This window comes from Erpetoichthys calabaricus, chromosome 12 (assembly GCF_900747795.2).
Source record: "Erpetoichthys calabaricus chromosome 12, fErpCal1.3, whole genome shotgun sequence".
Classification (NCBI taxonomy): domain Eukaryota; kingdom Metazoa; phylum Chordata; class Cladistia; order Polypteriformes; family Polypteridae; genus Erpetoichthys; species Erpetoichthys calabaricus.
This window is the reverse complement of record NC_041405.2, coordinates 90,406,667-90,463,927: the sequence shown is the minus strand read 5'-3', so window position 1 is coordinate 90,463,927 and position 57,261 is coordinate 90,406,667. Positions and strand designations below refer to the sequence as shown.

Below are 57,261 nucleotides of genomic sequence, written 5' to 3'. Positions count from 1 at the left end.
TTAGAGAAACTGGTTTTAATTTACTCCATTGGCATTATACTACCAAACACTATATGATCACATTTAAAAAAAGATACCGACCCAGTCTGCTTTTTTTGTAATACCTGCACAGAAACTGCTCTACATTTATTTTGGATCTTTTCCTACACTCAAGTATTTTGGATTTTTTTTTCCCTAGGTTTATCAAAAGAAAGGTTACTGAAGATTTCTCTTTAATTCTAAGGTAATCCTATATGGCTTTTGGCAGTTTAAAAGTCGTAAAAAAGAAATAATATTATCTAATTTTTTTTTTTATATTGTCAAATTCATATTAATAAATCTAACCTTATTAATTGGAAACCTTTGTTTCATATTCAAAACTACAATTGTATGTTAAGACCATTTCAACTTCAATTAACTGTAAAGCTTTTTTGTAATATAGAACCTCAGGCAATTTATTTGTTATTTGTTCTCTACTACTAGAATTATAATCTTTATATCATAAAAAATGTTTTTTAGAAAGCGGGGAGTTTGTACGTTTTCTCATGGGTTTGTTATACCCTTTCATCTCTTGCCTCCTAATGACTTGAAAGACGGTTAATTTGTGTATCTTGAATTCTGTGCCCAGTGCTGCTCATACTGATCTCTATCCATCCTTCACCTCAATAGTTTCACCTGAACTAATTTAGAAAACGGGTGAATAGAGTTCAGTGGCCTTTCCCTTACACTTCGGGCTTCTATTCTCTGGTCATTATAAAGTGGATGATCAGAATAATGTGAAGCTCAGTAAGCACAAACTTTCTGTATGCATGTTGCATTCTAACCCACGTGTTTGGCCCTACTGGGCCACATGACTTCAGCATTTTGGTCTGACCCAATTGCTAATCGTTGCCAATTTATTTCAATCTGCCATGTCAAGCCATTCTTATATTGGAAATCTTGCCTTTCCAAAGAGATCACCCAGATGATTAGTAAACCTTATTCCATAACATGTTGTCTTCAGTTTCTTTCAAAATATGTTATTAAAACGGATACTAAATTATGGATACAGAAAGAAGTAAAGGGGATCAGGTTAGATGGTAGGCTGTTGCATCTCATTTTGAATTCACAGCTGGTTAAGAAAACAAAACCAAGGATCACAAATGTCAAGACCAAAAGACGCAATTAAGGGTTTGGAATCTCGATTCCAAAAATGAAGTACAAAAACAATTAATAATAGTTAAAATAATTAATAAACAAATGCTTGCAGCCACTGTAGTCCCCAGAACCAAATTTGAGGATTAGCGGTCTAATCTGACTCACTTTTGCCATTATAGTACCGCTTGGTAAAACAATATAACCGAATATACCGAATAACAACGGTGATCTCAAAGAAAGACCCCATCCCATTGAAACGACATGAAGCCAGGTCACCATATCTAATTGGTTTAGTTCACCTTAAACTTACATTCTCAGTATATGCGGGCAAACCGTAATACCCGAAGAAAAGCCGCACGCACAGAGAAAAAACGTGCAAGCTCCACACTGAATCAATCCGTAATCAAACTCCTGTCCTTGGAGCTGCAAGGCAGCAGGCTTGGTCCTTTCTGCAATGCAACAGATATACTATTTTCCTCAATTCTGAATTCATCTAGTCGTACGTGCTACGACAAATGCTAAATCGCCCTTTACAGGACACATGCCGCGATGGCTTCCTTTTAAAACACGCCCAGTAAACGTTAGCGCAAAACGTATTGCGTGACGACGCTAGTCAATACGTTACGTTTGTACGCCTTCTTCATATGTGGCTTTTTCTTTCTCGTATTATTTTATAACTTGTCATGACACACGAAAAAATACCCAAATTTCTCAAACCCACAAAAGCTCAAGAACGTTTAAAATCTTTTAATTGCGCTTTTGTTGACCGGTGTCTCGATCTCCCATGATGCCACGGGACAGCAGCAGCCATGCTGGTGGTCGCGGTGTTTCGGCCGGCTCAACAGCAGCGGAGGAAAGAGGTTTAAATAGTAGAAGCTATGGCTGGACACGTACTCTCTTTTGCTCGGTCTGATCCAACTCGTGCCTTGGACGTAGATGTCTACCGACTGTACTCTGAGAGCGACAAGCAATGGGCGGCACGGAGGCACTTCATCGTCAAGCATGCGACAGACTACCGGGCCAATATGGACCAGCTGCTATCCCTGTCCATGGTGTGGGTTAATCATATCTTCATGGGGTGCAGGTAAGGCGCCGGGGACCCGGGACCCAGTCGCATGGCCCTAGCGGTGTTCCCGCCGGTCTGTAGAGCCATTCACACTGATACAGCTGCACTTCTGCAATGTGTGTGTGTGTGCGCGCTCGCGGGGGACGGTCTTATCCATACTCCTGTTCAACCCTCCGCTATTACCAGGGATCGATTTCATAATGCGGGTTTAACGGAAAGTCATTTCTCCTGTTTGGGAGGCCAAGACATGTCGAATCTAATAAGTGCAAAGAGTTTGAACGAATGAGGCTAGTCAAGAATCAGTAATTAGAACAGGTATTATGGGAGTTTTTTGGTTTTAAGTTAGATTACCAATGTCGTCGTATCTTGGTTTTTAGCAGTTATCTCCTTGCATCGCAGAGCATGATGAACATCACTTAGGGTTAGTCTTCTGTTTCTGTGTCTACAAGAGTACTGTAAAATAGCTAGATGGGCGCAACTGCTGCAAAACATTTTATTGTAAAGACATTTGCTGTTTAAGAGCTATTTTACTATAATTTTCTTATCGCTAGTTTGATTTTAATCTTGTGTATAAAATTGTCTCGTGACGATACTTGAAATGCTGGGCAAACTTAAATAATTTGGTTGGAAAGCTGTTTAAATACCAGTTGAACAGTGGTGTTTGTTTTAGTACTACTGTGAAAAATAAATTATCACTTAATCTTAAAATGTTATAACAAAACAAAGAATTGATATGTTATATATTTATTTGCAATTTTTTATATGCACTGTAAAAAGCCCCATTTGCGATAACAATGTATGTGTTTGCATGTCTTTCTGTCAGCATGAATGTAGAGAAAAGCCAAGCAAAATGACACCTTTTATTGGCTAACTAAAAAGATTACAATATGCAAGCTTTCGAGGCAATTCAGGCCCCTTCTTCAGGCAAGATATAATACAGAAACTGGAGTTCCCTGTGTTTATATACACACTCTAGGATAAGAAACAACATTGGTAAATCTTTAAATGAGAAATCTTAAATGTAAAAAAATAATAGATTCATTCAGGCTAGGATTAATTTAACGAGAGAGAAGAACAACGTATGGTCAATATCTTTGGATAACTGTCCAACAAAGTCTTTTGAAGTTTGTAATGAGTTTTTCAAAACAATGTGGATCTGTAGACAGGTTGTCTGTCATTCTGAGAGATGTAAACAATCCTCATATCTGGCCATAAAACTCTTGTCTTTATTCATGTATGTAATGTTGTAATGTCAGCATGAAACAATTCAGCCATGCGTAGATGAATGTTGTTGAAATGTATCACGACTATTCGTCAAGGAAATTTGTTGAGACAGTTCAATTTTCATTGTAATATCTTGAACAGATTGTGCTGTACACAGCTTTAAAATTTCATAATCTCCCTTTGAAAAGCATTGGTGAATTTGCAGACTTGTCTGTCTTAAAACAAAGAAAAACTCTGAGTGACTTCAACCAAGAATTAATTTACTGTTTCAATTTTAATTTGACGGTGGCTATACCCACTTGTATACTCTGTAGATTTTCTTCATTTTCACCTTAAATAGCTGCTACTGACAGCAAACAGATCACCAATACTAGTTAATGAAACAACCAGCAGACTGCATGCAGGGGTAGCGTGGCAGCAAAGCAAGCATTTTTGCAAAATATTTAGAACAAAGCTTATGAAATTCTAATGAACCACTCCCCATACCCCGGCTTTCCCTTTTGTGATATATTCAGGTGCTGGTCATAAAATTAGAATATCATGACAAAGTTGATTTATTTCAGTAATTCCATTCAAAAAGTGAAACTTGTATATTGGATTCATTCATTACATACAGACTGATGTTTAATCAATTGTTTATTTCTTTTAGTTTTGATGATTATAACTGACAACTAATGAAAGTCCCAAATTCAGTATCTCGGAAAATTAGAATATTGTGAAAAGGTTCAATATTGAAGACACCTGGTGCCACACTCTAATCAGCTAATTAACTCAAAACACCTGCAAAAGCCTTTAAATGGTCTCTCAGTCTAATTCTGTAGGCTACACAATCATGGGGAACACTGCTGACTTGACAGTTGTCCAAAGGACGACCATTGACACCTTGCACAAGTAGGGTAAGACACAAAAGGTCATTGCTAAAGAGTCTGGCTGTTCACAGAGCTCTGTGTCCAAGCACATTAATAGAGAGGTGAAGAGAATGACAAGATGTGGTAGAAAAAAGTGTACAAGCAATAGGGATAACCGCACCCTGGAGAGGATTGTGAAACAAAACCCATTCAAAAATGTGGGGGAGATTCACAAAGAGTGGACTGCAGCTGGAGTCTGTGCTTCAAGAACCACCACACACAGACGTATGCAAGACATGGGTTTCAGCTGTCGCATTCCTTGTGTCAAGCCACTCTTGAACAAGAGACAGCATCAGAAGCGTCTCGCATTTGGACTGCTGCTGAGTGGTCCAAAGTTATGTTCTCTGATGAAAGTAAAATTTGCATTTCCTTTGGCAATCAAGGTCCCAGAGTCTGGAGGAAGAGAGGGGAGGCACAGAATCAACGTTGCGTGAGGTCCAGTGTAAAGTTTCCACAGTCAGTGATGGTTTGGGGTGCCATGTCATCTGCTGGTGTTGGTCCATTGTGTTTTCTGAGGTCCAAGGTCAACGCAGCCGTCTACCAGGAAGTTTTAGAGCACTTCAAGCTTCCTGCTGCTGACGAACTTTATGGAGATGCAGATTTCATTTTTGAACAGGACCAGGCACCTGCACACATTGCCAAAGCTACCAGTACCTGGTTTAAGGACCATGGTATCCCTGTTCTTGATTGGCCAGCAAACTCGCCTGACCTTAACCCCATAGAAAATCTATGGGGTATTGTGAAGAGGAAGATGCAATATGCCAGACCCAACAATTCAGAAGAGCTGAAGGCCACTATCAGAGCAACATGGGCTCTCATAACACCTGAGCAGTGCCACAGACTGATCGACTCCATGCCACGCCGCATTGCTGCAGTAATCCAAGCCAAAGGAGCCCCAACTAAATATTGAGTGCTGTACATGTTCATACCTTTCATTTGGCCAACATTTCTAAAAATCCTTTTTTTGCATTGGTCTTAATTGATATTCTAATTTTCCGAGATACTGAATTTGGGACTTTCATTAGTTGTCAGTTATAATCATCAACATTAAAAGAAATAAACATCTGAAATACATCAGTCTGTGTGTAATGAATGAATCTAATATACAAGTTTCACTTTTTGAATGGAATTACTGAAATAAATCAACTTTGTCACGATATTTTAATTTTATGACCAGCACCTGTATAACGGCACAGTCAAAAAAACTCACAAGGGGGAAAGATTAAGAACTTGTGTTAAATTTGAATGGCATTTATTTGTCTCACTTCAAGCACTGTGTGAAATTCTATGTGTTCATTTGTGAAAGTGTCCAACCTCAAACACCCCAGAGATGCCTCACTGATGATGATGAGATAAAGCTGGCATTAAAAAAAATGAGGACGTGACTGAAACTGAAAACTGGTCACCCTATAATTTATCATCAGAGTGTCACATTCACCTGATATCCATAATAGTCACTCAATGCAATAAAGTTTGCCTTGCACTTCTTCTGTTGTTGCTGAACATTTGTCCGAATAGCTTTGCAAGTCTTATTTCATAAAAAAATATATTGGCCAGACATGCTCTACAAAGAAGAAATTAATTACATTTTATATTTAGGTTATGTTATTTGCCATTTGAAAATTGTGGTTGGGTATGTGTGTGTGTGTGTGTGTGTGTGTGTGTGAATGAGAGTGGTCCCTGTGATGGGCTAGGGTCTTGTCCAAGCCTGTTTACAACCTTTTTCCCCAATCATAGTGATATGGCTTTTGGCTCCCAGCACCTTGAAATGTATTGAGAAGGTTCTAGAGAAGGGGTTGACAAAGTCAGTCCTGGAGGTTTTTGCTCCATGCAGTTGCTTAATTAGAAAACAATCCTTGCCAATAATTCAATTTCATGGCCTGTTAGTGCTCTAAATCTGCCATGTCAGGTCATTCTCATATCCTAGATTTTTTTTTCCTTTCTGAGGATATCATTCAAATGATTTGAAGTCTAAAATGGATGAGTAATACTCAATCTTTCACCTTTTTCTCTTCCCTTCCCTTCCAAGTATTTAATTAAATGAAATAGTACACGATAAATGCACACATGTATAAATGGTAACAAGCTAAATGGAGAAATGCTGGTTTCTTTTGTCATTTGCATCTTATTGCTAATAAGAAGCCATTGAAAACCAAGAATACAGCCATTTAAGACTAAAATAAGCAATAAGGGCTCAAAATCTTAATGACCGAGACAACTAAAATGAAGCAGAAGTATTACTTGAGCAATAAGTGCTTCTTATTAAGCAACTGGGTTGGAACAAAAACCTGCAGCCACTGTGGTCCTCCAGGAAGGGCTTTGCCCACCCCTGTTCTAGAGCCTACCCACTGAACTTAATCCATTGAGGACTACAGTGTCTTCACAGTTCTAAAACATGCTTGACTGTTACCCATGCTTACAATTTGTAACTTTTTTTTTTTTGTGGGTGGGTGGTGGGATACACGTTTGTTGTAGTATGTGCAATTGTCTCTGTGCTGGTCTGCAAATCTGTTTTTGGCTCATTGGGCTAGCTTTGTTGGACTTGCAGTGTCCTTAGTCTTGCAGAGACAGACTGTAATGTGTATGTCTGGAGACACCCATGAGCGATTTTCCTTTAAAAGTGGGTGGTAACAATTAGATGAGTTACTGAGTGTGGGCCAATATAATAAATGGGATGTCTCAGGTTCACCGATGGACTAGGCCAGGCTGCTGAAGGTCCCAGTATCCCTGCCTCTTTAGGTAATTTGCATAAACCACATAGGATTCTGGATAAAACCTAAATTGGATCTTGGTCAAAAAAACTCAAATAGGACCCATCTTATGAAGCACTATAAGTACTCCGGTCAAGGGGAGTGTAGTTGATTTTTAATGGTTACCAAACTGGTTTGATTGAAGGGAAGTGCCTAGATTGGTAGGAGCTCCCCCTTCAGAAATCAGCCTTTAAGGATAGATCCTCAGTAACGGAGGAGCTGCCTTGGTGTTTCTTCCAGAGAAAGAAAAGTCTGAATAGAATTTCAACATACATTTCGGAGACAAATATGAAATCCCTCTATAGCAGTGGTACTCAACCTGCAGCTCATCAAAGGACAGTTGCAGCAATTTTAAGTCCTACTTAAGAAAAAAATCTTTAAAAAAAATAATAAATAAAACACATTGTCAGCAGAATTAATTTCATGCTCATTCTCGCACATAAATCTATTACTCCCTTACCCCTCAATAGCCAGAAAAACATAATCACAATTTACCTCAGAGCTCGCGCTAGGAAAACTAACATGAACTTTGGGAAACTAACATTTGTGGCAGCCCCCGATATTCTTAAATCAAGATGGAGTGACTCCCAAGCTGGTGCTTTATCTTTATTTACTTAAAAATAACATTATATACGTTTATTAAAGTTTCACAATCATGACCACAGTGAAAACTATAAACAAAGGAAAATATACATTTGTAACATTTTGCACACACATTTGTCCATTTCACAAATCAGCATTTGTCTTCTGTTATCTTCTCACTTTTAGTTAATACAGCAAAGAAGCCGAAACGGCAAGTAAACTAATTCGTACGTCAAATTAAAAATAGCAAGTACACACTTGAAGCAAAAATACACCCTGTGCAGTTCAATAACTTAATCAAATAGAAACATAACGAAGTTCAGTAGCTTAAACCTAAACGAACGAAGTGTTGAAGGAAAAAAAGAAAAAAGTAAAAGGTCACTACCAGTTTCTCCAGACAACCTGTATCCCACGTCATTACATTACCTATGTACAGAATAATTTTGCAGTCATTTGCAGCATTTAGCAAAACTGGCTAAAGAATGTAATAGACTCAAATATGAAGAGGAATACCGTGCATTTAAGGAGTACTGGAAACTCGAGTTTTTCTTTGTGTCATGCAGTGCGGGAAAATGCATGTGTCTGCTTTGTGATAACGTTATTTTGTAGTTTAAAAAGTCCAATTTGCAGCACCATCATGAAGCTAAACATCCAAAGTTCAGCACCAGCTTTCTAAAGGGTGGACAGCTATGGGCCGAATAGCTGGCAAGACTCAGACACAACAGAACTGCTCAGAAGAAAGTCTTACACACAAATATTAGTGAAAGAGCAATAAAGGTGTCTTAGAAAATCTCACATGGACTGAAGAAAAAGATGAAGCCCTATTCTGATGAAGAATTGATGAAGCAGTGCAAACTGGTTGCCTGTTCAGTGCTTTTTCTTAACAAAAAGACCTGGAATGAGAGGCAAACAAATTTAACTTTCAGATTCTATTATGGCTAGGAGGGCATCAGGCTTTTCAGAGAATATTGCAAATATTCTCAAGGACAAAGTATCCTCTGCAGAGTTTGCCAGTCTTGGAATGGACAAAAGCCTGGATGTCAGTGATACACCACAATAACTAATCTTTATCTGAGCAGTCACCAGAGAGTTTGACATTACAGAAGAACTGCTTGACATGGTTCCACTGAAAAACGAACCAATAGGTGTGGTGATCAAAAATGCTGTACTGTAAAATGCTGGCAAAGTTTAACATTGGACCAGAAAAAATTCACAGTATTTACAACAGATGGCGCTCCAGCAATGCTTGGTAAGAGAACTGGGGCCATGGCTTTGCCAAAAGCTACACTGAAAAATGGAGGAGTTGCTGAGGGCATTTTCTCATACCACTGCATTGTGTATCAGCAAGCCTTATTTGTGAAGTTCAATAGTCTGAATGATATGATGGCAAATGTAATGGAATTAGTTAATTACATCAGGGCCCATGGGAGAAACCACTTGAACCTTAAACTGATATGTGAAGAATTTGATTTGGTATTGCACACAGAGATTAGATGGCTATCTAAAGGACGTATGTTTGCATATTTCCTGGACCTGCTTGAACCACTGAAAGCATTTATTGACAGCTAAAGGGAGGCTTCCAGATTTTCTTTATTTGATGACAGTGGGTACATTCTGTTGATTTACTGTGTGACATTACACAGCACTTGAATGAACTTAATCTCAACTTTTGGAAATTGGCGGGGCATCTTCCAGACTTGGAAGACACCTCATCTCAATATTTCCATCCACATACCATTGTGAAGAAGCTTTCTCTGCACTTTAAAAATAAAATGTCGCAACCAAAACAGATTGACTCAGCAGCACACAACAGAGGCCCTTCAAATTGCTGTTTCTAGTGTAGAGTTCGACTACAAATCCCTTGTGCAACAGAAGGGGTGTCAGAAATCACACTGAATGAGGTAAGTACAATGTTGCTGTTCTAATAACCTCTTCTTGTCCAAAATACTAATGTAGGCTTCAGTAGAACTGAAAGTCGGTTTCCTTTTTCTTCAGGAGGGAATGAAGGAGCAAGAAAGGGGAATGTCAAAGAGAAACTGTCATTCATCAGCAATGTGCTGTATGTTACCTGCAGTTTTGGACTGTGAAAAATGATTGGCATTGTGCTGTCAGTTTCTTACTTGCTGTTATGGGCTGTGATGATCAGCAATGCTGTCTGTTATGCTGTTATGGGCTGTGAAGCGCAGCAATATGCTGTTTTTTTGCTGTTATGGACTTAAGCACTTGGTAATCATTTAATAGTAATTTTGAAACTGTACAAGTAATGTTGAAATTTGTGATTGCAGTGATAATAAGTTACAGTTGTTCCATCATGCTTTTCATGCCTTAAAAACATAAATTTATTCTAAAATACATAATGGTTTCAGGGAGGAAAAGGGACGTTTTTGGATTGCAGCTCTTGCAAAAATATATTTTTTTGTCATTGTGGCTCCTGAGTAGTGCACAGTTCAGTACCACTGATCTGTAGCATCAATCTCCACATAGTGTGACATGGATATTTGACCAAATAATAGAGATTTATTTTATTAGGCGAAAGAAAAAATGTCTTAAATGCAAAACAGGGAGTAAACAGCGAAGAAGTTAAGGCCAAAATGTAAAATTCCAAGGCAGGGCAGAGAGTGCATATACTTACTAATTGTAAGTAGCCTGGGGTTCTTTGGCATTTCTCAAAATTTTAAATCTAAACCAATGCAACACCTCAAAGTAGCGCTTACAGTAAAGGTGGTGCCTTTTTTGAAATGCAATGAGCAAAGTTGTTAACCTGGTCTGACTGAGAGCAAGCCTCTGATTATGAATAAACAGGCAACAGCCGAAAAAATCTTCTAAATAGAATCCATGAAACATAAATGTGTGTTGCGTGTGCAGAGGGCACATTGCATGTGCTAAAATAACCATAGCCCAATTCAAGGGAAGGACCTTTCTGTAAAATCAAACTATAAATTACATTCAAAGAAATCAATGAATTAGTAATAAAATGGAATAATCAGTTGTTGAAGGTGTGCTGTGTGTGCTCTCTGTTGTTCAGTTACGATAGTGTCAGAGTCATTGTGGGGTTGAAAGAATTGGCTTCTGAGTTCATGAAAATATGAAATGTTAAATATGCATTCAAAAGAAGTGGTATGTCACACCCCATCACAAGGAGGTAAAAAAGTCAGATTTCAGTGCTCTAAACACCTGAATCTACTAAATTTACCCAGTACCTCTGACCAGACTCCAGCATAACTATGGATGAAGCTGCACAACATCCACCATCTGACTACATGTCTAAATGAATAACTAAATTAGAAATACAAACATTCCATGCCAGAATATAGCCACAACTTTTTACCACATAGTTTATCGATATACCACAGTGCTTATCTAAACTGTATTTGCTGCTGTTATGCCATATAGTGTGCTGTTATGCAATAGTCAAATAATAGGAAGGTATCATAGCAGACAAAACACACTTCTCAAAAGCCTGGAGCCAAGCACCATCAATGGTCTATGTGTTTGTATCTGTTGCTTCTGTCGCTGCACTCATTACAATAACAACAACAACAACTTTTATTTATATAGCACATTTTCATACAAAAAGTAGCTCAAAGTGATTTACATAATGAAGAGAAGAAAAATAAAAGACAAAATAAGAAATTAAAATAAGAAAACATTAGTTAACATAGAAAGGAGTAAGGTCTGATGGCCAGGGTGGACAGAAAAAACAAAAAAAAAACTCCAGAGCTGGAGAAAAAAATAAAATCTGTAGGGGTTCCAGGCCACGAGACCGCCCAGTCCCCTCTGGGCATTCTACCTAACATAAATGAAATAGTCCTCTTTGTAGTTCGGGTTTTTCACGGAGTCACTTGATGCTGATGGTCATACAGACTTCTGGCTTTTAATCCATCCATCATTGTACAAATGGACTACTACTGAGTACCTAATTTGATAACTGTAATTTTAGCTTTTTATTTTCACTGACAGTTTCTTTTGTTCCTTCCCTGCAGCCCGACTATTTAAAGTGCAAGGACTGGAGGAAATTGGGGACGAGTTTTTAGGATGAAACCCTGTGGTTGTAGCCTTTTTAGTGGCAGCTTTTCAATGGGTTTGTCCCCAGACATGTATTCTAATTCATGACAGACATTATTAGGTAGGTAAGTTAATATTAACATTCGAGACATCTGCACACATGGGCATACCAGAATTTGCATGCTAAAAATTTCACAGCTGCAGAATACAGACAAGTGAAGAGTTCATGTCAAGAAATTGTAGTTGTCTTCATCATAGATTTCATGTTTCCACTACTGAAATATACTTTGTATTTGACTTGCATGTTTAACAAATAAATCCCTCCATTTTCTAAATGAAGATTGCTGGGAATCAGTGACTACTAGCATTAGGTGCAAGGTGGGAGTCAAACCTGTACCAGGTGCTAGTCCATCAAGCACAAAATTAGTAACTCTGTTTAGAATTGCCCCAGACCTAAGCTGCTTAACTTTTGAATGCGCAGTTTGGAGCATGCAGACTGCACTCGGGCAGTTTTTTGATTGTGGTGTATTTCCAACACTGTAGAAATCCAAGGTTTCAGGGACTCTGACAAAGTGACCATTAGGTTCTTGGTCTTCTGTTACCAAGGCCCTTCTCCCATGGTTTTCTTTTTTGGCTGGGTGCCAAGCTCTAGGAAGAGTTGTGGTTGTTTCATACTCCTTCCATTTAAGAATTATGAAGGCAACTGTGCTCTTGGGAACACTGAGTGCAGCTAGAATTTTTTATTTTATTTTTTCACTTGCTCACCCACCAGTGACCAGAGCAGCCTGGTTTTAGGCCTAAGAAGTCTACTGTCAACCGCATCCTGACAGTCCATGAGGGTTCTCATGGAGCGCAAATGTAAAAATCGTTCGAGTTTCTTTGCAGCCTTTGTTGATTTTTCATAAAGTATTCGACTCTGAGACTTCACAGGATCCTCCCAAAGTTGCTGGATGTCATGGCCAACTTGTAAATTGGTACTGCGAGTGCTGTACAGTGTGGAAGTTAGGACCTCTGTGTTTTTCCCAGTTGATTCTGGGGTTCGCCAGGGGTGTGTTCTTTCTTCTACTCTGTTCAGTGCTTGCAAGGACTGAGTGTTGGGCAGGGTCGTGGGGTCCAGCATCTGCGGGGCATCTGTAGGTGAAGAGAGCTTCACTAATCTTGACTTTGCCGACAATGCTGTGATGTTCACAGAGTCAACGGAGGGCTGAGCAAGGAGTCCGAGTGTCTGGGCTTGTGAGTGTCCTGGATAAAAAAAACAAGATCCAAGCCTTTAATTACCTCTTGAGCACAGCCATCGGCAGTGTGTCTCTCTGCAGAGAGAGTGTCGACCTTGTAGAGAGGTTTACTTAACTTGGCAGCGACATTCCTATCTCTGGTGACACTTCCTGTGAAGTCAGTAGACGGATTGGGAGAGCATGGAGGGGTCATGAGGTTGCTGGAGAGAGGTGTGTGGCACTACCAATATCTTTGCAAAAGGACGAAGGTCCAAGTCTTTAGAGTCCTGGTGCTTCCTGTTTTGCTATATGGTTGCAAGACATGGATGTTATCCGGTGACCTGAGACGATGACTGGACTCCTTGAGTATTGTGTCTCGTCGGTTACCGCTGGTTTGACTTTGTGTCGAATGAGCGTTTGCTCATGGAGTCCCAAATGAGGCTCATTACCTGCATTATGAGGGAGCATCAGCTACGGCACTTACAGCCATGTGGCACGATTCCCTAAGGGTGATCTGGCTCGCAGGATCCTCATTGTTGAGGACCAGAGCGGCTTGACCAGTCCAAGGGAACGCCCATGTAACACTTATCTATGGCAGATAGATGGTCATTTTTGGAGGGCGGGACTGGACCGCATGTCTACCTGGGGGGTTGCCAACCACGATCCAAAGCTGTTTCGTCGCGTGGCAACATGCTGTACAAGTGCATACTCCCCAACCTGACCTGACCAGTGAAGAAGTAACAGCATTTCCCTCATATGCTTCTTTAGGTGGGTTATCAGTTTTTTTTCTGAAGCCTGCTTTTTCCAAGGATAAAAGAAAGTTACTTAAGCAATATCATGTTGTTCAAGTAAGTAGTTCAGTATTCATTATGCAGACAGTAGTATTGGCCATTTATTACTTGCAGTTGTGGGTGAGTAGTCTGTTGGTGAGCACAGACAAACATAGGGGGTGTTCCCTTTCAGCATATCACTTTCATTTAAAGATATGGTTGTTTGGAGTGGTTAGGGCATAAACCGTTTGCCACAGAAAGCATCATAGATGTCAGCAGTCTCACAGAAGTGGAAGGTTTTGGCATCTCACAGATGAAAAAGGTATTTCTTCAGTGATTACAGCAGAGTCGAAATGAAGTTTAAAAATGTTGGTAAGGCACAAAAGTTGAAATTTGGTATTTTAAGTCTGGATTGTGAGTGCTGCAGAAAATAATGCTGTAAATAAAAGGAAGAATAGGCACTTATTGCCTTCCTTAAGAGACACATATGACTTAACCAACAGCTCAAAACAGACAAATGGGCTATGGAACATTATAATACATAGTAAGAGTAGTAAGAAAAAGCACAAGTCCTGGAACTCGGCTGGCAATTTAACAAACAAGGAAGGCTTTTATCAGTGATGTGCACTCTGCCACGACAGCAGAACTGAGTAATCTTGGCAGTTTAACACTGTCACTCACAACCGTACTTCTTGTTCTTGTCCATGGCAACAAGTGGTAACACAGCAGCTGACAAGGAGGTGGCACTTATAATGTTAGCTTGCAACCAAGAACAGAATTTCAGTGAGATGTATGCCAGTTGTACTTAATTACATATTTAATGTGCATTTTCATTTTGCGTGATTTTTTTTTAAATTGAATTTCATGCCACTACAATCTCTTCTTTGTCCATCCCTCCTCTTATGATAAATAAACCTTTAGTAAGGTAACCATTATCACACACATAACTGTAGAACCCACTGTGTCTACTAGTTATTTCTCCTCCTTGTTAGTTAAGATATTTGACTGGTGCTTTAACTCATTATTCACAGTATACTTGCCTCCAGTTAGTGAGATTACACGCATAACCATTACATGTTACCATGTTCAATGTGTTTATCATGAAGGTTAACTAAATGGTTTATATAATGCGACGCACAGTATTTAGCTTTGGGGTCCAGTGTAGTTTTCACGTGTTCGCCTGATTTGTGCTCTATGTATGCCGCTCTTTTCTACACCCCAGAGATGTGTGTGTTAGGTTTACTGGTGACTGTCCATTGCCACCATTCAGTGTGGTTATATGCATTCTAGTTAGAGCTACCAGGTCCTTCAAAAAAGTATAGCCTATGGACACGTTAAAAATGGCACATTTGCCCAAAAAATGCCCAGTACCTTAGGTAGACAAAATGACAAACCATATGGTGGGTGGGGGGCTTGGGAGTTGTTGGGTTTGGTGTTACAGCAGGAGGGTTGGATACATTCCATCAAAACAAATATAGACATATTCCAGAGTGAAAGAATGATATACAATTAAACTGCTGGGGAGGGGAGGGTTTTGTAGAAATGCTGTGGAGGAGTAGCCCAAAAAAACGCAATCCATGAAAGCCCATTTTCTCCCCCACAGACGACAATCAAAATCAGCCCAATTGGGCAAGAAACCCATGCACCGGGCCACACTGGTTCCAGTGTACTGGCAGTCTGTCCTGGGTTGATTCATGTCATGTATCTGATTCATCAGTGAATGCTTCTTAGCCCTGTGACCCCAATAATGGATGAGTAAATTACAAATGTAAATGTGTCTCTGGTACACGTTTTAATTTTCAATAAGATAACATTCTGAAAATGTTTTGAGTAGTCCCTGTAGAAATGCAAGATGTGCAGTATGAGAAGTTGGTGGTCAATTTGTGAGATCTTCCTTAGGTCAGGTTAATTGTTCAACAGACTGATTCTTTAATTTTGAATTATATGTTGTTAAAATGTTTTGTATCATTTATTGTTGCTGTTATCCCTGAAGCTGAGAAGCGTTCTTCAATCGCACTAACACCATTCTCTGTGTTTTTCTAGTTGTTCATACCAATTATTCTGTTTCTTCATACCCCCGCCCAGTTTTTTCTTAAGCTACATTAGCCACTTTACTATAGCTGAATGTAATGCTTTTGGATATTTGTTTTGAGTATTCAGATATAAAGGGTTGTGATTGCCTGGTTTCTTTGTTACCAAGATCATTTGGTGTTAATGGTGATCTTGTCACATTAATATTAACCAACCCACCCAATCCCCTCCAAACCAAAATCTTTATTTCAAATATAATTCATTTCCTGTACCTGCTTTGTTTAGTTCTGGCATTAGGTGCCCATCTTAAAAACATTACTACAAGACCACTTTTATCTATTTTTCTAGCTAATTTAATTTCTGCAGTAGTGCTAACCAGTTCATCAGTGCTTATGCTTGACTATTATTAACAAAGGACTAAGCATTCTCAAGCCTGTGTTACGTGACACCCATGGATTTGTTTTTCTAAGTTTGTCAGAGGTGAAGATGCACAACTGAACCCATTTTTGATGAAGTGATTGCACATGTTGTCGACTCCAAAATGTGGGCCAAACGCTTGCGTCTGCAAATATATATAACTTTCCATAGCAATTGATGAACGTTTCACTTTGCTTACTATATTGGTGTTATACTATGTTTTTGTTATTTAAGTTTAATGTCACTGTTCTCTGTGCCCATTGTTATGGACTCATTCATACAGGCAGACCAAGTATGGTACAGAGGGGCACAGCTTCAGTATTTAGAATTGCTGAGCCAAGCACAGGACTAGAGAGCCAAAAGACAACTGAAGAATTGAATAGTCAGCCTAAAGACAGACTAGTATATTTCTGTCCTCTGTCAGCACACTTTCCTTGTTGGGAGAATGAGAACTGTATGTAGGCATTGTGCTATTCCTGTATTTTTGAAGGTGGGGTTTGAGTCCTTTCCTGTCCTTGTTTAGATCCAAGAGAAGGAGCCTGCACATGGAGCAACCCGAATATAAGGATGGAACTACGGCCAACACTTTGAAGCTGCCGGGTGGAAGAGTATGTCTTCCGTCCGAGGCCGGGCAGAAGATTATGTCTTCTGTCCGGTTAAAATCCTTTCAGCGTGGCGACGAAAGATGGCAGACGGCGTAGGTCAAGTCTCCCACATGCTTGATATGTCTGTCATAAGCTTCCCATTTGTAATACCGCGTGAACCCGTCAATAAAGAGCTAGATTATCCTTTTTACTTCTCATGTAATCTTGTAACCAACTTATTGCATGCTGGAGGGGGATAATACCTTTTTTATTTATAATTATTTAAATTCAGGTTAATTAAAACGCCGCAATTAAAAAGAACACATTTCCAGAGAGCTAATGCCTCTTAAGGAAACAATTGACATTACAGATTCAGTTGAAATTGTTTTTATAATAAGTAGTCTCCATTTATGATTAAATATGATACAATATATTGTATTCATACTATAATTCAAATGTCTTCGATTCTTACCAATTTCCAAGTGAAAATCAACACCTTGATCTCGCTTGTTTTTTTTTTTTTTTTCTTCTTACTTTTATCTAAACGGTTCATTTATTTTTTTCTTTTTTTTTTCTTATTTTTATCTAAATGATACATTTATTCGGGTAGCTGTTAACTAGATTGTGAATTGCAAGGCTTCTAGTCTTTTAGAACCACTGATGGTATCAATATCTTTCTGGATTTCAAAAAGGCAAAAGCCTCAAGTTTTTTTTATTTGTGAAACTGCCAACTGAAACTTGGGATCATGCCCTATAACAAAATGAAAAGTTTATATACCAACCAAAAAATGACAGGGAAGAGGTTAAGTAATTTATGAACAAAGTTTGGCCTTGTTTTGTGGACATAAAGGGTAATAGACTATTTTTCAAAGAAATGGCTAAGTATAAATCTCTGTGAAGAATGTGAAGGCAAAACATGGGGCTGTCACAGTGTTATTGCTAGCTTGTGAGACACTCATCACCACATGTTGAACTTGAATATTCTACAAATCGGTTACTTGAAAGAAAATAGCCATTAAGCTATAAAGAACCCTTAAACCAGCATAGAAAGGGTTCTTGAGGACATGGGAGCCATGACAGCAATGGGCAGTTGTTGTAGGGGGAATGTGGCCTGCACACATGAATGTCATATATCATTAAAAAATGTAGAATGTCTGCTTTTATGTGAAATTTGAATTATCTGTCTGTAAAGTTGATGTTTAAGCTGATAACTAGCATGCTGCCAGACAAATATGAACAATTACATCAATAGCAGGCCCTTGTCTGACATGGCACACAAGACTCACATGTCTTTGGAAAAGGCATTCTCCATTTTCACATGAAAATTGACACCTCTTGATACCTAAAACTAATCTATGATAACTAAAACCAGATTTACCTGTGAACCTATAAATGTGACTTTGTTGGTGCGGACTTGCTTAATCAGATGGTGTTAACGTGGGCACAGTCTTATTGATGTTTTTAGTTCTTGCCCAATGATTTGACCAAGGAAACATTGTACATTCTAGGTCAGTTTTGGAATTTTTTTGCAAAACTTTTAATCTACTAATCTTTAAAGTGGATATATTTTTGTCAGTTTTCAAGTTTCCAGTGTTGCATACTTGACTATAGCTGCAGTTTTGTCTACCAGAGCTTATATGTGAGTGTGTGTTTTAGGGGTATGACACAGTTTGAAGCTGTTACATGACTGGAAGCCAGCAGCTGGAAGTCAAACAGAAGGAGTTTATGCTGTCACGAGTTTAGCTTTCCTATTCATTTTGGAGGAAGAAACATGAAAGCTAAAGATTTATTTAACAAGCAGGTTATTACCCAAGCAGCATCAGCCACTACAAATATGAATGTTAATGTATTCATTAGCTTTGCTCAAGCCACAAGGATAGAAACAGTTTTATCCTTTGAACCGTAAGCAACAGTGATGCTTATTCTTCATCTGCTTCCTGTGGTCTCAAGGTTTCTCTAGCACACTTGGTTTAGTCTCACTTTTAAGTCTATGCTATAATTACAGTTTTCTCAGGTCACACATTGTGATTTCCTGTTGTTAGCATAAAATCAGTTTACTGCATTCTAGTGATCTGTTAACTCTTCAGTGAGATGAATGCGTTCTTTTTCTTGGGGTTGGTCTTTTTTCTGCATGTTGCTTTCCTTACAGAGACTGAAGCCTGTGCAGCACCCACGTCCATATTTGTTAATGACTGTCTTCCACAGCTCAAAGAGTTGAAGTATTCAAGCCTTTATTGCAGAACACACTCTAGAACACAAAGTAAACCCAAGCAGAGTTGATACGGAGAGATTAAGGAGCTAGTATTTGTATTGATTTGTAAAGGTAGGAGTTATTTGATATTGGCTTCAAGGGTGCACATAAATCCAACCTTTTGGTTTTTGTTTGTCCATCAATTTTGGTCAAACTAATTTATAGTCACTCTCCACTCTGAACAATGAGATAAAGCAGTTCAAGACCAGATGCCTCAGTGTCTGGGACGTGCCAGCAAGTGTGTAATATGATTATGATGGCTTAGTGCTTTATCAAATGAACAGACCCAGTTGCTGCCTAATGGATCAGCACACTCACTCCCACAGAAGTCTACTCCTTTAGTTTCCTTGTAAATTTTACTTTGGCTGTGGAAGGTTCATGTTAAATGTGCACTCGGAGCTGCAGTGAAAGTCATACTTGCCATGCCACTTACTCCTACATACCCAATTGGACAAACTTCTCAGGCCCTCCTGGACAAAAATGGTCCGCTTTGATCTCGTACATCTGAATCATAAATATGTACAGGCAGCACATTGCTGCAATTATTATTGAGTTTTTATTAGTAATTGCATTTTTAACTGAGATTTCAAGTGATTTGGAAAAGATAATCCATTGATCCTATTAATAGTGTTGCCATTTTTTTTGAGTCAATGAAAAAATAGCAGTAAAGTAATATATAAATTAATCCTCTGCATCTGAGATAAGCAAGAAGGGAATAAGATGAAAGGAAGATAGCAGAAAATAAATGAGATGTGCATCTCGGGCCACCATCAGGAGGCAGAAGTGAGGATGAATTAATTAAAGTGGGAGGAGTTAAACTTGGAGCTGGGAGATCCTTTAAGAAGACTAACCATCACTTCTACCTCCCGTTTTATTCCCATTAGGTACAACTCTGAGCTGCTACAGAAGGTTATATCTATGGCCGAGGGCATTGACTTAGGAGAGATGCCATCATATGAGCTAGTACCAGGTTCTGCTACAAGAAAGAGAACTGCCACTTCAAACAGTAGTAAGTACAGTTTTTTTCCTATCATGTTTTTGTTCAAATACATTGTTTTCTTCTTTTACCAATTTTCTGTGGTTCCAAAGTTCCTGCTATCAGTTTTTTTTTAAATATGTTTTAGTTTTGCAAGCTTTGTGTTCAACAGGAATACCCCTCATTTTAGTGATCTGAGAGAATTTTATATTGCTTTATTATCTTCCTGTGTATGCCACAGGTGTACATGTGTCTGTACGAGTATGTATGATATTTGCCTATAAGGCAAAAAGCGACAAAATTAACCAGATACTGAATTGAATGTGAACAGCCAAAAGCCATTATAATGAAAACTGTACATAGACCATGGAACCAGGGGGAGGCACAGGTTTTGCTTTTGCTTACTACTGGTTAGCCAGTAATTACAGTAAAACTGAAGCACTTTCACTTTGCTTGTCAGTAGTGCTGGGCGGTATACCGGTTCATACCAAAAAACGTTTTTTTTATTTTTGTTACGATATGGATTTTTGTTATACCGCAACACCGGTTTAAATAGCCTAAACAACGTTCAGAACGTGGCGCAGCGGGAAACTGTTTAAGGAGGGACCTTTTTCACTGCTGCATCGCTAAACACGCATGCAACAGAGTACATGTGTTAGTGGAGGTATTGAATGGTGAAAATGGACAGAGAACATTCTGAAACTGAAGCTGTAGCAGATGATAAAGATGAGCATGATGACGCAGAAGAACCTTTGCTGAAAAAAGGAGTCGTGTCTGTTGTCTGGAGATACTTTGGTTTTAAAAGGTCGGATGTGGACCATTATGTTCAAATGTGTGAATACTGTTTCTGTACTACTGGATAATACTGCAAGCCAAGTTGTAGTTTTATTTTTTTTCTCAATACTGTGTAATGTACCTGGGTACTGTGTAATAGTGTAATGACATGTTGACTTTATTCTAGACATTTCTAGTTTATTTTCACCGTTTATGTCGAGAATAAAATCGACATGTTGACTTTATTATTGTAATTTGTCATTAAAGTAGAACATCGTAAACTAAACTTCATTTTAAAATGAATATTTAATTTACTAGATTTTCTCAAACCTCATCATAAGTTATGTAGCACATTAAATGCTTTGTGTTAAGTGTTCCCGACCCAGTTGTTAATTGCTACGTGCTTCTTAAACTGACTTCCTCTTGCACTAAGAGGAGGCGCAGGCAGCACACAGAATATATTCACTTCATGCTATTCCTGCTCCCTGAACATTTAGAATGCTAAGATACATGCTTGATATCATTTTCATGACGAAATGCATTAAAGCATGTATTAATCATGTGGGGGCATGGTGGCATGGAGGTTGCACTGCTGCCTCGCAGCAAGGGGGTCCCAGGTGTTCCCTGCCTTGAATTTGCATGTTTTCCTGATGGGTTTACTCGGTGAGCTTCAGTTTCCTTTTAAAGTCATGAAGGATGTGAGGTTTTGTTCTGCTATATTGACCCTGCTAGTGTATGTGTCGCTCATATTCACCCTGCGATGTGCTGGCGCCACATTCAGGATTTGCTCCTGCCTTGCACATGATGCTCGCTGGGATGGGCGCAACCCTGAATGGTTGGCATAATTAAACATGTATAACGAAGATTTTTTGAAAGTTCTGAACGCTCTGTGGTCTAAGTTTATAACTAGTTTTAATTTCACAAAGACGTTTATCTTGTGGTGATTGGTTATGTGGAGAAAGAAAAAGGAAGGATAGGAACTCTGGGTTTGTTACGTCAGACAGAGACAGCACGCATGCAATAAAGAAAGCCCGCTCAGAAGAACATCCATTGAATTCTGTGTTCATGCTTCCGACCCCCAGATCACAAACCCAACATTTACACAATATTTAAGTTAAACCAGTGCGAATACCCATTCATACATCCAGTTTTTTGGAGCCTCGTCACACCTGCCATAAAGTTCTCTACACTGAACGTACACCTGGGGACCCCTTACTGCGAGGGAGCAGTTCTACCGCCTCACTACCGTGCATGCTTAATACCTGCTTTAATGGATTTCATCATGAAAATGATATCAAGTATTTATGTTGGCATTCTAAATGTTCAGAGAGCAGGAATAGCATGAAGTGAATGTATTCTGTGTGAGTGTGTTCTTAGTGGAGAGGAAGTCAGTTTAAGAAGCGCGTAGCGATTAACAACTGGGTCAGGGAACACAACACAAAGCATTTAATGTGCTACATTAACTTATGATGGGGTTTGAGAAAATCTAGTAAATTAAACATTGATTTTAGGATGAAGTTTAGTTTATGACATTGTACTTTAAATACAAAATAAACTATGAGAATAAAGTGGAAATGTCGAGAATAAAGTCAACATGTCGAGTTTATTCTTGACAGTTTTTTTTTTTTTTTTCTTCACTGAGGCCCTAATACACTTCCGATAGGCTATGCCACAAATAGCATTATAAGTGCAAGTTGCAGCAGTTTTATTATTTATGTATACAGCTTAGCTTGAAGCAAGGTCCATATTAATGATGTCATCACCAAATTGCATTTGTTTTATTTTATTTTTATTTGGTAAATACTGTGTAATGCACCTGGGCTTGAAGTAATAGCACCTCCTCCTAGATATGACTGTGTATACAGTAATCTCTGACCTGTGTGTATTGCATTAGGGATTTTAAAATCCAAGGCATTTGGTTAACATTTTGCCCAAACAGCCAGAAATATGCAAATGTAAACTTCATGTCAAATAATGGTAGCTCAAAATTGGCAGATTTAATCTTTGGCGTATTTTGCTGAGCGTTAGAGAATTGCGTAGACCACACTGTAAGTAGAATGTCTGCTCGGCTGGTTGGAAAATGGGGATTAAAATATGCAGATGTGTTCCCCTGTTTAGTGCCAGGGTGCCTTTTTCTTTTTGCTGTTCTTGCCCTCTTCCTGTGCTCTCTCTGGCTTTCTTGCTTTCTCAGCACGGCAAACGCAATGTGGATTATAAAGTAGCTTGGTAACATGTGGCTGATTCTGCCTGTTTTTTTTTTTTTTTTTTTTTTTGACCCAACACTTGTACTCCTGTATCATGTCATTGCAGGGCATTCTGGTACTTCGTACTACACTCTGCCAGTATCTCAGCCTCACTAAAGTACGCTTTCTCTCTACATTGTGTGCTGCTCGGCTATAAGCTCACTGCCATGCAGGTATATGAATACAGTTGTTTTAATAGTTTTTTCATTTTACAAACCTGATTGAATCCTAATTTTTGTGGTTATGAAGACCAATTTTCAAATGCACACCCAGATGTCTTCATAGTCCTCGTTTCAGCCTGTGGAACGGAGTAGCAGTAGATATTGATGCCCAGTTGCTCACAGCTGATGCTCAGTTCACCCATTTTGGTTCAGGCAGCTTGTCGCAGGTGTTACTCATGTGTTTTCTCGCATTGCGTCATGACTCCCAATAAAGACTGTGAAAGAGTTAGAAGAGCACAAGAAAGATTGAAAGGCCATTTCTTTGAATGTTAAACTTGAAGAAATGGAGTGTAGGTGAGCAGGTGCATTTAAAAAAGGGAAAATATCTTGTTAGGGTTTGTTTTGAAAACTAGTGTTATTAAAATAATTCTGCCCAAATTTCATATATTTTGGAAAGGCTCTATATAAATGTATTGTTTTTGTTATTTTGAGCAAAAATGGTAACCATTTTTTGGGACCTGGGAACATTCTAAAAGTTATTTCCCATTTAAAGTCATAACTGTGTGTGAAAATTCACCTAACAGAGGTTTTCACCCACTGATTTGCTCTCGCCAAGCCGTAGATTGTAGCTGGTCCTTAATGTGCACACCTTGGTTGTAGCCTTTCATTGCACTGTGGACCTCTGAACATCAAATTAAGATGAACACTTCCATTTTGGTGAGATACTCGTTTGTTTTCACCATGAGAAGAGAACATATAGCTGCAAAGCAATCGCATTGGTGATGTAACTTGTAGTAATTGTTTGTTGGCATGCATTTCTCCCTTGTTCTTGTTCTTCCATTCTTTCTCCTGTATTATGCTGTTGGCAGATGTTGCTGCTGGTTTTTTTTTTCTGCTTACAGAGATCTTTGTCAGGGATAGTGATCAATAAATGCAATACTTACACTTGATTATGAATTTAGAAGGAGTATGTAGTGTGTCCAGGAGGATTATTAATAGATGGGCTTTCAAAGATCGAGATTGTATTAAAATAAACCTTGCTTTCCAACAGTAAGATGCTCATCAGATGGCATTGTTTTTCTTTCTTGGTAACTTTACTTTCTTGAGTTTGCTGCTGCTTCAAATTTGTTGATTAACCAGTGCGTATCAGGTCATAAGCATTTGATTAACACCAAGATCAAGGTTCCAGCCCCAGTGGTTTGCGAGTCCTATCAAATTGCAGTGCCATATGTGCTTGAAAGCTACAGCTGTCAATCTTCTCCCTTTCATGGAATTTGCTTCACACTCAGCAGATGTCGCTGCTTTCCTTATTCTTCTTGCCCTTTCACCTTCTTGATCAGTTTGCCTTAAGAATCCCACAAGCCCAGCTCACATTACCAAAGCTAGCACTACATCAGATTTGTTGATTATCCAGTGTGTATCAGGTCATAAGCATTCGATTAAAATCAAGATCAAGGTTCTAGCCCCAGTAGTTCTTGACGGACAGACCTTAGCATTTTAGATACTTGCACGTTTTTTATTTGTGTAGATTTCGTGTTTTTTTCTCTGTCCATTTCTGGTTATCCGACCGGCTATCAGGTCACTACATTTGTCACTTGTTGAGTTTTTAAGTGCAGGAGTGTATGAATGCGGGTACTCATGCAGCTTCTAGACCAGCATTCCATCAGTTCAGCCATCTAGGTCAGCATCAAAGCAGTGAAGCCATCAATGAGAGTTGTGGCATCATTGATTCCCCACCTTCTAAAATAATCTGAAGTCTGTATTGATAGGGGTATGGCCCTGACAGCAGACAAAGAAAACGCTCAAATACTGTGGGTACATGTTGCCTTAACCAAAATATGTTTGTGTCCCCCTTACAGGTGAGGAGCCTGCAAAAAAACAGAGCCTGCAGTCAAAATGTGGTCCTCGACCTCGGTTTGAGCCTGTCCATTTTGTAAGCAGTACTGGTACTGAAGAAAAGGAAAATGCAAAAGACCTTAAGAAGCAAGGAGAGGCTGCTTTAAATCACTCGGGTTTGGACAGTTTGTCTGTGAAGAGTGCCTGCTATAACCAAACCGCACCAGTACCACCACTGCTGAACTCTTCACCCTTTATTTATGACAGTTTTGATGATAGCTTCTGTATCCAGGGTGGAAGCACCTCCTCGAACTTTATGACAAAATTACAACAGGAGTACACGGCCAAATTTGAGGCTCATAAAACAAAAGGATATGAGTGGATTCAAGACAGCAGAGTGGGAAACAAAGATGCTCACAGGGGCCTGGGTTTTGTAAAGGAGGGGAAGCTCGACACCAGTGGTAATAAGGACCAGAAGACCAGCACAACTCCGCCAAGCTCCCAGCCACCTGAATTGGAGCAGCCACAGCTCCAGCCTGTTCCAACAGTCATTTTGGAAGACAAACAGAATCTGATTAGAAGACTCTCCTCTGCCGTCTCCGTTTCTGTAAGCGAGCCAGGTACTACAACGCACTCTGGTGAGAACGTAAATTATAATTTCATCTTGAGCCGCTGCATCCAAGCCTGCAAAACGAACCCCGAGTATTTCTATGTGCCTCTAAAAGAGATTCCCCCAGCAGACCTCCCAAAAAACAGAAAACTTCCGATAGACGGCTACGCATGTGAATTAAGATGTCAGTGTGTGTACTTAGCAACTGGCTACTCGGGCAGCAAAAATGGAGCGCGGGACCGTGCCTCTGAGCAGGCCTACAAGCTGTTACTGAAGCCAGTGGAAGTGCAAGTTGTTTGGCGCAAATACAAACACACCTACATTAATGACTTTGTGGTATGTCAGAAGGATGTGCGAACTTCAAGTTTTCCACCTGCGTTACGTAATCCAGAGGAGAAATCGACATCTGCTTCTCGAGGCCCAGTAGAACTGGACCGAAGAAAACACTGGACCGAGTTTGTCGTTGTCGAAAACGCTCTCGATGCCATATGTATTCTGAACAACTCTGCCGCTTTCAACCGGATGAAGATCGAGTATAGGTTTGACATGGTGGCGTGTTCGAATGTTTGGCAGTGCAGTATCTACCTTCAAGAAGAGTTGGTAGCACAAGCAACAGGAAACAAGAAGACCGCCAAGCACAAAGCTGCAGAAGCAGCACTACAGAAGTTACGGACAATTCAGTCGGGCATTCGTAAAGTGGAGATGCCTCAACAACAGTTTCAGCAACTGGAGCAGCTGCAACAACAGCCACCACTACCAGAAGGCCGCAAACGCCAAGTCAATGAAGTTGTCATTCTAGAAAATTCTGACAATGCAATCTGTATTATCAACGACACAGCCCAGTTTAATAAAATGACCGCCGAGTACAAGTTTATAGTTCTACCAGACTGCAGCTGGAAGTGTGAAGTGTATTTGGAGGGTCAATATATTGCTTCCGGGATAGGTCAAAAAAAAATTGTCAAGCATATTGCTGCAGAGAATGCTTTGTCCAAGCTGAGGCAGACCCAACCAGTTGTGAAGTCCAACCTGTGGAAAGATGACGTGGATGCAATCTCTCGCAATCAGATCCGAGGCATCTCATCCGAGGAAGCAATGAAACAGGAGATCAAGGAGGACAACATTGGTAACCAACTGCTACGCAAGATGGGCTGGAAAGGGGGTGGTCTGGGGCGAGAGGGAGAGGGAATTGCCGAACCAATCAAAGTGAAAGAACAGTTTACCAGGCAAGGACTTGGTTTAGAAGTAGAGAGGGGTGGCAATCGCCTGAACAAGAGAGACATTGAGGAGATCATCAAGAACTATGTTCATTCAGAACGACAAGATGAACTGAGGTTTTCAACAGAACTGACAAATGATGAGCGAAAACAGATTCATCAGATTGCACACAAGTATGGACTACGGAGCAAGTCGTATGGGCAGGGGATGCAGCGGTTCTTAATTGTGGGACGGAAAGTTCAGAAAGAACAGTTGATTGATCAGCTTTTACAGGAAGGGCAAGTTGGCAGATATGAACTGGTCAAACCACAGCCCAGTCTGTCATGATTGGTTTCCCTTTGAGAGCACCATTTCATTTCTTGTTCCTTTTTTTTTTTTAACATTATCTATTCATGGCAGGTTGATTTCTGTATGTCCCTTTTTTCCTTGTAGACCATTTTGTCCATCCTGCCCCCCCCCAAATCATGTTTGTCAGGTATGGCTTAACCAGCTTTTTGTAGATTGCTGAATCGTTGGTTGTGCTTGAGGTATTTTGAGCAGGGAGACCACATGCAAAGGAGCTCCTCGTGTTGCCGCCTTTGTGTAGTATAAAGTGAGCCAGCAGTATCTTGTTATACGCGTCATTTTGAAAAGGCAGCTCCACAGGCACCCTCTGTTTCGCTTTGTTCTGGCAATTTGCACAGAGAGCACATGTAGAATTTTCTGTCTTTTGAACCTGCTAGTATTTCCTTAACAAAGCTCTGATGTTTTAAGAAGCTGGAGAGATTGAACAGTGACAGGAGAGGACAGGTGTTTACTGTACAACAAATAATAAATGTGTACTTCACTGTTCATCAATGCCAGTCTCCTCCCAACAGATACTTGGGTTTTCCTGCATATGAAAAATAATGAAAGTACAGGAATCCGTTTTTTTTTTTTTTTTTTGTTGCATAAAACACTGCATTTTAACATTGTGTGGCACACTTTTTTTTAAACTACAAGAAATGTATGGACTTTTGTTTACATAAAGAATGTCTATGATATGCAACTTTAGTTTTGTGCTCTGTTGTCAAAGCTTGGGCTCCATAACATTTGGGACAAAGACACATTTTTTTTCTCTTTGATTTACCCCTCTGCTCCAGTGTTTGAAATTACAAATCAAACAATTCAGACAGGATTACAAGTGCGCATTGCAGATTTTAATTTAAGGGGATTTGTTTTGTGGTCACAGCATGTTGAAATGAACACTTTCTGTACATCAGTGCTTCCCAAACGGTGGCTGCAGGTTTTTGTTCCAATCGGCTTCTGTTTTTAATTGAACTCCTGGGCTGATTAAGTGAACTGTTATTTCCCAAGTTCTGTGTTTTGGGAACAGTGTAGAAATTAGAAAACGAAGTTTGGTTATAAAAATATGTATTAAAATGTTCCAAGCAGTTATATGGGAATAATGTATTTTTTTTCTTTTTAACAATATTTACATCTTGATTTTTATTCTACTTTTCAAGGTCTAATTGTTTAATTAGTCCATTATTTACTAACTAGTCATTTAGCCCGTTACAATAACGGGCGTTAGAACAGTAGTGCATAAACATTAGTAGGAACAGTCTATATTAAATGGCAAGGGACTTTGACCTCATTCTTTTTGTTGGTCGTATTTTTCTTTCTTTCAGCCTTTCTTTTGTTGATGTTTACTTGCTGAGCTGACCGTTCTTCGTGAGCTGCCGCCGTGTATTGTGTGTCTTTAATTTTCTGTGACAGTAATACTGTCTTGTACGGCTCTATTCAATAAGGGCGCGCACAAAAAGGCGAGCTTCAAAAGGGCGACCTCAATTGAGCGCGGCGATTAAGGGCTCGCCTTTTTGTGCGCGCCGTTATTGAAGGATACCGTCTTGTACGTCCGCTGGCTTGTACATCCGTAATATACCTTTAATTTTCTCTGGCGGTAATACAGGCGTGCGCGTCGGTAATATGCCTTTAATCTCCTCTGACAGTAATACTGGCTTGTATGTGGCTGTAATATGCGTCACTGTATTGTGTACCTTTAATTTCCTCTCGCAGTAATACTGGTTTGTATTTCCGTAAAACGCCTCTAACTTTCTCTGACAGTAATATCGCTCGTCGCACCGTGCCCCGCGCATGCGCACTTCATCAGAAGACACCCACACACGGACACCTGGACGCACACAGGGATTTTATATATATATATATATATAGATTAGTGGGTGTGACTCTAAAGTAGTTGCGGCCTTTGATTATTCAGTGTTGTTTGCCTGGGTGTCTGCTCGATTTAAATTGTCATTAATAAGATACAGCAAAGTAGGAAAACTACACAGGGAAAGGGCAAAGTATAATGAAATCAAAAAAAGAGTTAAGCATTTAAGTTTATAGCAAAAGAAGAAATATTTCTAAATCTATATTAATAAAAGGCAAAGCCCTCACTGACTGACTGACTCACTCACTCATCACTAATTCTCCAACTTCCCGTGTAGGTAGAAGGCTGAAATTTGGCAGGCTCATTCCTTACAGCTTACTTACAAAAGTTAGGCAGGTTTCATTTCGAAATTCAAAGCGTAACGGTCATAACTGGAACCTCTTTTTTGTCCATATACAGTAATGGACTGCAGCTCGCTGGCCGTGGGAGGCGGGGTTGCGTATCGCGTCATCACGCCTCCCACATAATCACGTGAACTGACTGTGAAGGAGAAAGGACGGCCTTATATGGCGTTCGTTTATAAAACAGCGGACAGGCTGTGTAAAGGAAGCTTCACAAAAAAACAGATCCTTAACAAATTGTTATTGGTATATTTTCCCTCCAATTTAAAAAGGTTTTCTTCTTAATTAAAATTTAAAAGCAATACTTCACCGCTGCGAAGCCCCTCTAGCGCTGACGTCCGAGGTTCGATTCCCGTAAGCGAGTGCAGTGAGTGTGTACGCCTGATGAGCCAAGAATAAGGGGGAAACACGTGTCGCGTACTCTGCATTATTTGACAGTAAACTATTTTCAACCATTCTATGATCTGCTTCTCACAACTGAAGGCACCGTGGTGGATGTTAGCTGACTTGCTGGCCAACCATAAGCGTTACCTGGTAGGTAAGCACCCACTCACTTCACTCCCTTATGGGAATCGAACCTCGGACGTCAGCGCTAGAGGCAAAGCCCCTAAAATTGCGCCACGGCGTGTGGTTCGTTTATTTGACAACATGTAGATCGGGGTAATTACATTCACGGCATTCGTAGTCTGATTCACAATCTGATTGTATGGGTGGTTACCTACCAGGTAACGCTTATGGTTAGCCAGCAAGTCAGCTCGAAGTGATCACTCGTGTGAAGGCAGCTTCACAAAAAAATGGATCCTTAACAAATTGTTATTGGTATATTTTCCCTCAATTTAAAAAGGTTTTCTTTTCTTCTTAATAAAAATTTAAAAGCAGTACTTCGCCGGTGCGAAGCGCGGGGATTTGAGCGACTGACGCATACAGACATATTCTAGAGTGCAAGTACTTCGGAAAGAAAGCACCGTGTAAACCTAAAGTTTAAATTAAGTTCATAGACCTACAAAAGGTTGCCATTGAGTATGCTGCTGCTGAAGAATGTGAATTTCCCATTGGGATTAATAAAGTATCTATCTATCTATCTATCTATCTATCTATCTATCTATCTATCTATCTATCTATCTATCTTGATTTCAGGCAAGATTGCTTTTCTCCTGTACAACTATACGTTGCATTCTCAAGAGTGTGCTTGCACGGCTTGGTCATATTACAACCGGAGTGCTGAACTGACAACGTGGTATACAAACACAACTATAACAATCGTAAAAAAGAAGAAAAAAAAAAGCGAAGAACCCTTCGATTTAATAAAAAGGCTCCTTCCTTGGCGAAGCAACGAAAAAGGAAGACCTTATATGGCATTCGTTTATAAAACAGCGGAAAAGCTGTGTTGAGGCTGCTTCACAAAAAAACAGATCCTTAACAAATTGTTATTGGTATATTTTCCCTCAATTTAAAAAGGTTTTCTTCTTAATAAAAATTTAAAAGCAGTACTTCATGGGGATTTAGAGATAGATATAGATAGATAGATATAGAGATAGATAGATAGATATACATACATATATATATATATCTATATATATATGTGTATATACTGTATATGTGTGTGTATATATATATATATATATATATATATATATGTAGATATGTAAATATGTATATATATGTCTCTGTGTGTGTGTGTGTGTATGTATGTATATGTATATATGTATATATGTGTATATATGTATATGTATATATACTAGCAACATACCCGTGCTTCGCAGCGGCGAAGTACTGCTTTAAAATTTTAAATAATAAACTGGGGGAAATTATACCAATAATTATTTGTTAAGGATCTCTTTGTATACCATGTTGTCAGTTCGCCCCTCCGGTTGTAATATGACCAAGTTGTGCGCTGAGCTTACTCTTGAGCATGCAACGTATAGTTGGCCATGTGAAAAGCAAATCAAGAACGGCAAGACCGTGTCAACTGCGGAGCGAAATGAAGTGAGTGGGAGGGGAGATGATCACGTGACTCCAACACCCGCCTTAACTCTCCATCCGTCCACAAACATATAATATGTGTGTGTGTATATATATATATATATATATATATATATATAAAATATATGGTTGAAATAGTTTTACTGTCAAATAAATGCAAAGAGTACGCGACATGTGTTTCGCCCTCATTCTGGGCTCATCAGGCATACACACTCCACTGCACTCACTCTCGGGAATCGAACCTCGGACGTCAGCGCCATATAGATATATGTGTAGATATAGATATGTGTATATGTAGATATGTATAAATATTTATACAGTAATCCCTTCTCCATCGCGGGGGTTGCGTTCCAGAGCCACCCGCGAAATAAGAAAATCCGCGAAGTAGAAACCATATGTTTATATGGTTATTTTTATATTGTCATGCTTGGGTCACAGATTTGCGCAGAAACACAGGAGGTTGTAGAGAGACAGGAACATTATTCAAACACTGCAAACAAACATTTGTCTCTTTTTCAAAAGTTTAAACTGTGCTCCATGACAAGACAGAGATGACAGTTCTGTCTCACAATTAAAAGAATGCAAACATATCTTCCTCTTCAAAGGAGTGCGTGTCAGGAGCACAGAATGTCACATAGATAGAGAAAACAATCTCTAGCAAACAAATCAATGGGGCTGTTTGCTTTTAAGTATGCGAAGCACCGCGGCACAAAGCTGTTGAAGGCGGCAGCTCACACCCCCTCCGTCAGGAGCAGGGAGAGAGAGAGAGATAGAGAGAGACAGAGTTTGTTTTTCAGTCAAAAATCAATACATGCCCTTCGAGCTTTTAAGTATGCGAAGCACCGTGCAGCATGTCGTTTCAGGAAGCAGCTGCACAAAAGATACCAACGTGAAGATAATCTTTCAGTATTTTTAGACGAGCGTCCGTATCGTCTAGGTGTGCGAACAGCCCCCCTGCTCGATCCCCATACGTCAGGATCAGAGAAAGTCTGTGCAAGAGAGAGATAGAGAAAAGTAAGCTGGGTAGCTTCTCAGCCATCTGCCAATAGCGTCCCTTGTATGAAATCAACTGGGCAAACCAACTGAGGAAGCATGTACCAGAAATTAAAAGACCCATTATCCGCAGAAATCCGCGAACCAGCAAAAAATCCGTGATATATATTTAAATATGCTTACATATAAAATCCGCGATGAAGTGAAGCCGCGAAAGGCGAAGCGCGATATAGCGAGGGATCACTGTATATGTTTATGTGTATATATATATGTTTACATAACCTCTAACACACTATTTCTCCGCTGCGAAGCGTGGGTATTTTGCTAGTGTCTTATAAATGTAAAAATCACACCTATGTGCTTTTCTAAATGTAGAACAGGAAACAAAATACCAGCTAATTAAATGAGCTCAGTGCTATCACTGATCAGGAATCTGGTTAGAACAAAAACCTGCAGCCACAGTGAGCCCCCAGGACCGAGTTTGGAAATCACTTTCTTTACATGGTTCACATGGCAGGTATGTTAAAGCACTCCTGTTTAGTAGGACGTTGTTACATATCCCTTGTATGCAAGGACTGAAGTCTGCGATTCATAGACATCACCATGTGCTGAACATCTTCTCTGGTGATGCTCTGCCAAGCCTCTAATGTGGCCATCTTCAGCTCCTGCTTGTTTTGGGGGCTTGTGCCTTTCAAGCTTTCGAAGGCCTGCTCAAGTGGAGTAAGTTCTGCTAACTCGCTTGGCTATTCAGGAATTTTCAGTTTAGCTCTGTGTTGTCTTAGCAGTATGTTGGGTTATCTTGTTGTAGCATGAAGCACCTTTAACTTCAGCAGATGTGATGTTTCTATATATCCCAGAGTTCACTGTGACAGTGCCATCAGCAGTTACATTGTCAATGAAGGTAAGTGTACCTGTGGCAGCTGTCCATGCCCAAGCCAAAAGACCCCAACACGTTTAAGAGATGGGGTGGTATGGTTTGGACCTCTGCCAGTTCTTTTCCCATCTTCACACTTTACTCTGATACAGGGTCATCTTTGACTTGTCTGTCCACAAGACCCTTTTACAGAATTCTGTAAGCTCTTTTCAGTTTTTTTTCCCCCCCAAACTAATCTGGCCAGCCTATTTGTGTGGCCAACTCGTGGTTTGCATCATGGTGTGTCTTCTGAAGACTGTTTCTGATATGTTGGACAAGAATTTGGGGCTTTTTCTTTACCATATGGAGGATCCCTCTGTCCTCAGCAGTGGTCATCTTCCTAGGCTTAGTAGTGCCTTTGCGTGTGTTCTTTCATTAGAGGATACTGCAGACAGTTCCTTTAGGTAATCCAAGTTTTACCATGGTCTTTCATTGTTGGTTTTCTAGCCTCATAATGATGTCTGCCTATCACTGGCACAGCTCTTTTCTTTGTGTTGATCAGAGGCAACTACAGACTTGAGCAGAGGACTAAATCAAGCAAAAGTGTGTCTTTGTCCCAAGCATTAGGGAGGGCACTCTAAACATAACTGCAGTAGTGATGGTGAAGCCATCCGAGATAAATGTATGAAAGAAAGTAAAGTCACATCCACCTACAAACCCCAAAAGGTTGAGTCAATAATTTGACTTAAATTTACAGATTTTATTTACAAGTGAGAAAATGTACAGTTTCTTACAAGGGTTACTAGTGCAAAGCTGTGCTGTTCAAAAGAAAATAAATAAGTAAACAATTTGTCACGTCAGTGTAATTGCATATCTGTAAATGAGCCTGATAAATGTAACTGAACATGTATACGCTTACCTCCCCTTTTAACAAAACAAGTCTGAACTGCAGCACAAAGTCAATATAAAAACTGAGCAGGTACAGAACTCGCACACACACACACACACACACACACACACTTGAATCATTCCTGGAAAAACTAAAATGAAAATTGCATTCAGTGATTCATCTTCTGTGATGGGCTTCTTCATCCATTAATACTCTCACACTTTCATCACAGCTCGTTTCAATGTTTGGTTACTCAACTCCAGAAAGCACGTCCTCCATGTTAGCGGACCAACACCACAAGGGGCACCTTTGTCTCCGAAAGCCCTATAGCCATGATCAGCAAATTGAGTGAATACTTTGTACAGATAATACAAGGACACACAGATACTGTGGAATATGAAACTAAACATCATATATATGTAAACACCTGATTGAAGGGGCACACAAATACATAAAAGACACAAAGTAAAATAAATGCTTCTTGCACGTAACCCAAGTATGTTACATTTACGTCAATGCAGATGTAATCTTGTCCAGGGAAAGCTTCATGAATGAGGTAGAGGGAGGGAATGGATGGTAGAACAGCACTCTAAAGTTGCAACAATTAATGTCATCTGATGCTAGAAGGAAGATTAAAAAAAAAAAACACTTCATTTATGTTTTCTCCATCTTGAGCCCAGAAAGTGTTCATATTCTTAGGCCTTGGTCAACAATCACGCCAGCTCTGTTCCACTATTGCAGAAACCCGCTTTTCATATTCACGTTTGTTTTCTTGGTAAAGTTGAGCTGCCTGGCTGTTTGCTGGACTGTTGGGATTTGGCTCATCCAATAGTGACTGTTGAAATAAGACAAACGTTGAAGAGACCATTTACACTAACAAGAGGGGTACTTTAAACTCAACATCGTTCAAATCTATACATGAGCGTCAAAACTAAATCTGGTTCATCATTTTAAAACACACCACACACACACAGCTTTTGCTTTCATTGTCACAATCGGGTATTTAACCTTTTTTTTTTTTTTTAAAAAAAACAAAAAAAAAAAAAACGTTACACCACCAGAAATGTGTCTCTGGAGAATAGCAGAATTCTTGTCTGAAGCTAAATGAGACAGACATACTGTAACAAGGAAATCTGAAAGTAGGATTTAATTCAGTGCTGCACAGCAACTTCAACATAACATCAACAAGCACAGCCTACCTGTATAGAAGTTAAAATTGAAGAAACATCATAGGTAGGACTCCAGCGGTTCTGTAGAATATCCAGACATATACTGCCATCTGCATATACTACAAAAAACATTAAAAGGACATTTTACTATTAGTTAAAATATTACAATCTTTCTGAAAGCAGTGGCCATTCAATATGGATAACATGACTCAATTGTGCCCACATGAGTAAAACATTCATTTTTGTGCACATGCATTCCAACTTGGGAAGAGGTCTGGCGTAGCTTTCCCTCCTGTCCTAAAACAGGCCTGCTACAGATTTAAACGGCAAAATTATAAACTGAATAAAGAATTAAAACACCTAAAAGTATTTATTTATGCATTGCAAACAAACAGCATGCAAGGTGGGTGTCATGTGAGGGGACTGAAACCATAAGAATGAACTGGACTGTTCCAAGTTGGCATCTGTTCTGAGGTGCCATTGTGGAGTGGCACACAGTGATATTTACTACAGTGTGGACTTCGATTGTCTTCTCTTTAACCTGCAACTTGCACCTTAGCAATCACATGCTGTACATGCTGCTATGTGTAGTTACATCTTACATATGCAAAAACTTGAGCTTTCATCCGATTAAAAACAAAACATTTAAATGGAATATCTTCAAAGCCACTTAATTCAGAGTTATGCAGAGCTAGAGGACAGCACTGGCCACAACGCAAGACACTACCCTTAACAAGATGACAGCTCTCGAAGTCCACTTGCACACAAACACTACATGGCCAAACGTGCGTGGACACCCCTACAAAAGATCAAGCTCTGCTGTTTAAGCCTCACCGATTGTTACTAGGTTCATAAAGATCACGTACAGAGCCAAGCAATCCCATTAATAAACACTGGCTGTAGAACGGGTTTTTACTGAAGTACACACTGACGTCAAGCATGGCATGGTCATAGGCTGCCATCTTCACCACAAGTCAGTGCATGAAATTTCTGCTCTTCTAGACTTGCCTGTTATGCCCAATTGCTCCGAAGCTCCAGTGGAGACAAAACTGGGCATTTTGTAATTCATGACTGAACATAACCAGTGTGAGTGACAGACAGACATTTAAGGAAGGTGCATAGAGAGCTGCTCTTCTATTGCAGCGTGTCAGAAACGAGAGTTGTAGTTCAGTGTCATGCTGTTCTTGTAATAACAGTCCAAAAAAGCAAATGACTCAAGATAAAGAAGCAAAAATGATCAATAGTTACATATGAAAACTTTACTCACAAATTATTTAGTAAAGAAAGATAAAATAAACTTTCCTTCTTTCAAGGATAACTTAGTTCTGGACTAGTTCATACTCATACCATTGTTGTGAAGGAGAGCATGGTGCAAATAATGGGGAGGGAAATGATAAAATCCCTGCACTTCAGCACAAAAATTATGACATTTCCCCCCAAACACCTAATACTGAAACAATGCAATTTGCTAAACAGCTGCTAGTTGCAGCGCTCATTAAAATTACAAATAAGCCACTTTGAAACATGGTCCCTTTTACTCAATCCTCATAATAAATGTGTGGGTCTGAGTCAGGCTGCTCTTACATCATTAAAGTTTCAAAATTAACCAACAGTTACCTGCTAGGGTGGAAAACAAAAAGGACTCCACACCACCACACACTGGGAAAAATACTTTATAATGTGCTATCCAACAGGGAACAGAATTCATGTATAACTGATAACAGCACTGCAGGATGGCAAGCGTGCAGTGTGTAGACTAGCGGGCTTCTTAAAGGTGCTCTAGAGACACACAGCCAGGCAGTACTGGGCACAACTCTGCCCAGAGTCTGATCCTAAACCACTATCCAAGAATTACTGAAGAGAATGCTAGACGTGGCAAAATGCAGCCCTTTTTGCCCTTTTACTTAAACAGGACATGTTAACAGAGCAGCAATTTTCATTTACAGACACAAATAAATAACCGGCTTGCTCAGGATTATACAGCAAATGGGACAGTGCAGATTAAAGGCCTCATCATGAACCACCACGCTAAGGGTCAGTCATAATGACTGAAGGTTAGGTATATAGAATATGACTGAAAATTCAAAAGTATAAATTTGATTTAACTGCATCCCAGGTAAGCCAAAAAAATAATATATATTCTTTAATTGATTTGAGTTGAATCTTGCTTGCTTTTACAAATGCAAAAGGTCAAACTTGATGAATAATCATTTAACAAATACTATTTCATTATTCTGAAACTAAATAGAACAATCCAAGACCACTGAATTATAAAAAAGTGAATGCCTCAAATGTGGAAATGGCCAGAAACCAACTGTGCCAGAAGAGTACTATTCCATAGTGCAACATACCATTTGGATGAAACATTTTTGAAACAAATCGAACTGTTGGAGGTTTGTTGGGATATTCTTCTGTAAATTCTATCGTCAGTTTAAAGGTTCCTGCAAAGGAAACAAAAAAAAACATCTTTCATAAATATATATACTTCCCTCACCCGGGTCAAAAACATTTCATTGGCAGAAGAATGTTCTTCAGTGTCTGTCTGGGCCTCCAGTATTACACCACCATATTTGTTACTCGGATCAGGATCCAAAGAAATCTGATCACAGAAAATAAACCACCACACACAACAGGAAACAAAATGGTCATCCGGAGCGCTTTCTCAAAAGTTCTCTGAAACAGACTTTGGTATGAGGTGTGACCACTTATTTGAATTCACATTACCACCAGGTCTTTTCTATAGTGATGCTCTGATTCAACAGTAAAGCAAGAGCACTAAAGTAAAGTAATGTCAATACATAAACATCTGTGCAAGTTCACAAAGAATGCTCTAGAGAAAAAGCAAAACAGCGTGATAACCAAGGTTAGATCTACTATAAAAGAACCATTTATGGCTTTAAACTGGAAACCAACATCACTCCAAATTACTCGACAATACTCCACTTTTTCTAAGCCGGGACTTGAAATTCTCTCTTACACATTTAACAAAGGGGGATTTCAGACTCCTGGTGGGAAATTAAACGTGTGTTGGGGAGAGGTTCAAACCACACAGAATAAAAAGCATTTAGCTTTGTTATAAATTACTGTGAACAAATCAAGAGTAAATAATCAGTCTGTCATTCAAACAACATTTCTACCATTTTAACTTTAAAATTCAATTTTTCATGTAGAGATTTCTACTCATGCTTTATCCAAATCACAGACTTGCCAAGGAAATATTACATCAGTAATCAAATGAAAAGAGGGGAGGAAAAAAAAATAAGAATTTTCTTTTTTAAAAACCATACCCTAGTGATTTTTTTTGTAATTTTCAGCAAGGCTGTAAGTGTGAATGCCATTACTTAAGAAATCTGAAAATTATTAAAAAAAAAAAAAAAAAAAAGTAACATTCACAGCTTAGTTGGTGCAGACTGAATAGCACTGCCACTTTACTCATCCAGTGTAGAGCAGTAGGTTCAAACTGGTCTTAGAGCATTAAGTTGAATTTACATATTATATCTTGCTTAAATCACGAAGGGGGACAGCTCCTACTATTCTGAGGTTTATAAACATGCACAACACTAAACACAGCACACCACACACACACACCACAAACCAGACAATCCTGTCAGTCATTTGTGGAGTGTGGCAGAGCAGCCAGACATGAGACTGTGCAGTGGAGCAGGGAGGCCCGTGGGTTTGCAGGATGAGGAAATAAAGCAGCACTGAGACAGGTGGTTTTAAGGAGGGGATGGTGATGGCAGGGGCTTTTCATCAGCTTTGGAACAGTTTTGGTACTGAAGTCTGAAAGTTGGTACCAAATTTTAGTTCCAATGCAGTAACTACACCTCTCATACCTGAACTTGTGATTCAGTCACTGCCATAATCATCACATTCTTGTCCCAATGGTATCTCCAATCAAATCCAGATAAAGTCCAGAAAATACAGTTATGGGATGCCCTCTAGCTTTATACTTTGTGTTCACCAACATAATCTAGAGCAGGGGTAGGCAACGTCGATCCTGGAGTGCCACAGTATGTGCAGGTTTTTGTTCCAACCCAGTTCCTTAACGAGAACTCAATTATTGCTGATGAAGCACATATTGCTTAAGTGACATTTTAATGCTTCATTTTAGTGGTCTCGCTTGTTAAGGTTCTCCAACCTTAATTGCTTATTTCAATCTTAAACTGCTGCTTCAGTGTTTTAATTGCTCCTTATTAGCAATAAGATGTAAAACAGGGGTAGGCAATGTCGGTCCTGGTGAGCCGCAGTGGCTACAGGTTTTCATTCAACCCAATTGCTTAATTAGAAACCAATCATTGCCAATCTCAGACCTTATTTAATTTTATGGCTTGTTAGTCTGTGCAATGTAAGGCTTTTATATCGTAGATTTTTTTCCTTTCCAAGGATATCATCCAAATGCTTTGAAGCCTAAAACAGATCATTTTCAGTCTGTCACATTTTTCTATTAAGTGTTTTATTAAATCAAACCGTGCATGATGAACACACAGATGTAACTGGAAAAAAGCTAGCTGGAGAACTGCTGGCTGCTTTGTCTTTTACATCTTATTGCTAATAAGGAGCAATTAAAACACTGAATGCAGCAGTTTAAGATTGAAATAAGCAATTAAGGTTGGAGAACCTTAACAAGCGAGACCACTAAAATGAAGCATTAAAATGTCACTTAAGCAATATGTGCTTCATCAGCAATAATTGAGTTCTCGTTAAGGAACTGGGTTGGAACAAAAACCTGCACATACTGTGGCACTCCAGGACCGACGTTGCCTACCCCTGATCTAGAGTAACTGCTATGTCAGGTACCCAATGTCTTTTTCCTCTGTACAGGTAGCTGCTTGCATTACACAAGTAGTTGTATGGGATGTACTCAAACTACGTACTTCCCTGCCACAAAGAGAGAAAACCCTTACTTTAAGAACCAACACCAAAACAACATCTGACCAAACTAGAGAGTTTGCCCGAGTGCTGAATATCACAGCTTTCAATACCAAAACACTTGCACAATAATCTTCCCCACATCTACACAGCAGATGTAGTTCCTGACACTCCACAACTGTTTACTGAACTATTAACTTAGTTTAAATAGTAAACTGTCAATATGTATATTTAGAAAACAATTCTCTTTGCTATCAATTTGAAAAGAATGCAAGTAAGAATTTAAAAGGTTAAACTTTAAAGAGGTTGTGCTGCAAAATGCCGAATGTTAAAACTAACCTCTGACTTTATTGCCAACATTAAGAGTAGTGTTTCGTTAACCATGCCATGTGCAGCAATGTAGAGATTATTCACAAAGGGCCAACAGGATTAAACAGGAAATGTGAAAAATGAATGAAAAGGAAAACCATTTTGCTTTACCGTAATTCTTCTAATAAGTTGTACTATACAATGGGGGTCCTCAGTAGTAGCACCTGGGCTGCAGGTTGCTAGATAACACTTTGTCTCTTGGGGAAAACTTACTTTTTAAAAACCAATCCCTTAATTCAAAGCCAAATACTGCTGAAGCACAGAAATGTTGCTTGAGCAACAGTTGTTCCTGCATTTAGGTTCTTGTTTGTGAAGATTCCTAACCCTTCTTAGCTTGTAACAAAGTATTACTAAAATCACCAGCAGTGTGAGCATGAAAATACAAAGATGCATTTTTCAATGCAGTAAAAACACATTTACATTATACTTCTGGACTTCCCATATTATGCACAACAGTGTCAACATCAGCTTCCAAAATAAGATTTACAACATCTAACCCATTTATCACCAATGCTTTACAAAAATATCAGTAATAAGTTGTGCAAATTCTGCAGAATAAAACCACAAAGGTAAACCTACTAGGCTACTCGTCACTAATAAGGGGACCATCAATAAGAGATACCACCTTCTCCCAAATTCATTAGGAATCTCAGGTTACTTTTCAGCCATACAGTGTATCCAGCGCAAGTCAAGCAGCTTCTATAGCAACTAAAGAATCAACAAAAAATACAAATAAGGTAGGAAAATGTCACTTGATCCTTGCTGGAAAAGTATTGTGAGCTACCTAGGGAAATCTAAAAACTGAAAGTAAAAAGGTCAATCCCAATGCCTGTCTATAGAATCAAGTATCTGAATCACTTGACTACCATAAAATGTATCCAATTATCCACTTAAAATTGTCAGACACCATGTACTTGATATAAAATTTCTTATTCATGCTTTACTAAATGGAACTGGAGCACATGGATGGATATTTCAGAATGTTGTGGGCAGTTATGACCAATTTTATTAGTGCCATCCATGATTTTACAAAGCAAACGAGGTTGCCATGTGACCATACTACAACTAAGAATACTGCACTGACAAATGCATGTGATGAATCGTATCAAAACTGCAGTACCAGCAAAGGGGGATGAAAAAAAAAAAAAAAGCTATTGCCAGAAAATATGCAACTAATCCAATCAAGAATGGTGAAATATGGAAAGAAATATTCCTGTATAAAATGAAGTCTTTAACAAAATCATTACAAACCAATGGAATCCTAACCTACACTTGCTTGAGTAACCAAGGACCCCAGGACGCTAATGTAAACTGAGCTATACGCAACCCAGTTGTCTACCCAATACCACCTGCTGTCTCTGCACTAAAAAATAATTCCACAATTGTCTTTCTAAATTCATGGTGCAAGTATTAGTTGAAAGTGATTTCTCATTTAGCTGATGGATTTTCTTTCCTCTTTCTACTAAGAAGACACTAGCTACAGTTTGACAACATATTGTACCAACAGGATCTCCTTCGCAAATTTATGAATTTACAGTGCGTAGTTCAAATCCTGACACCGGCTGTTGTCCATGTGAAGTGTGCATGTTTTTCTAAATGCCCAAAATACACCCATGTTAGGTTAATTAAACCTGTGACAATGCAGGTTTGTGATGGACTTGAAGTTCTGTCCAGGGTCTGTTCCGATCTTGTGCTTAATAGGGTGGGTGCAGTATACTGGTACTGAAAAGTACAAAAACAGTATGGTAGTCTCAGTACCAGAAGTAAAAAGTACTTCTGGCTGTACTGGCATTGTAGACTAGAGGTCTGCATTCCCACTGAACAGCTCATATAGTTCTGAGCGGACAGGAGCAATTTTACTCCTGTGGTGCTAAGCAGGCAGTCAGAGCATTGATGAATGCCCAAGAAGATTTTTGAAAACTAAGTTCATGTATAAAACTATTCAAATATTACAACTTATCATTGATCGTATAATCAAAACAGCTTCACTGTAAAACTGCATACAAATCAGAAAACAAATGATAGCATGTGTGTCTGTTATGCCACAATTCCCTCGTTTTGTTAAAAAAAAAAAAAAGTTTCCTATTGAATCATTGCAGACACAGAGGTACATACGCATAGCAGCTGATGGGCAAATGCACATTAGTGACTTCTGATTGGAGTGCAGTCCCCTACCCACCCTTACTTCACAGGTGTACTGACTTACCTTTGTGTTCAGGGTTAGCAACATTGTTCTGCCATGCTGAGATTGATACGCATCATGCAAGTATATGGGTGAATAATGAATATTGAGAGGTTAGTTTTAGTGGTACGCACACCAAAACAGCATCTGTCTAGAAGGTGGTCAGTTTGTTTTTAAAATGTGGCAGGGATATAATCAAGACAATCCTTTATACAGTATACTATATATCTATATTTTCCTAATCATACTACCTCATCTGATGAGGCCAAAGCACCATCATACTCAACACTAGGTCAGTTTCTCCTTTCCCACAGACTTAAATTTATTTTGTCATGTTTGGCAAACATCTGCGATTTCTCAAACGTTACAGCGAAGCAAACTCCACTGGTTTCTCTCATTAAGAGTCACTACATTTCTGGAAGAATTGGTTATGTTTTGGTTGTTGAGATTGCTAAAAATCTAACCACAAGACAACTCCTTACTTCCTACCATATCCAAAAGGGGTAATACCTCTCAATTAGTATTATGGAGGCATGCAAGTAGAAATTGAGTATTCAGATGACATCTGATCCTTAAATTTTAATTTTATAAAAGGCTGCATTTACTAAAGCAAATTGCTGTTTCTATCCTTGTAATAAAACGTAATTACCACACACAGTGTATCAAATTAACACAGAAATTAGTGACCGGAGCACACTTCTAGGTACATTTGATACATCCATAAATTAAATAGTAACCAACATCAATTCCAAGCTCACAGACGCCTGGCATCTTGGAGGTAGTGAATAATTATTACCCAATTCATTCAGACAAACAAGCAAAATTCAATTACACTACTTTACCGGAATAGTGAAAAACATTTTAGGTCAAATAAGCCTGGATTAAAGAAGAGAGTTAACACAGTTAACTCTTGCACAAACCAACACAGATAAGCATCTGTTGAAATTCAGGAAAAAGATGTAGGTCATTAAATTTTACACTAATCTCCAAGGACTTGAAAGAAAAAAGCCCTTATGCATTTACTAGCAAAACAACTAACATTTTGCTGTTAAAATAAGTTTTTACAAAATCCAAATTAAGTTAGCTAAACTCATGAGACTGTTCACCTCTTACACTCATGAGACTGAAACATTTGTCACTTTCTGACAAAGGTTTAGTTTCTTAAACTTTATTGCTTAAATACTTATTTGTAACAAACATTAATTTTTTACCCAGCTTTTAAATCTGAGAAGCGGACACCTCTCCTGAATAAGCTTAATAAGCCAATTTCATCAAGGCCAAATTTTCCCAAAAGAACCATGAAACACAGTAGATGTCCCGAGCACACAAGTAGGCAAGTTAACCAAGTCTCCCTTCTGTGGCCCAACAGTGCTTAGTGTGGCTTAACAAGTTGAAGCTTTAGGTTTGATCACTAAATGCACAACTCATCTAAAATCCTGTTTAAAAATATAAGCACTCTCTTAATACAAAATTTGGCACCAACATGAGATACTAATTTCTTCCTACTTCTGGTACCTTATGTCTATTTGGCTACTTAAGAAATAAAAGGGGGGGGGGGGGGGGGGAAGAAACAAAAAACAAACACACAAAAGCAAGTTACTATATACAACTTGACGGGGCACTTCCTATAACTATCCAGAGCATAACTTACTCACATGATCCCCAAAGAAATATAGCTGTTGCTGAACAATCATAGAAAATAACCCCCGGGTAAACTAGTCCTGTGTGAATCAAAAGGTCCTTCAGTCATTTGTGCGATTCAAATAAATCACAATCCAAATCGCATCTGTCTGTGTTGATTAGTGCCTCAAATGAAAGTGGTCTAAAGTTACTCTTTTTTGATGTGCTTCATATTTGAGGGGGAAAAAAAAAAAAAAACACATCAGAATTGAGCTGCAGTATTAGCAAGTCTTAATAATAAATCAGTACATTTCTTGTAAAATGGTGAGAGTTTTGTTACTACTTTTAATGCAAGTCCATGGTCCTACCAATACTTCAAATCACCAAAAACTTTTCCCCAAAACCAGTAAAAAAAAGAGGCGGTGAATTAAAAACCAAAAACAGGTAAATATAAAATAGATAGCACAAAGACTGCTATAAAACAAACTCGTGAAATAAATTAGAAGAGCAAAATTACACTTTTAGCAGCCAAACTACAGTGCCACCTGTTCAACCAAATTCCCCATGAATGCATACATAAAACAAAACAAGTCCTGTATTTTTGGAAGTATATGATAAAATTTAACAAACCCATATAATAATCCAAACATGTATTTACACATTTGTCAGAATACAAACTCAATGTATGGTTTATAAAATGACGAAAAGTGTTTAAAAATAAAAGGTGCTTCAACTCACCATCTTCAAACGGAGTTCCCTCAGGCCTGAGAAGTGGAAAAAATTAAAATTAGCATTGGAAGAGACCAATGGAAGAAAAATATTAAGTTAGTACCAAATAAATCCTTTTGAAATTCAACAAATGGAGCTCAAGCAAGGGGGGTAGAAATAAATAAATTCTCAATGGATTTGGTTAGAATCCTAAACAAGGAACAGAACTAATATCCTTTCTGAACTGCGCCCTTTTTGCTTAATACCAGTTGAAAGAAAAAAGTCAATGTAATAATTTTTTATTAGACATTTTCTTGTAAATCAGCTTTCTCTAGCTTAAAAAAATCATTTTATTAGAATTGTTTTATTAGTAATAGATCCTACCTACAAAACTGGTATTTTTAATCTATTCATAGATCGTTAGAAAGGCACCAAATTATTTTTAAGACTACATATTCCTTTGGGCCAGTCTTGAAGTGAATTGTCTGCATTTCATAGTGTGCCCTACCACCAGTTTTATATGCAGTTAAGTTAGTGTTCACTTATTTTGAAATTCCATCATATATAAAAATTGAACAGGCCACAAGGATACATATACAAGTATATATGGGTAATTATATGTAAACACACGTATATTTTGCAACACGGAACCCCAAACAAGTTTTAAATATCACAATTAAGGAAAAGTGGCCAACAAGCACAGGTTTGGCTATAAAACAGTTGTCCCTTCAACCTAACTTTGTCACACAGTAATTTTAACTGCCAGAGCTTTAACAATTTAAATACACAAACCAAAATATACAATGCGAGTCTAAGAGCCTTAAGTGGGTGTTAATTACAGAAAAGTACCGTACAAGAATCTTAACGATGATAACTATAATTAAAACTGGTATGTAATGCGTTTTACATCAAAAGGGCAGGTACCAAGTAAAATTCTGCGAGGAAAAGACGTCGAAGGGTAAAACATGAAAAAGCGGTTCTTTCACATAACGTCGTAATTATAAATAATAAACGATATTCAATAGTGCTTTACGAGTATACATGGACGAACTGACGTGGAAACTACTGCAAACACAGTTGGCTCCTGGTACTCGCACCCAGCCAAACTTAACAGTGAAGGATAAGACTGAACCCAATGACCTTGGTGTACAACTTTTTAAGCTTCAGGCCATAATGCTCAGCCTAAAATCCTTGGACTATTTTAAGATTACCACACTCTCAAATATAATGCTTCAGGTGACAACACGAAACAGGAAAACTGGAAACGACAATACCAAGCCTTCACGCTGTATAAACGTAGCTTATTTATGAGAATTTTACTTTCGGTGGGCATCCAGCCATCAGAAAAAACTAATACGTACATATACAGAACTTGCCAGTATTTGTCCATTTTCGTTGTAAAAGCTTTCACAGTACCGGCGACCAGCTATGCTTTGCAACTAGAGTTGGGTATGCTTTTGTTTCTATCTCGTCTCAATATAAGACTAACAGTATTTCCAAGAGTAGTTATCAAAAAAAGAAGTCAGACACTTACCCAAATATCACTGCATTCCATACCATAATGTTGTTTTCTGAAGGGGCACCGCTAACACCAGCCGGAGGGTCTTCCTGCAACCTGAAGAGACAGGCCAAAGACAAAGTGTAACATTTCTGGGTAGTGTAATCATTGTTCTCCTCCCTAATAAAATGTGTGTATCTTCAACTCTTATAGTATTCCCACAACTTAAGAGCCAAAATTTAAAGCCATTTGTATAAATATCTGTTCGCTGTATTTAGTTTCCTTTTTTCTTTTTTAGTCGCCATGTTTGCTCTGCACAAACAGTCAGGAACACTTGTTCCGTCTTCGTGCTTTTCGTTCTTACCGTTTAAAGTCTCTCATTAAACGACGCCTAGCTGGAGTCGACATCTCTAGCGACAATAATTAAAAATGAAACATAAAGAATCTTTATAAATGTGCGTATATAATTAATTTAAGAGCTTCGTTAGTCACTCCTGCTTCCGATCACACCCCAAAGCAGAGACGTAATCCTGGGCACTGTGCTCGATTCCCGAAGTCAGTCTTGGTTAACACTCGGGCTGTACCATTCAGCATTAGGGAGGGGGGACAGCTACTGGCCAAACGTCTACCATTTTACGCGAAAGGCCCACAGTTATCATTTATTTAGCCAACATATCCCATATGAAGACAGGGCCTTGAAGACAGGGGAGTGGCATGTTCGAAGAGTCACTTCAACAACCTATCTTTAAACGAAAAATTTCAGAGTTATCCTAATGTCGTTTCTGTACATTGCGATAAGCGGGTAGTCTTTCAGCTCGGTCACGTTTACCTGTTCTGAGAAAAAAAGGCGTGCTTCGGAACTTTCTCGGTGTGGGTGGAGAACATTTGAACAGAGTTGTGTGTCGAAACGTTCAAGGTTTTTTTTTTGTGTGTGTCATCGGCTGTTTCTAAATCGAAAGGACAATTATTGCGACATGGTAGTAAAGTGGTATTTGTCATAGGGGCTATGCGTTCACTGTGTATTGTGCAGAGCAGGTTCCGTGTACTTAAATCGTATTCATATATCATTCTACGAGGTTTTGCTCATGATATACTGGGTTTAGAAAATGGATGGATTTTATTGTACGAGTAATACAGGCGATTTGATCAGCGTTGTAACGACACAACAACTGGGTTTAAAACACGGTCAGATCTTTCATATGTTCATCCATCCATCCATCCATTGTCTCCCGCTTATCCGAGGTCGGGTCGCGGGGGCAGCAGCTTGAGCAGAGATGCCCAGACTTCCCTCTCCCCGGCCACTTCTTCTAGCTCTTCCGGGAGAATCCCAAGGCGTTCCCAGGCCAGTCGAGAGACATAGTCCCTCCAGCGTGTCCTGGGTCTTCCCCGGGGCCTCCTCCCGGTTGGACGTGCCCGGAACACCTCACCAGGGAGGCGTCCAGGAGGCATCCTGATCAGATGCCCGAGCCACCTCATCTGACTCCTCTCGATGCGGAGGAGCAGCGGCTCTACTCTGAGCCCCTCCCGGATGACTGAGCTTCTCACCCTATCTTTAAGGGAAAGCCCAGACACCCTGCGGAGGAAACTCATTTCAGCCGCTTGTATTCGCGATCTCGTTCTTTCGGTCACTACCCATAGCTCATGACCATAGGTGAGGGTAGGAACATAGATCGACTGGTAAATTGAGAGCTTCGCCTTGCGGCTCAGCTCCTTTTTCACCACGACAGACCGATGCAATGCCCGCATTACTGCGGATGCCGCACCGATCCGCCTGTCGATCTCACGCTCCATTCTTCCCTCACTCGTGAACAAGACCCCGAGATACTTGAACTCCTCCACTTGGGGCAGGATCTCGCTACCAACCCTGAGAGGGCACTCCACCCTTTTCCGGCTGAAGACCATGGTCTCGGATTTGGAGGTGCTGATTCTCATCCCAGCCGCTTCACACTCGGCTGCGAACCGATCCAGAGAGAGCTGAAGATCACGGCCTGATGAAGCAAACAGGACAACATCATCTGCAAAAAGCAGTGACCCAATCCTGAGCCCACCAAACCGGACCCCCTCAACACCCTGGCTGCGCCTAGAAATTCTGTCCATAAAAGTTATGAACAGAATCGGTGACAAAGGGCAGCCCTGGCGGAGTCCAACTCTCACTGGAAACGGGTTCGACTTACTGCCGGCAATGCGGACCAAGCTCTGGCACCGATCGTACAGGGACTGAACAGCCCTTATCAGGGGGGCCGGTACCCCATACTCTCGGAGTACCCCCCACAGGATTCCCCGAGGGACACGGTCGAATGCCTTTTCTAAGTCCACAAAACACATGTAGACTGGTTGGGCAAACTCCCATGCACCCTCCAGGACCCTGCTAAGGGTATAAAGCTGGTCCACTGTTCCGCGACCAGGACGAAAACCACACTGTTCCTCCTGAATCCGAGGCTCGACTATCCGACGGACCCTCCTCTCCAGGACCCCTGAATAGACTTTTCCAGGGAGGCTGAGGAGTGTGATCCCTCTGTAGTTGGAACACACCCTCCGATCCCCCTTCTTAAAGAGGGGGACCACCACCCCGGTCTGCCAATCCAGAGGCACTGTCCCTGATGTCCATGCGATGTTGCAGAGGCGTGTCAGCCAAGACAGTCCTACAACATCCAGAGCCTTGAGGAACTCCGGGCGTATCTCATCCACCCCCGGGGCCCTGCCACCAAGGAGTTTTTTGACCACCTCGGTGACCTCAGTCCCAGAGATGGGGGAGCCCACCTCTGAGTCCCCAGGCTCTGCTTCCTCATTGGAAGGCATGTTAATGGGATTGAGGAGGTCTTCGAAGTATTCCCCCCACCGACCCACAACGTCCCGAGTCGAGGTCAGCAGCGCACCATCCCCACCATATACAGTGTTGACACTGCACTGCTTCCCCTTCCTGAGACGCCGGATGGTGGACCAGAATCTCCTCGAAGCCGTCCGAAAGTCATTCTCCATGGCCTCCCCAAACTCCTCCCACGCCCGAGTTTTTGCCTCAGCAACCACCAAAGCCGCATTCCGCTTGGCCTGCCGGTACCTATCAGTTGCCTCCGGGGTCCCACAGGACAAAAGGGTCCTGTAGGACTCCTTCTTCAGCTTGACGGCATCCTTCACCGCCGGTGTCCACCAGCGGGTTCGGGGATTGCCGCCACGACAGGCACCGACCACCTTACGGCCACAGCTCCGGTCAGCTGCCTCAACAATAGAGGCACGGAACATGGCCCATTCGGACTCAATGTCCCCCACCTCCCTCGGGATGTGGTCGAAGTTCTGCCGGAGGTGGGAGTTGAAGCTACTTCTGACAGGGGGCTCTGCCAGACGTTCCCAGCAGACCCTCACAACACGTTTGGGCCTACCACGCCTGACCGGCATCCTCCCCCACCATCGAAGCCAACTCACCACCAGGTGGTGATCAGTTGACAGCTCCGCCCCTCTCTTCACCCGAGTGTCCAAGACATGTGGCCGCAAGTCCGACGACACGACCACAAAGTCGATCATCGAACTGAGGCCTAGGGTGTCCTGGTGCCAAGTGCACATATGAACACCCCTATGCTTGAACATGGTGTTCGTTATGGACAATCCGTGACGAGCACAGAAGTCCAATAACAAAAACACCGCTCGGGTTCAGATCAGGGGGGCCATTCCTCCCAATCACGCCCTTCCAGGTCTCACTGTCATTGCCCACGTGAGCATTGAAGTCTCCCAGCAGAACGAGGGAGTCCCCAGAAGGTATGCCCTCTAGCACCCCCTCCAGGGACTCCAAAAAGGGTGGGTACTCCGAACTGCTGTTCGGTGCATACGCACAAACAACAGTTAGGACCTGTCCCCCCACCCGAAGGCGAAGGGAGGCTACCCTCTCGTCCACCGGGGTAAACCCCAATGTACAGGCTCCAAGTTGGGGGGCAATAAGTATACCCACACCTGCTCTGCGCCTCTCACCGGGGGCAACTCCAGAGTGGTAGAGAGTCCAGCCCCTCTCAAGGAGATTGGTTCCAGAGTCCAAGCTGTGCGTCGAGGTGAGTCCGACTATATCTAGCCGGAACCTCTCAACTTCGCGCACTAGCTCAGGCTCCTTTCCCTTCAGAGAGGTGACATTCCACGTCCCAAGAGCCAGTTTCTGTAGCCGAGGATCGGACCGCCAAGGTCCCCGCCTTCGGCCACCACCCAACTCACACTGCACCCGACCTCCTTGGCCCCTCCCATAGGTGGTGAGCCCATGGGAAGTCTTTCATATGTTGCGTTTACTTTTTTTCACTGTCATTTGTTATTCTCTTTGTACTACGGTTTCCCAAGTTCTTACATAAACACATATATTGTATGCTAAATGGAGACCATACATCAGAGTGTATTGGTACAGTGTTTCCCATTAAATCATTTTTGTAAATGAGGTTTGGACAACATTCCCATATCAATAATAATAATAAATAATAATCATCATCTTTTTTTCATCTCCGTAGCACTACACGCCTGCGAGCCAACCTCACACTAAATAACACCGCCATCCTTACTCATGTATTGGTCACTTCCAGCATTGATTATTGTAATTCTGTTCTCTTTGATCTCCCACAAAAGCTTCTCCATAAACTCCAGCCTGTTCAGAATTCAGCTGCCAGTGTTATAACTCAGACCTCATCCGTGCAATCATTACCCCATCCCTTAAACAGCTTCATTGGCTTTCTGTAAAATTTCGCATTGATTTAAAAATTCTTCTACTTACCTTCAAAGCACTTCATAATCTTGCTCCATTATACCTCTCTGACCTCACCCATGTTTATACACCTAACCGCACTCTTAGGTCCTCTACTTCTGGTCTTCTCATCAACGCCCCCCCCTGCCCTGCACTCCTGATCACCATGGGTTCCATGGAATTTAGTCGTAGTGCTCCTCATCTTTGGAACTCACTACTACAAAACATTCGGGACACATTCTCTAACTATTTTCAAATCTCATTTTAAGACTTACCTATTTAGATTAGCTTACACTACATGACTTTAGGCTGTATTCTTATTGCTGTATTTTCAGTTCCATAGATATACTGTAGATATATGTGTATGTGTACATGCATGTTTTTGTTGGGTTTATGATTTTATTATCTGTATGGTGTCCTTGGGTGTTTAGGAAGTCGCCTTGAAATAAAATGTATTATTATTATTTATTACATTCCTAATGGCCACAGTAAAAATAGCTATAGGTATAGGTATGTGAAATGTTTCAATGCCCCTTTACTTATATCTTGCGTGACACCACCAGGGGGCATACCAGCCACCCAACCCGACACAGACAGATGCAGGAGGCACACTTGTAGGAGCACACTGGTTTTATTTTTCTTTTCCTTATGGGAGACACCTTCCCCGTTCCCCATAAGTCAAACACAGTCCAGCACAATACTCTTTTTCTCTATTCTTTTCTTTCTCTCTTTTTGTTCTCCTCCACTCCTCCTTGGCAAGCTTCATCTCCCTCCTCCCGATTCTTAGCTCCCCAGGTAGTGTCTGTTGGTTCCTTTTATAATGCCCCTGGAAGTGCTCCAGGTGCTTGATGATGTGCTTCTGGCAGCACCTCCAGGTGTGGCGGAGGAACCACCCTTAAGAACTCAGCAGTTGCTTAAGCACCCCTGGTGCCGCCCATGGATCCCAACAGGGTTGCACCAAACTTCAATTCCCATGGAGCCCTGCAGGAGTCCCAAGCACCTCTGCAACCCAGGGGGGCTGTCATCTAGTGCATCGTGGGAGGTAACTTTCTGGCCACTCTTGCTCCCCTGGTCCTCCCAGCGTGGAGGTGTCCTGGCCAGGCAAGGGCCCCGGCCATCTGTCACAAAATGTCAAAAAAGAAAGAAGCACATGCCATAATTTGTTTTTCCTTTTTATCATTTGTGGACATAGCAAGATTGGATGTTCATTTCAACAGTATTTAAAGATAAAGGTGATAATAACAAACACTAGGCCACATTTACATTTTGTACCCCATTGTTTAGTTTAAATAAGCATAATTGGAAATTTTGCGTGTGTCATCTAAAATTAGAATCTGGTGCATCAGGTTAGGTGCAAATAATCAAAAAAATAATTGGAGAGGCTCTTGTCTGATCCTGTCTTATTTAAACTTCAGATATATAGTTTGGTCTGCACTTTGTTGTTGAAGTGTGTGTTATCACCAGGCTAAGATCAAAAAGGAGAACTTTGAGGCCATCAGAAAGAAGGTTATTGATACCTATGAGTCTGGGAAGGGATTTAAAATACTTCAAAACAACTTGAAATCAACCATTTCACTGTCTAGAAGATCATCAACAAGTGGAGAAGATTTCATACAACTGCCAACTTGTTCAAGCCAGGCTAACCCAGGAAGTTCAGGCCGAGAGCAGAATGTAAGATGTCGAAAGTACCCCAGAATTCCATCACAGGACCTACAATTAGTTCTTGCCACTGTTGATGTCAAAGTAAATGAGTCTGCTGTTAGAAAGAGGCAGCACAAACTGGGCCTACTTGGAGGTATACCAGGAGGAAACATGCTGTTCAGAAATAATATCAGTGCAAGACTAAAATTCGCCCATTAACACCTAGGTTAAGACTAGGGGGCCTAATTTATAAAACTTTGCATCAAGTCAAGCATGAAAACATGTGCAAGCCAAAAAAAAATTAAGACAAATACATGTCCCAAAAAAAACCAAAAAACCAAAAGAATAAAACCTGTCATATGTACATATCTACTCAATTTGATGTTTTTAAAATCACTGTAACATTGTAAATATGTGTATGTGAAAGGGCTTTGAACACCACCTTGAAACATCCATATATGGAACGTGCTAATCAACCTCATGTATATGCAATCACAGTGATGGAGAACTTTACTGGGTGGTAGAGCAGCCTCCCACCTGACACATTAAGACCCTGCCACCTGCATTCGAGATCATCTGGCTGTACTCAGCAACCGAGAGTGCAAGGTCATGTGCAGCAGTATAGCACCTCTCCTCTCTGAGAAATGTGTAAGGCACCAGCTTCTGAGCGAGTGGCCATTATAACCTGGCACATGGGTGCTGTTACAGTGAATAGTACTAATCCATAGGAAACGCTGAAGGTTCAGCCAATTACCTTACCAACAACCAGCCACCACATATGGCAGCATCACGCCTGTCAAAGCTACTTTGCCTCAAAACTAGACAAAGGCCACTAAGACATGATATTTACTAGTCATATCTTGGATGATTTGTACATTAATGGAATGTAACTGCTTACAGTTAACAAAAGCAGCTTCATTCTTGCTAGGTGCCCTTATTGCAATAAGAGGTCAGTAAACTGCTCAGATTACATTAGGAAAACTGAACACTGTTGTGTATTGCCGTTTTATGTTGGCAAAAACATGTGTTATGTGTGTGTACCTACACCATACAAAAACTGGATTTAGTGCCTCACTGGTTGGTTAATGGCTTCTAGCATAGCAGCCATGATGGAGTGAAGCTTGACTGAGATGTCCAGACCTGATGGCCAGTTCACTGAGAAGTGACAACAGGTAGCTGATGCGAACTGACAAAAAAACCCAAAAAAGTTCTTCGGTGCAAATACGTAGCATTGGTCCTCTTAAAAGGGAACTGAAATACTGTATAGTCTGTACATCATATTCATTAACTTTGAGGTGTAATATGTTCGTCACACACATTATAATAATAGCTCATTGATATGAATTATTATGTGTGCCAGCCATCATTTAGCTGGTTTGGCTACATTCCTCTACTTGATAAAGGACATTGTCATTTCCCAATTTTTCCAAAATGTTGTGTACCTCTGAGTCAGAATTGCCATAAATATACACATGTTCCCCCTTCAAGATTTCTTTTATAAATCCCGATATTTGCGTAGGAAGTTACATAACACACATTTTGAGCCCTTTTTCGTGTGTGTGCAAGCTTTACAAATAAGGCCACAAGACTTCTGGAACAACGTGCTCTGATAGATAGATAGATAGATAGATAGATAGATAGATAGATAGATAGATAGATAGATAGATAGATAGATAGATAGATAGATAGATAGATAGATAGATACTTTATTAATCCCAATGGGAAATTCACATTATCCAGCAGCAGCATACTGATACAATAAATAATATTAAATTAAAGATTGATAATAATAATAATGCAGGTGAAAAACAGACAATAACTTTGTATAATGTTAAATGTTTGCAGGTGAAAAACAGACAATAACTTTGTATAATGTTAAATGTTAACGTTTACCCCCCCCCCCCCCCCAGGTGGAATTGAAGAGTCGCATAGTTTGGGGGAGGAACGATCTTCTCAATCTGTCAGTGGAGCAGGACAGTGACAGCAGTCTTTTGCTGAAGCTGCTCCTCTGTCTGGAGATGACACTGTTTAGTGGATGCAATGGATTCTCCATAATTGATAGGAGCCTGCTGAGCGCCCTTCGCTCTGCCACAGATGTTAAACTGTCCAGCTCCATGCCAACAATAGAGCCTGCCTTCCTCACCAGTTTGTCCAGGCGTGAGGCGTCTTTCTTCTTAATGCTGCCTCCCCAGCACACCACCGCGTAGAAGAGGGCGCTCGCCACAACTGTCTGATAGAACATCTGCAGCATCTTATTGCAGATGTTGAAGGACGCCAGCCTTCTAAGGAAGTATAGTCGGCTCTGTCCTTTCTTGCACAGAGCATCAGTATTGGCAGTCCAGTCTAATTTATCATCCAGCTGCACTCCCAGATATTTATAGGTCTGCACCATCTGCACACAGTCACCTTTGATGATCATGGGGTCCATGAGGGGTCTGGGCCTCCTAAAATCCACCACCAGCTCCTTGGTTTTGCTGGTGTTCAGTTGTAGGTGGTTTGAGTCGCACCATTTAACAAAGTCATTGATTAGGTCCTAATCTCTGGACAGATGAAGCAAAGACAGAGCTATTTGGCCAAAGTACCAGAAGAAATGTGTGGTGAAAACCAAAGATGGTGTTTGACCAGAAGAACCTGATGCTGGTTGTAAAGCATGGTGATGGAAACATTAAGGTTTGGGACTGCTTTGCACCACCAGGGCCTGGGCAGCTAACCATCAAAGAATTGACTATGAATTCTTCATTGTACCAGGGAGTGCCTGAGGATAATGTGAGACTATCTGTCAGAACATTGAAGCTCAAACTGAAAGTGGACCTTGCAACATGACAAAGACCCTAAAGATACCAATAAATCCATCATGGTGATATAAGAAAGAAAGAAAGAAAGAAAGAAAGAAAGAAAGAAAGAAAGAAAGAAAGAAAGAAAGAAAGAAAGAAAGAAAGAAAGAAATGGAGGGTTCTGGAATGACCAGGTCAAGGTCTAGATCTGCAATCCATCAAGATGATATTGGGGGGATTTGAACAGCTGAAAGAATTCTGCATGGGTGTATTTGCTTTTTCCAAATGGAAATGGCACATCCATTGTATTTTCACTGAATAAATTACGGCACAGTTAAATTTTCACTTTTTTCAATTACATCACCTTTATCTAAAGATACTGATTAAATGAAGATCAAATCTCAATACAGACCTGATCAGATGTTTATAGAGTTATGCAACCATTGTGTCTCACACTTATTTGAAAAATTGCTTATTGTATGTGACATTTGAGAGTTTTTCAGAATAAGAATTTCACTAGATCATTTAACAGCTCTGTTCTGTTATGTTTTTTCTTCAGGTTTTCCAGTGCAGGGTTGCTTATGTATTTTGGAGTAGTGTTTTTAATGCATGATCCACTTGTGCTTCAGATATGTCTCTCTATTATAAAAAAACAATCTTGGAAGGAGACAAGATGTGATTTTCTTGGAGAGACACTTATACATCCCCCAAGACCTGTCTCTGTGCCAGGAGATTTAACCATGCACAGGTCCAGAAATAAAGGACAAAGAGTAGATGACAAAGTAGAACGTCATAAAGAATTCAAAAATGTTGGCGCGGTATACATGCAGAGCAGGTTAGAGATAATGGAAGTACGAAAATTCTAAAGTATCAAAAAAAGGATAGGAAAGATCGCATTAGCGCAAACAAACGGAAATTACTACTCGGTGAAATAATGGAACAGTGAAAAGAGATCGAATATATTATTCGGATTTAAACTTTAAGTCAAAGACTTGTAGATCATCTAATTCACGTTGCCAGCAAGAATGAAAAGATTCCAAATACGCTGGCGTGGTATGAAGTCCCGTGAGACAGAGACTTTTAACATGAGATTCTTTCAAGTCACACCCTACTTACAACTATTTTCAAACAAGACCACAGTCATCTAACCTCAGTCATGTGAATGATTATGTCAGACACAGTTCCTGTGCACTCAGCTCTTAGTCGTGTTAATGCTTTTGGTAGACACACTTCTTGCGTTCTCAGCTCTTACAAATTTTATCAAGACAATAATTTTCTACGTTCTAAATGACACGTCAACGACTAAGCGAAGAAGTAAGAGCATGGACAAACATTCGAAAAAGTTGTTTTATTTATTAAAGAGAAAGAAAAGATATTCACTTACAGGCAATTATACATTGCGTTGTCATGATGTAAGTTTAAACGCGGAATCAAAATTCAATGCGATCTTGAAGAAAAGTTAATTCCAAATATTGTTTTTACTGAAGTTTTAAAGTAAAAGTGAATATAATACATATGTAACAATTCCCATGAAAATAATAATCTCTTTAAATTGTATATGGGCTAACGAAGCAAGCAGGGGGCGGAGACCCCTAGTCTGTTTAAAGGATGGCTCTGCATCCTGAAGAATTGTCTAATACAAAGCATAATTCATGTTTCCTTAAATTTTGACAAGTCATCTCCAAAATGTGACACTCCCTCTGCTATGCTTTATTGTTGTTATGATGTTCTTCTTGT

At 40.0% G+C, this 57,261-nt stretch overlaps 2 protein-coding genes across 2 annotated transcripts; one reads left to right on the top strand and one right to left on the bottom strand.

The window, feature by feature from the left end:
- Positions 1-1,753: 1,753 nt before the first annotated feature.
- nkrf (NFKB repressing factor) lies at positions 1,754-27,760 on the top strand. Its single transcript, XM_028815853.2, has 3 exons — positions 1,754-2,200; positions 19,803-19,927; positions 24,932-27,760. Exons 1-3 carry the CDS (start codon positions 1,995-1,997, stop codon positions 27,058-27,060), a joined length of 2,460 nt encoding a protein of 819 aa, XP_028671686.1. The 5' UTR covers positions 1,754-1,994; the 3' UTR covers positions 27,061-27,760.
- Positions 27,761-33,833: 6,073 nt separating this feature from the next.
- Positions 33,834-46,958, bottom strand: ube2a (ubiquitin-conjugating enzyme E2A (RAD6 homolog)). The gene is made up of 6 exons (XM_028815852.2): positions 46,766-46,958; positions 46,438-46,518; positions 44,934-44,959; positions 37,504-37,593; positions 35,183-35,271; positions 33,834-34,818 (listed from the first exon to the last, which is right to left on the bottom strand). Exons 1-6 carry the CDS (start codon positions 46,807-46,809, stop codon positions 34,690-34,692), a joined length of 459 nt encoding a protein of 152 aa, XP_028671685.1. The 5' UTR covers positions 46,810-46,958; the 3' UTR covers positions 33,834-34,689.
- Between the last annotated feature and the right edge of the window lie 10,303 nt (positions 46,959-57,261).

Coding starts and splice junctions, on each gene's coding strand:
- nkrf (XM_028815853.2), top strand. CDS start 1,995: ATGGCTGGACACGTACTCTCTTTTGCTCGGTCTGATCCAACTCGTGCC. Junction 2,201..19,802: donor CATATCTTCATGGGGTGCAG/GTAAGGCGCCGG, acceptor TATTCCCATTAG/GTACAACTCTGAGCTGCTAC. Junction 19,928..24,931: donor AACTGCCACTTCAAACAGTA/GTAAGTACAGTT, acceptor TCCCCCTTACAG/GTGAGGAGCCTGCAAAAAAA.
- ube2a (XM_028815852.2), bottom strand. CDS start 46,809: ATGTCGACTCCAGCTAGGCGTCGTTTAATGAGAGACTTTAAACG. Junction 37,594..44,933: donor GGGAACTCCGTTTGAAGATG/GTGAGTTGAAGC, acceptor TTTCCTTTGCAG/GAACCTTTAAACTGACGATA. Junction 34,819..35,182: donor CAATTTTAACTTCTATACAG/GTAGGCTGTGCT, acceptor TTATTTCAACAG/TCACTATTGGATGAGCCAAA.